Source organism: Lissotriton helveticus, chromosome 6 (assembly GCF_964261635.1).
Source record: "Lissotriton helveticus chromosome 6, aLisHel1.1, whole genome shotgun sequence".
NCBI lineage: Eukaryota > Metazoa > Chordata > Amphibia > Caudata > Salamandridae > Lissotriton > Lissotriton helveticus.
In genome coordinates, this window is record NC_136067.1 from 2,002,841,249 (window position 1) to 2,002,913,337 (window position 72,089).

Genomic DNA, 72,089 nt, shown 5'->3' on the forward strand with positions numbered 1-72,089 from the left:
ATGGTGAAGGGAAAAATCCGCCCCTCACACGTGAGGCAGGGGTAGCTTCCACACCCTGGCAGAATGAATTGCTAGGAACAGCAAACCCCTCAGGACTTCTGGCACAGGAAGGGCAGTCGGTACTCCCAGCAGGGTTCAGCTGGGCTGCAGAGATACCAAGGCCCTGAGCCGAGAGCCCGCAGCACAAGCGACGGTCGGCCTCAACTGTGTGTGTAACAGATGCAACACTTCACAATAGAAAATAATTATCATGCTACATTTGTATAGATGAGACTGTAAACAGAGCTTGTTTATCATTATTGACACGATTGCAGTCTGTAGTGTGGGTTTCTTTGATTGAAAGCGGGAACTATCTTCAAAGGGCATGGAACGTACGAGAAGGTACCCCATTCTGCAACCTCCATCTTTAGCTAGGCTATGTTTGTGCCTCACATCCCAAGATGATGTTCAGCGCTAGGCAATGGCACTATTCAGAGGTGGTTTGCCAGAGGTGCTGCAACCTTCCAAGGAGGCCTGGGCTTCTCCTGTGCATCCAGAGTTAACAGATCCAAAGAGACTCTGGAAAGAGATGGGCCGTCGGATCCATCCAGTCAGCTAATTTTCCACCCCCACTGGTACAGAGGGGTAACACAAATGCAGCAATTTTCCACTTACATTAGAATTTGCCCCATCTTCCACATAATCCACAATCTGCTGCATTATTCAAGTAACAAAACATTTCTAGCTCAAACACATGTCACACACAGCACTGCACCAGTGTATGTTACAAATATTTACCTGTCACATCTCTGCTACTGTTTGTTCTGGTCAGGCTTCATTCAAAAATGTTCATTTCTGCCCAGATTGATGTTCACCTCGCAGTCTTTTCCCGGGGCAACATTTATTTTGTGCATTTTGTTCTCAAAGAACAGTCTTTTCAAAGGACGTTCAGCATTTAGAACAATTCGAAAGCATGCTTCTTCTCTTTGAAAGGACTGATTCATTCAGACTTACAGTGTTTCTTAAAGAGACACATACATAATAAATGTACAATTTACAAGACTGTTCCCTAATTAAAACAGGTACTTACAAAGGGACATGTAGCGGGAATCCCGAATAGGACACTACTTTTAAAACATAACCTTGAAGACAACCCTTTTTTCAAAGTAATGTATATTAGCCTTCTATACTATTAAAGCCTGCGAGCGCATGCGCTCGTTTGCAACACTGTTGTGTTCAGCACAGGACTTGAATGCCGTACTTGCCTACCATTTGCTGGTTCCTGCATGACTCTTCTTTGCTGCCCCCTAACTGGCCAGTACAGCTCAAACGTCAGTTACGCTTGCCTCCGTGGAGCGCGGACCAAGCACAGATAATTCAGACATAATCAGTGCCACTCCGCTGCTCCCGAGGTGATTGAGGTACTATTTCTCCTCACTCCACAACTCTCCCTTCATCCCCTCACCTAAGAATCTTACACTGTGATTCAGCTCGTTACTTCTACATGAAACACAAAAGCTGGAAAACCAGATTTTTTATTTAATCTTTTGACCGTTTGTAAACAGGAAACAGGTGCGTCCAGGGCTGCACTTTTCTTGCTACTTTTTAACCAGGAAGTGTTTTTGGGGGTATCAGCTTGCAAGTTTCCCACTACAGTTTCAGTGGACTTTCCTGGCTAGTGCTCGTTTACTTATGTGTTTTTGATTGCAGTGTAGTGTTCACACAACGGTAATAGACATTGCCATATACAGCGTCAATAGCTCTAACTTTAAAAAATGTGAGACCTATTTCATTTCTAATGCATGTTTTTTTTGTGGTTTACAATGGCTTGTAAGTGCAGAGCAAAGAAGTGCCAAATGCCTCTTGTGAGAGATACACTTGGTGATGAAGACAGGCAGCTTTGTATTGACAAGGCTGTCGAATAGGTCTCACATTTGCGAGACTGAGCTATTGGCATTGTAAATGACAATGTGTTCTATTAATGTGTTTTGAAAACCTGAAAGCAGTGTGTAAATACGCATTTTGTACTTGTAGTTGTTGCTTACTATAAGCAAGGCTGTGGTGACTGCGCCTCTTTTACAGCCAGCCTTGCTTCTTGTAAGCAAGAACTACTAGTACAAAGTGAGTATTCATGCACCGCTTGTTCGTTCCACTATTGAATGTTACGCACATGAAAAAAAGTCATTGGTCAGGGTAGCACAGTGTGTGATCACATGTGGCAGCTGGATGTAAAGGTGGCAGAAGTGCACTTGCAACTTACAGCTTCTTCCAAGCTGCTGTCGATATCCCTGATTTGGCTTCTCTGTTCCTGCCATGCTGAGAGAGTGATGAGTAAGAACCCAGAGTAGTAAGATGCCCACAGCCAATGGCATTCGATTGTGGCCAAGGTACAGAATGATCCGAGGGAGGAAGGGATCCGACGATTAGGCAGACTGGTAATTTCTAGTCTTTGGGCATTGTACTGTGCCCAATCACATTGCCATGGGTGGTATATCCGCCCTGACCCCTGCTGGGTTCAAACATGTTGCATTCCTCCTTGTGAGGTACATTGTGAGAACAGTTAGATTTATATTAGATTAGAGTATTTATAGAGCGCATGGCTGCCTCGGCAAAAAGGCGTCCCAGTGCTGAGGGCAGATCCGAGTGGAGAATTTAGGAGAATTAAGGAGGGAACTAAATTTGAGAAAAGAGCCAGGTTTTTACATCCCGTCTGAAGATGTAGTGGTTGGGTTCAGCACAAATTTAAAAAGGAAGGGAGTTCCATAGTTTAGGTGCCAGGCATCTGAAAGACTGACCACCAGATCTGGCTTTGCGTATACGTGGGATGCGTACAAGACTTTGGTTTGCGGAGCGCAGTGCTCGGCCTGGTGCATACAAGTTGCATAGGCCGTTGAGAATATCTGGAGCTATGCCTATCAGTATCTTATGCATGATACTGAGTGTCTTAAAACGTATCCGCTGTTCAATCGGTAGCCAGTGAAGGCGATGGAGAAGGTTGGAGGCGTGGCTAAACTTCGGTAGAGCAAAGATAGCCTGCGCTGCTGCGTTCTAGACTCGTTGCAAACGCCTCATCACCGATTTGTTAGCCCCGAGGAGGAGAGCATTGCAATTGACCAGACGGGCCAGGATAGATGCCTGAACAATCAGCTGGCGTGTTTAAACATGAAAGAGACACAGAACTGGTCTCAGACCACGGAGTATCCCAAAACATTTTCCGGCTACTGTTTTAGCATGCGTCTCAAAATTCAGATCTTTATCTAGTAAGATGTCCACGTTTTTTACCATGGCTTTAGGGTCACCAGTCATTAGTCTACTGATGGGAATCTTTGCCCACTAAGAGGATTTACGACTTAGAAGAGTTCAACTGCAGACAGTTATTAGTCATCCATTCCGCAATAGCAGAAATATCTTCTTTAAATTTTTGTATATATTGGGTGTGGTTGGTAGAGAAGGAGAACACCAGCAGCATACGACACCAGGGACATTCCCCTAGCCTTGGCTAATCTAGCCAGAGGTCTCACGCAAATATTAAAGAATGTAGGGCTTAAAGCGGAGCCCTGAGGAACCCCACATCGCAATGTGTGGGTCTGGGAGGCAAAAGGGGGAGCTGTCACTTGCAATGTTCGTTTCGAAAGGAAGGAGGCAAACCAAGCAAGTGCTGTATTTCCTATTCCAATTTCCACCAAGCATTGGAGTAATATTTCATCTGACACAGTGTCAAATGCCACGCTTAGATTGAGCAGCACCAGAACAGATGTGCTGCCTTCTTCCACCGTGGATTTGAGGTGTTCGGCCACTGTTAACAGTGCAGACTCAGTGCTATACCAAGGGCGGAAGTCGTTCTGTGAGTTGTCTAGAATGTTATAACTATCTAAGAAATGCGTGAGTGCAGTGTTCACATAGGCTTCCAGAATTTTAGACATAAACGGAAGCAGTGAAATAGGACGGTAGTTTTCTGCTTTAGAATCATCAAGTGTGGGTTTTTTAAGCAGGGGTATCACTTTGGCGTGCTTCCAAGTTTTTGGGACTGTTGCAGTGGAGAGGGAGAGATTAAGTAATTCTAGGCAAGTAGGCAGAAGATCAAATTGGATTTTCCTAAAAGCTTCAGGCTTGAGAGGGTCAGCCAGGGAGTTAGATTTGATTTTGTTAACTCATTTATCAACCTCATTAAGGGTCATGGGGAGGAAAGATTGTAGAAGAGGAGGTTCAGCGTCAGGATTTGAGTTCAAATTCCCAGCATTGGGGGCTAAATTATATCTCAATTTTAGGTATATATCTTCAACTTTCTTCACAAAGAAAGTGGCCAAGTTCTCACAGTGTGTGCTAGAAGTGATAGTATTGCCAGATTCTGCTGGAGGAGAGGTGAAGTCCTTCAGGAGCGAAAATATAGTTTTGCTCCAATTCGAGCTGGTCGAGATCAAACTGGAGTAGTGAGCTGCTCTTGTTTTACGTACCAATTTGTGGTATGAATTAATAGCAGTTCTATATAATACTTTCGCTTGTGTATCATATGTTTTCCTCCAAGATCTTTCCAGAGTTTTAAATTTTTTTCCCTCAGGTTTGGCGCGCGTACTTTTGGCGTAAGTGAGTTTGGTGGGAATGCATATGCCTAGTGTTTGGACAATCCATTTTAGAAAGAGGGCATCAGCCTTGTTCATATTGTTGGATTGTAGCTGTGGTTTTGCTCTTAAGGCTGAGCTCAGATCTGCTTCCTTAAGTTTGTGCCATGGTCGTTTAAGTGATGGCAGCTGGTTGGGCCGAGATTTAACGCCACTTATTTTTAGCCTCATAGAGATAAGGAAGTGGTCGGACCATATCATAGGGAGGGGAGGTAATACTTCCAGAATCTCCAGATTTGAGAATATTGGATCTAAGAGGTGACCTGCTCTATGTGTTGCCCCGGGGGTCAGCTGGACCATCTGAAACGCTGCCAGATTCCCAATGAAACCGAGAATCTCTGGTGCGTTCTGTAGTTCTAAATGGAGATTAAAATCCCCTATGATATTAAAGTTGGCAGTGTGTAAGGCAAGGGCTGTCACCATATTAGACAGGGTTACTCGGAAGCGTTTAGATGGCCCTAGCGGGCGGTAGATCAGGAGGCCGGAGAAGGTAAAGTTTGCTCCTAATGTGATTTTAAAAAGTGTATTTTCACAGTCAGGTAGATATACAGGAGATAAGCTGCAGGAGTGGATTGACATATATATATTCACAATGCCACCTCCTCGCCCCCCTGTTCTGTCCACGCTTCTTATGGCATAGCCAGTAGGCAAAGCAAGAGCAGGTATGGCCACAGATGATGTACATAACTACGTTTCTGTTGGGGAAAGCATCTCCGGGGAGTGGTCCTGAAGGAGGTCAAAGACCTGGGCATGGTGTTTGGCTAAGGAGCGACAGTTTATACTCAGCAATGTGTAAAATGGCGTAGTGTCTATATGGGGGGTATAGTGTAGCACTCTTGCCGGACTGAAGGCGCATAATTCACATGTAGTGGGGGGATCTGTTGGGGCCCAATCATGGGTCTTACATGTAAGTGTCCTGTTAAGTGCTCGTAATTCCTCCCCCGAATAACAGATTCTTGAAGTATTGGGAGGGGCAGTGTCCCTTACACCTGGGGCCGGCCCGGTGCGAACGTGCGCAGACAGGCTTGCCTCAGCGTCGTGCCCGCTGCATGCGTCCGCTGCGTGTCCAGGGGCCGGTGTACATATAAAGCCTAGGGAGACAACGAGCTCTGCCGGGGCTGTCCGCTGATTGGCTCGCAATCAGCCAATCCGCAAGAGTATCATCAAGAATTCTCCAATGGCGGCAGCCACACGAACAAACGCAGCGTGTGAGCCGAGGAACAGGTAGAAAGAAAAGTAAGTGCGCAGTATAAAGATTCGTGAGTGCAATTTAAAAGTTTAAAGGTATTCTTAAAAATTGTCCCCCCAACAAAATCCCATTAGTGTACACCACAGCAAAGCAGCACGAACTGGCTGGGCGCGCTTTCAAGCCTCGGGAGACAATGAGCTCCGTCAGTGCTGCCCTTATGGTCATTATGAATTACCAACAACCCAATATCCTGTATCTGTGTTGTGAATGCAATAGATCGTGCATTAGTGAAACTTTGAGCTACTGGTGTTGCAAATGATAATATTTGTTAGATTTTGTTTGCCCAAAAATATCCCTGCAGTAGCATAAGTAATAAAAGAAATTCCACGAAGCAAGGAAAGAGTGCAGTACCATAGGTTGTTACGAGGTGTACTAAATACCTTGAAAAAAGGAGAGGGGCTCTACAAGATCCAAAGGGACAGAGAACCTAATAACAAAAGTTAAAAACAAAATTTCCCTTTGGAGTGACTCTGTATTGTCTCTTGGGGATATTGTAACTCTATTGACCCCAGTCAGTCATACAAAGCATGTTCATAGGAACACATACACAATAAAAAAGCTCTACTTATGATGTAAAATCACTTATGCACAAGTTTAATAAATCTCTTAACAAAAATTGATAATATTTTAAAAAAGCAAAGACAATTAAATTACACCATAACAAATATACGAATCAATAAATCAATGCTAAAAATTCAATGAATCCAAATTCATACAAAAATAGAAATCTCTTAAAAAGAAAAACGATACAGAAGACAAACACCCTTTGTCTTTACAATCATTAATTGTTGTGTATTCTCAACATTAAACAACATTAAACAGCAGGGTCAATGAATTTTCTGTCTTAATTTAACAAGACCACTGCGTTGATGCGTTTCGGTAGTAAATAAATGATGAGACCACCTTCTTCAGGACAAGTAATATTCTTTTTTCTTCAACTTATATTATGGTGCAATGTATCCTCCTAACATTGAGACAACAACAAAGGAATACAAATTACATATTAGTATATATGACTAGAAACATGTTTTGCAGTCTTCAGCATGATGCCAGATGCATTCCTGCTATACACATTTTGGTCCATGATGTTGCATGATATTCCCTGGTATCTTTTGTCTTTAAAAACATTGCAGTTCCCTTTTGCTAAATTACTATGTCCCAAAACCTTTTATTCCAGTAACAGTTAAATGCTCATATTGCATCTAGTGGGACCCAATATTAACCAGACAAAACATGTTATTACTATCACATGACATCTTTATAATTACTCACACTTCACATCGTAGAGCAAATCTAAAAATCACACACATTTCCCCAGCATTCATACCAGGTAGATGCCCATTCATTCCATCATCCATTACACCAAAAAAAATCACTGAATAGTACACTGACCGGTGCTCCAGCACTCAGGTCAGTGTGACTCCCTTGACTTGGGGAAGTTAGTGCCAGTATTTTTAAGTTATGGATGCAAGATATCAAAAATAAATATCTATTGACAACTTTCTGTTTAATGATATGTACCCATATCTGCAACTACTACAAACTCTATTTGTTTACCTTTATATTAATCCTTCAGTAATTACAGCATTACTCTCTGTTGGTGCATAATCCGTATTGGTTGAATACTTTCCTGTTTGAATAGAAGTTCCCATTAATACATTTATTCTTAATGGTATTAGGGACTCAATGGGGCAGATTATGATGGTGGGCGGTCCGCCACCGCCAGGCCAGCGGTGGCGGACCACCGGCCAATCTCCCTGAATATTCCCACCACCAAATTAGGATGGGGAGGGAATGGGAAAGATACCGTGGTAGACGGAAAGACCGTCCACCCTGGTCCCGCAAGGTGGTCCTTTTCCACCCTCCTGGCGGGGCACGGTACAATGGGGCTATGGCAGTGGTGCATTGCAGGCACCACCATGAGTATTAGGATGCCTGTCTTTTTTGGCGGCGATCCCGCCGCTAAAAGACAGGAGGTGAATGCCTTTGGGGGCCCGTTGCGGGTCCCCAGGAGGGTGGGGTGCTCGGGTGCTGCACGTGTGGGGTACCTTTGGTACTCTCCTACATATGCATGTACAAGGTGGCAGACACCGCACGGTGCCTATCACGTTGTACATACATATGCAATACATGTCTTTTTGCATTGTGGCGGGTGCTGCTGCCCACAACAATGTAAAAATACTGGATGCGCCCACCAGTGAGGCAGGCTCATCGTAATAGGTAATATTGAAGTAAAGAGAAAAAATAGAGAACTGTTCTACATCTTCCATATCAAGAGATATGCGGTATGGGAATAGTGGAGGTATAGGGTTAGGACGGATTCACATGTTAACCCAACCATATGTGGGAACAATGGCAGGATTAACTGACATGACAAAACAACCACACACCCGAGATTTGGGAACCACTCAATGGTATGCATGATCATTGAAAGGTATAAAAGAGTTATCAATCTAGGGGTGACCTATTTAAATAAAAAGTAGTACTTTTAAAATAGGGAATAGATATAAGTATAGGTCACGAAGAGGTGGCGATATTTTAATTAGACCCCCAACGCTGTGATTACATTTGTTATTTGGGCCTTGCAATGTAATCACAATGCGCCGGGCCACTTAAAGATGGTGATTCCTTATATAGACCCCTATAGTTGCTATTATATATTTTTCTACAGTTACCTTGATAAACATTCAAAATGTACTTAGAGAATTTAAATATACATCGGAACTACAGGGTAACTCAATTAGAAAAGAAGAGTCACTGTCATTGCAGCACTCTTAATTTATGGTTTCGTGAGCTGATGCATTGGTAACTGACAACTTAATAACGAGAGGCCATTGAAAGATGGCAACGCCCATATAAACTCCTAATATGGTTATCTTAGGAGCTGGGAGTCGCCTTGCAATGTCATAAAAAATGTGCCCATTCAAGTAAACACTAGCTCCGATATAAAGAGGCTCAACTGAAGACATACCGAAAATCCTTTTAACTCATCACACAAGCTAACGCCGGAAGACACGGGCGGTTTGAACTATCGAGGTAAGGAATGTATGAGATAAAAGATAGAGGGGTTGCTATACAGGGTAGTCAGGATATGACCCTGTTATGCCACAACTAGTTTGATCTCTACGTCGAAGAGACTTTAGATTTACAACACATAATTACCATACTTAGATCAGTAACTCATGCCCCATATACATCATTTTAAGCTAGGCGTTTACATCTTTAAACAACTCCCTGTGCGTTAGAAATAATTAATTAAGGCACAAACGAATAATAAATGTTTTAAAAACAAATTTATCAAACTGTCGCATTTGCAACTATTCCTATTGGCTAACAGGGAGGGTGCAGCTGTGGGGTGCCGGTTATTTGCCAAAAAGGAAAATTGTGTTTTTAAAATTGAAAGCTTTTGAATTGTTTTCTGTCACTCTGTTTCTTGAGCACACGTCCTAACTAAATACTCACTTCCTGATGATTACACATTTTGTGGGCGAGCCGCCATCTTTGGGTAGGTGAGCACTCTAGTCCCTGAGCACTTTCCCTCCACCTCAGCCTATAAAAGCAAATGCTCTTGCGACCGCACAGTGCTATCAAATGCTTGTTGTAGCAGGGGAATTTAACTGAACAAAGCAGCTGGGGGGTACCTGGTATTTGCCAAAAAGGAACATTTTGTTTTTAAAATTCAAAGCTTTCAAATTGTTTTCTGTCGCAGAGCAGCTGGGGGGTACCTGTTATTGCCAAAAAGGAATATTTTCGTTTTTAAAATTCAAAGCTTTTAAATTGTTTTCTGTCACTCTGTTTCTTGAACACACGTCCTAACTAAATACTCACTTCCTGACGGTCCCACATTTTGTGGGCGAGCCGCCATCTTTGGGAGGTCAGCACTCTAGTCGCTGAGCACTTTCCTTCCACCTCAGCCTATAAAAGCAAATAATCTCATGGACGCTGAGCAGCGGTCGCGTCGGTGGCTTACCAAAGGTAAACCCGTCTACGCCCGTCCGCGGCCGGGTCGGGCCATGCGCCGCACCCCCTGGTCAAATTTCAAGAATAACTTATACCAAATCGACCCTGCTGAATTTGCAATACACGACTAAGGGTAATGTTTGTCTGCCCATCTATCTAGGAAATGATTTTCAGGCATTAGTCTGCCCTACCTGCAATCTTGCCTTTAACAAAAGCCATTCTATACCTCCTCTCCCTGAAGAGGTAGGCATTACTCGGTTCGACACACGTTTCAGTAATAAGCGTACCTTAACAAGTGTCCTACTGAACACCAGATCACTTCCTAAACATAGGCACAAACTTGCTGATTTTATTGAGTTGCACTCGCCAGACATACTGTTCCTCACAGAGACTTGTACCCATCCCGCTTCTGAACCAGACCTAAATGTCGCTATACCATCTGGCTATGATCTATATAGGATTGACAGGATAGGACAATGAGGGGGAGGGGTCGCTATTGTCTATCGCTCACACATTAAAGCAATCTTCTCCAAAATTCCTCATTTTAAAGAAGAGGCTATTTTGATTACTTTCAAAGCTACCAGTACTGAGTCCCTTAATGGACGTCTAGTATATAGACCACCGGGACCTAGAAATACATTCATTGAATCTATCTCGACTGTTATGGAATCCTGTATGGCACACACTAATTTTACCGTGTTGGGAGACTTCAATTTCCATTTCGAGGCCATTGATAACATGGACACCAAGGAGCTAACAGACCGATTCCTTAGCCTAGGTCTAAAACAAATAGTAACCAAGCCTACACATGCAGGTAAACACATCCTGGATGGCATTTTTACAAATCACCCACAGACACATTTTACTAAGACACTATCCTTACCTTGGACGGACCATAGTGCGGTCTTTTTTAAGGTCCATACCACCGGTCCCTTAAATAGAAGTTTTGGCACAAACATACCAAACTCGTCATGTTCTTGGACACAAATAATCCCTCTTGATCTACAGAACACAATGCATTTACAGAACAATATTTTGGACACCGATCCTGACCAAGCTGCGATACATCTCAATCACTGGTTGGAACAGGCCGTCTCAAGCCTAGCTCCTGAACTAGCATAAGAGCCAAAAATAAACTGTCCTCGGCCCCATGGTATAACACCAAGTTAAAAGACCTTAAAAAAATCTGAAGTGCCAAATAAAGGCTCTGGAGAAAGGAATACTCAGAATATGATAAAAAGCATTATGGAAATGCCTTCGCTAAATACAAGGAAGCTATAAACGAGGCAAAACCGACCTATTTCACTGAGAAAATCATGGCTTCCAAAAATACCTATTGAGAACTCTTTAAAACAGTCTCTAAACTATCAAAGCTTGCCAATACTAAACATTTTAAGTCAACAAGTCAGTTTTGCAACAAACTTGCCAATTTTTATCACGATAAAGTAGTAAAAGTATACAACGAATTTTCTACTGACATAAATGAGACTCGATTAGCCGAATTCAAGCCGGACGCATAAAACACACAAGTTTTCCTAAAAAAGTTTAGACATCTGACACAGGAAAAAGTTGAAAAACTCATCTTGACAACTCATTCAGGTTCCCCTTGGGACCCTTGCCCAGCCGTGGTCTTTCATATGGCCCAGGAAGCCATTGTCAAGGTCCTGACACCCCTTCGGAATAACATTCTAGATCAAGGACATTTCCCGACGTATTGGAAGTACTCTATTATAAACATTATCCTGAAAAAGCTGACTTTTGACCCTTCGGAAATGGCAAACTATCGGCCTATTACTTCTTTACAATTCCCTTCTAAAGTTACGGAAAGAGCAGTAAATGAAGAACTTCTAACTTTTATAGAGTCAAACGATATACTAGACCAAACACAGCACGGCTTCAGGTCACGACAAAGCACCGAGTCTGCATTGATTGCAGCCACTGAAAGCTTACGTGCACAACTAGATCAGGACGGGAAGGCAATATTAATATTGCTTGATTTATCTGCCGCATTTCACACAATTGATCACCATATACTTCTTCAGCGGCTGGCAGAAATAGGTATCACAGATAGGGCCACAGACATTCTTCAATCCTACCTAGCCGATAGACAACAAACAGTGACGTTAGATGAGCACAAATCTCCCTCCTTTTTTATACCATGTGGGGTACCTCAGGCTCTGCACTCTTGCCCACCCTGTTTAACATATATGTAGCCCCACTGGCAAAGGTTATTTGCTCCCTTGGCTTTACAGCCATATGCTACGCTGACGACACGCAAATTGACGTCTCACTGACTGCTATATCAGAGAACGTGGCAGCACGTTTTAACTCATGTATGAGCCATATTATCAATTGGATGCAAAGCAATTGCTTAAAGTTGAACACTAGGAAGACGGAGGGAGTAATGCTTGGCAGGGACTCTTCACTTTGGAACTCCACTTGGTGGCCTGATACAGCGGGATCTTGCCCTCAACCCGTAAAAAAGGTGAAAACCTTGGAGTCCTAATTGACGATCATCTTTCCCCATCAGACCAGGTCAACAGCATTACCTCTTCCTGTTTCTATACCCTGAAAATTCTTAGGAAAATCCTACCTTTCATTGGTATGCCCCTCAGGAAAAAGGTAGTCACAGCTCTGATTTTGTCGAAAATCGATTACTGTAACTCACTCTACCTTGGAGCCAAAAAAAAGTGTGACACATAAACTGCAGACTCTACAGAATGCAGCTGCGCAACTACTACTGAATCTACCCAAAAAAAAAGAGAACCGGTCACTGTATTCTCCAAAATTGTTTATCATTCTCCACCTTTATATATGCTAGTTTCTCCATGCTTAAAAATGTCCAAAGTTTATTAACCACATTTTATACAGTGTGCTTCTGCTTTGCTCCATAATGTTATAAGACTTGTGTGACAGTGGGTAATGAAAACGAATATATACTCCCAGAGGGCCCCCGTACAAAAATCACTGAGGGACACCTAGTAAAGTCTATTTCTGCAATAGAACATATTCCCATTAATATCTCCTGCCAGTTCAGAGCTAGGTTCTGGCATGCCATCCGTATCGGGGTCAATCCTTCTAGTTTTCCAAAACCTCTCCAGCACTTTCAACCTTGTTTTGTCAAATTTATGCATGCAAACTGGATTATAGTGCCACTTATAATGTATTTTAATATATCATTTCTTTACCTTTGCATGCTGATAAGAAATATTTAGCTTTTGTATCACGCATTCCCATTGTTCCTTTTCATGATGGCTTCCATCTATTGATTTTGGAAAGGCAATGACTTCTCGTTGCCTAGCTGCATTAGCATTCTACCGATACTGGCCATGACTGCGCTTTTGTGAGTTTTTATCAATTTCCCAAAGGGTGTCAGTGAATGAGCTCTCCTCTTCTGACTCTGGAATGCATCCACAGTGGCACAATTTTAGGTAACGGTATCTCTTGTCATTCCAGAGACTGAATTCTTCCTTCATTTGTGTGAACAATTTAATGACACCTTTTTTAAAGAGATTACCTGCCACCACACATCCACACGTCTCCAAGCTTGGAAGACTTGTTAGCTCAATCTCTGGAAAAAGTCTGTGTTTCTTAAAAATTACATGAAGGGTGTGGTATTCCATCCCACACTTTCAGAGTAGTCCTCATCACAGGAGAGCTGTAGCATTTCCCTCTGACACCTGGACTGCTAAGCAATCTTGAACAGGGCTCTAACTGAGAGTATGTTTGATCTATGTGGTATTGTTCTTTTTGCTTTTTTTCAGTAGGGGATCATTCCAACAAGAACCGACATTGTGATGGCTGGTAATATCTGAGGAGAGGGAGTGGGACTGGGCCTCCTTCCTTGGGTTTAGGTGTCCTTTGTTTCTAATCAATATTTGCTCTCTTTTACTGCCACTTATAGTTCGAGCACAGGTCTTGCAACTTCTGGATATCAGCCCTTGGGATGGCAAGTGGTAGCATAGGGAATAGGTAGAGAATTCCAGGTATTACTGTCAATATCAGCTCTGATATTTTTCCAACCCCTGGGATATTATAGCTGTGCATAATGAGGTGGCCAATTTTAACTTCATGCATCACTCTTCTCACATTTCTGGTTAAGGTTACCAGTACATTTCTTGTCACTACTGTTCCCAAATAACCTATGTCTCTTCCAGCCCAACAATTTCCCCCCTTGTACGTTTGAGTTATTTCTTTTTCTTTGTGAATGTTGTTTTAGGGTCATGAAGGCAGTGGCAGAAACAAAGTGTTCTGGATTCAGAGTCACATTTTACTTGCATTCCGTGTCCTCGCTCTAGTCTTTATAGAATATAGCAGAAAGTCGAGAGGCTAAGAGCATCCCAAGGGATCAACCCCCTACTGTTTTTGGTGGTCAAAATGATTGTTATATCAAATACATGGGTATTGTCCAATCATTTTGGAAGAGCAGTGCATATATTTGTGCGAAAAGATAAGATTTTCATCCTCTAGATAACCCCACATTTTCCATATCCTCAAAAATTGTTTCTGCACAGGGGTGACTGTTATGGACAGGAAATAGTTGTGATTCATATTTTTAATTCAATGTTCTTCATAACTTATGATAGGTGACGGATTGTGACATCTTCATTTGTGACCAATAAAAAAGGTGTAGAGGTTTTATTGTTTAAGATTAAAAAAAAATCAAGATTACACCTGTCAGTTCTTGATTTGTCTTACTAACCCTTTACTGCTGGGATTCCTTCAGCCTTTCGAGATAGAAGTGTTCAAGGCTTTAACCAAACCCCACAATAGTCTTAAATTGGCCAAGGCATTCGAAGTCCAGATGTAAAAGTTTTTACAGTGACTCACCTGGAGAATACTCTTTCAGTATTTTTTGAATGTCCGATGAATTAAAATCATTATATGTTACAGTTAGTTACACATAAAAATGACAATTAATACGAAGGGCACATTATTATTAAGGCTTTTAAATGAATGTAATCCATACTATTTATTGGAGAGGGTCACAGCAGCATCTGAGCAGAGTTAAAATTGATTAAAATAAGATCAAAATTAGTTTGGATGATTTTAGCAGCTTCAAGCATTATGAAAAAGTCCAGATGTATTGGGGGAGGGATAAGGTGGAAAGTGACAGCTAGTAAGGCCAAGTGGTGCTTGGGGCTCAGGCTGTTTAGAAAAGGGCCCATCAGGATGTTTTAATCTAGACTGGTTAGCACCCCAGCCCCCTCTGAATCAGGGTCACCATGATGGTGGCTGATTCAGATAAATGTGGAACTTACAACCTGCAGATTGCAAGGCCTCATGTCCATAGGGCACATTGGGTCTAGCCCTTGCAGGTGTCAATGATGGTTGTCTGCATCTCCTGAAAGCTGGATGCTGAACATATCTTTGGTGTACCATAAAGGGCTAATATAATCCTGTGGCATCATTGGTAAGTGCAAGTCGAACAGAGTTTGTAAATTTCCCCAGTCTGGCTACAGCACTTGGTGTGTTTTCAGAGAAGCACAGATCCAAGGCCTCCCTGCAGCACCTGACGCTGTCAGACTGAAAGAAAGGGAGAAGCAGGTGGCAGTGCTTGTCGGGCAGTTTGGGGTAGCAGCACAGCAGGTGAAGCCATGATTTTTTGTGGTAGTTGCATAGCCTGCATGAGATTGACTCCTCTTGACTTGTCCAGACGGTATTATAATTCAAAATTTGCAGAGTAAAGAGCCTCATGTAGAGGATCTTCCTGCATGCTTGGGCTGAAAAGGCTTGTTAAAAATTGGACTGTGCCGTTCCCCGGGGTGCAAGATGCATCCAGCCTCTCGGTAGTGGGGCTGTCATGCAGTCTTTCAGTGTCCCGTTCAACGATGGCTGAATGCCATACGTGCTTTCAACCTTGGAAGAAAGCTAATGCTAAAAAAAACAGATTATGTAATTTCCTTTCACTGGTAGGTATCTGTTTGGAGGAGATTGTGATGGAAGAACTGGAGTACCAAAGGATGCAAATATTATTTTATAGTGGACACTTCTTTACATGTTTTCAGGTTCAGGTTAGAGTTAGGGTCATTTTCAGCATCGCAGTGAAAGTTGTGGTCATCTAAGAAGATGTAGTCATTGGAGCCAGTGGTGAGAGTTGCGTTAAAATTGTTCATGAAACTGCAGAAGATGTTGTGGGGTATTGGCAGGCGGTAGGGTAGGGTGCTCCTGATGGTGTTTTCATTGTCTGTTTTCCTTCTGAAGATGAGGTGTTTCATGGAAGGTATGGTGTGGTAATTTGTTTTGGTGACCCTCTGAATGATGGTGATTCCACCACTGGAGACTTGATGGGTGAGCTTGCATCCTTCTGGTTTGGTGGTGGTATTGTCGGGAGTCTTCTGGGTTGAGCCAGGTCTCGTGAGGAAGATTATATCAGGTGCAGGAGAGCTGATCAAGTCTTAGACTTCAGTGGCATGTTTGCACAGCAAGCAGGTGTTGAGGAGAATGCATGCAAATTGGTTGTGGGAGAGGTATGTGGTAGTTGTGCGAGGGGTTGTAGTGTCACAGGTATGGCTAAAAGCTAGTGCTGGTGAAGCAGGGATGGTGTAGCAGCGATGTTCTGTTCTTTGAGGGCACTGCGGGGAGAGGTGAAAGGATTAGGATTCCGGATGTTGGGTGCTGTCGATGTAAGGGCGAGCATTGTCGGGTTTGCCTTTGGTGTGATAACTGCATACCCACTGTGCAGGGTCATCACACTACACAGATGTCTGTGACTGACCTTTGACTTTGTGTTTCTGTGGTGCCTGAAGTGGGACCAAAACTAGATGGCCAGCCCTAAGTGCTAGGCAATGAACCCTAAAGCCGTTCTGAGTCGGCAATGAAGCTATTGGCCACTCATCACATGACTCTGCACGACTCCAGGTCCTGCTTGTGAGGGAGGTCTTGAGACTGATCTGGGAGCTACTCACATCAATCTTCGACACAAAGCCGGAATTCTTCAGGTGAGTCTCACAACAAGAAGTCCAAAAAGTCAAAGAGCTCTTCAACTTCTCTGTATCGCTCCCATCCTTCAAGTAACTGAAAGGAATGATGACATAGATCAAGGCCCTGCTCCCGGGTTGTTCCTGTGGAGCGTACATCTGACAGTGGGTCTATTCTGCTTTTTTCCGGGTTTCCAAGAGCTGGAGCGACCTCCACCCAACTAATAGAATTTCTTGAGGTAATGAGCTTCATTTTGGGCAGTTGAATCCTTCGGGAGCGCCTTAGGGGCCCATGGGTTCAGTAGGGTCTCCGACTGGGCTCTGCTGGCAGGTCCGCCCTTGGTGCTAGTCAGACTCTTAAGATCCATTGGTAGGTCTGAATCAGTCCAAGGCGCGACTCTGCAAACTCCGCTTGGGACCATTCCAGTAGCATTGTGATACCCGACTGCTACAAAGCCAGACTGGTGTACTCCGACATTAGCTCCGGGGTAGATCAGGCCAGCACAGCCTGAACTGGAGATGGAGCCCTATTTTCCTTACGGTCCCTCTGAGGAAAATGATTATAGGGGATCTGAGGATCCCCAAAATGGACACCATGTCCATGTTCTATGACACCTAGAATGAGGACCTGGCTAATGCCAGTCGTCTGGACACCTCAGTAGATGCTGACCTTATCTCTCCTCTCACAGTGGCTATGGAGAAAAAAATCTCCTTTTGCGATGGTGGTCTAGATTGTGGCTGAGGTCCTGGGCTAAAGCTGCCCATGGTGAAGGTAAAGAACACTGTCTTGAAAGAGGTGCTTCTGCCCGGGATATCCTCATCAGAACCCTTGCTCTCCTTTAGTGATCCCCTCACAGGTTTCCTGCACAGGGCCTGGGACAAACCCTCCACAGACAATCCTATGTCCATCTCCCCCCCTATTGCCCTGCTCTAGGGATCCAGCCTTTCTCAGACTACATGCCACCTCTGAGAGCCTGGTGGTCCAGCCCTTAACCTCCAGGATACATTCTGAAGCATTTCCTACCACAACACTGGATAAAGAATTCAAGAGGCTGGATACGTACAGAAAGAGAAGTTTCTCTTCCACCAGCCTGGCTCCACTCTGTGAACACTGCATGCTTAGTGAGCCATTATTCCCACACTGTGTTGGATAAAGTTGTGCAAATGCTGTCCATGGTACTAAAGGATGCGTAGGCCATACTTTCCAAAACTATTGCTGATGGGAGAGATGCATCAAAGTTCGCCAACAGATGTGGATTGGATATAACCAACTTGCTAGATAGAGTCGTTGCTTCCATGGTAGTGCTTCAATGTCATGCCTGCTGAACACAACTGGCTTCTTGCAGGATGTCTAGGCATCCCTTATGGACATGCCCTTGGATGAGACTTGCCTTTTTGGAGCCAAGGCGGATTTGGCTCTTGACCATTTAAGGATAGTAAGTGCCTCCACCTGAATGCCAGAGGAGACAAACTCAGCTGTTGATGCCTGATGGATAATACATCGGTAAAGAAGGGGGTAGTGATGGACGGAGCATCTGAACGAATCAAACACTCACACCCAGTCAAAAGATCTGGGTTTAATCCATTACCGTTCTTTAGCCCACTCTGCCACCCCAGTTCAGACATGGCCATATGCAAATCAGTCTGACTCAGAGCCTCATAGGAATAGTCCAGCCCGAACTGACAAGTCATGCCTTCCCTGGACCGGAAACAAGCTTCCTAGGACCGGTTTCTGGCATTTCAGCCATCTTCAGCCAGGCTTGCTTGAATCCAGTGGCAAAGTGAGCAAGGGATCATGTCTGAGCATACCCTGCCAACTTATGGCAAACAAAGTGGTACAAAAGGGGGTGGTGATGGACGGAGCATTTGAACCAATCAAACACTCACACCCAGTCAAAAGATCTGGGTTTAATCCATCACCGTTCTTCAGCCCACTCTGCCACCACAGTTCAGACATGGCCATATGCAAATCAGTCTGACCCAGTGCCTCATGGGAATAGTCCAGCCCGAACTGACAAGCCATCCCTTCCCTAGACCAGAAACAAGCTTCCTAGGACCAGTTTCTGGCATTTCAGCCGTCTTCAGCCAGGCTTGCTTGAATCCAGTGGCAAAGTGAGCAAGGGACTCATGTCTGAGCATACCCTGCCAACTTATGGCGAACAAAGCGGTACCAAAGGGGGTGGTGATGGACGGAGCATCTGAACCAATCAAACACTCACACCCAGTCAAAAGATCTGGGTTTAATCCATCACCGTTCTTTAGCCCACTCGGCCACCCCAGTTCAGACATGACCATATGCAAATCAGTCTGACCCTGTGCCTCGTGGGAACAGTCCAGCCCGAACTGCCAACCCATGCCTTCCCTTGACCGGAAAAAAAGCTTCCTAGGACTGGTTTCTGGCATTTCAGCCATCTTCAACCAGGCTTGCTTGAATCCAGTGGCAAAGTGAGCAAGGGACTCACGTCTGAGCATACCCTGCCAACTTATGGCGAACAAAGCGGTACAAAGGGAGGGGAGGTAATAAATGACATCTTCATCCTGAGGTGGTGCAAGGTCTCTTTAAAGATTAGACAGAACTTAGGTTATATCTGTTTGTTACCACTGAGAAAGTGCAATGTTAGCACTTCTACGTGCTGGAGTTGCCAAGGTGGCTCTTGCTATTGTATTGAGTGGACTTCAGGATTCCTATACGTCTTTCCGCCGATACCACTCTTATCCAGAGCTCTCAAGAAGATTAAGAACAACTGGGCCCAAGTCATCTTAGTGGCCTCAGATCAGGCAAGCAGAATTTTGTACCCGGAACTCCAGATCATGAGCATCTATCCTCTAATCAAGCTGCCTTTTCAAGAGAGGGGTTCAGTGACAGAATATCGACCTCAGAAACATCGATGTAAAAAATAGAGGTAAAAATATAAGATACAAAAATATCGACTGTCCTTACTCAAAACAGTAAGTACAAAATATCTAAAAAATTGTTGTTTACAAAAATATAGTTGTTTTAAATTAAATATCGATTTTTAAATATATATGTAATTTTAAATATTAAAATAAACATATATTAAATACTAACATCAATTTATCAGAATAAAATATATTTAAACATATATTTTAACAAATATATTAAATAAACTTACTTTTAAAAATGTAAATGCACATATATAATACATATACTATATATGTATAAATGAACATATGTAGAAAAATATAAATAAACTAATATTTTAAATATTAATATAATTTAAAAACATTTTAAATAACATAATATTATCAAAAATATGTGTATACACATTTAACAATACCAAAAACATAACATATTGAAAAAGGAAACTAATTTAATTTTAAATGAAACGTAAACACATTTTTTACAAATAAATTACAAAAAAAGTTGACATTTTAAAATATTATTATAAAAAATCTGTTATATAAATTACAGCATAAAATAAATTACGAAAACTTAACCCGATATTCTTGACAACGGTATTCTTACACTTGATATTTCCATTCCACAATATTTTTCACTCAACATTACGGTTCATTCATCATTTTTGCCTTGATATTCTGTCTCGCCACCTTTCGCAGGAACAGGGCAAGGCCTTGCACCTGAACATGCACACTCTCCAACTACATGCGTGAAGACTGAGCAACAACAGCTGAGGGTGTTTGATCTCTCTCCTGAAGTGTGCGACATTATCTTGGCCGCCTTCCGTTCCCGCATGGAAAATAATTTACACCTGCTAATGGGACACATTTGTAGTTTGTGGTGTGGTACCAAACCTGTTGATCCTCTTTCTACACCCTTGTCTGAAGTCCTTTTGTTTGCTTCATCTTTTGCCTGGAAAAAACTTGCTCTGAGCACAGTTAAAGGGTACCTTTTTTTCCATTTCAGCCTTCCTGTAGTTGCTGGAAAAGCATTTCCTATTCAAGTCACCTGTTGCGAATCTTTGCCTAAAAGGTTTACAAGTTTCCTCCTAGGTCCTTTATTCTGCCCAATGTGAACGTAACTAAGTTCTCACCTATCTCATGCACAGATGCCTTCTCATACTGGTGACCCTCAAAACACTCTTTCTTGTAGCAATAACCTCTGACTGAGGGGTTAGTGAGTTTCAGGCTCTTTCAGTTTATCCCGGTACACAACCTTTTTCTCAGACAATTTGGTCTTTAGGACCCGTACCACTTGTTTACCAAATGTGATTTCCCCTTTTCATGTCTGGCTGGCCATCACATTGCCTACCTTTTTAGCTCCCCCTCATCCCACCAAGGAAGACAAGGGATTCCACCTTTTGGACCCAACAAGGGTGCTATCATTTTTCATCGATTATACCAAGGACTTCTAGGTGGATGATCAAATCTTTGTGGGCTTTTCAGGTATGAAGAAAGGCAAGGCAGTTCACAAAGGAACCATCTCTAGATGGATCATCTTCTCTACACCATGGCCAAGAACTGAAGCAACACCATGAGGGCATGCAGGTTCATTCAACAAGATCTAAGGCTGCAAAACACTACGTTAGCAAGAGGTGTCCCTGTTCTGGACGTCTGTCAAGCAGCCATGTAGGCTTCACTGCACACGTTTGTCAAACATTACAGCTTAGACAGTCAGGTCCAGCGAAATGGGCATTTTGCCAGTTCGGTCCTCAACGACTTTTTAATATAACAGCCAGCAGACCCACCTCTGGGGAGAGATTGCTTTGGTATCAATTCTATGGTAAGGAATCTGTGGCTAGAGGTCTTTATCAGATGAACTAGTCACTTACCTTCAGCAATGCCTTTCTGGTAGAGACTATCTAGCCACTGATTCCTTACCGGTTCTCCCATCCTCCCTCTTCTGCGAACTGTGTATATAACACTTAGGAGATCCTTTTGGACCTCATACTGGCACACTCGTTGTTAGACCTGGCATCATTGGCGTGGGCCCCCCTGCCTCTATTCTCTTCCTCACTTTTATGTTGGCTGGATTTAGATGCTCTGGGCTCTGTGCCATCGCTAATCAGTGCCACAGCGCAAATGCTCCCTGTGTAAAGATGACAGTCTGAATCAGGATAACCATAATGCCTAGATCTGAGTAGCATGTTCTGATAGTGAGTTACCCTCCATTTCACTGTCGCTACTGTGAAATGATCCGTTCTCATAGGCTAGAATGGGCCGGTTGAGAATTACCTTCTACCTTCCTATCTGACCCCAGGAACATGATAGGAACTTCGAGTTTGATATGTTTATGCTCAGGACATTGAGAGACACATTTTAGTAAGGACCATTAATATATCCCACGTTGGGAAATGCCTCTTCTGAAAATGCTGTAGTTTCTTGCCTAAGCGTTACTGTAGGCTTTGCGAGTATGTGTATTGGCCATCTGGTTTTGGAGCAGCAGGGCCAGCTGTGTCAGACCTGGCTGGAGAGAGAGCTAGGTGGTCAGGACATGGGGAGGGGTGACTCTTTGATCTGAGCAGGGCCTTGCCTGGCAAGGTGAATGATGGCTCCACCTCCCACTGGGTGTCTGATAGCAGACCCCCTCATGCTGAAAGGGCAGGATGTCACCTCATAAACAAAGTGCTCTCTGACCCCACCGAACTGGTTCGGACTGGAGTCAGTGAGTTGTGACCTTAGAGAACAAAGGCTTTTTAGGTTTAAAACGCTGTGCTGGAACTTTGTCCAAGTGTGTCCCTTCTGGGTGTCAAGACGAAACTCTGTCCGAGTGAACAGAGGAAAGGACTTTGAAATTTCACCAAGGTTTACCGAAGAAACGTCCGAGGGCATGAATTGAGAGCGCCTCCTGCAGAAGTCTCAGGGACATTAGACTTCACCGCGTCAGCTGTCGGAATTCTTGTGCGAAGAATTCTGCTTGCAGGTGAGGCCTCCGTCGAGTAATCCGGAGTCTCTAGTTCTACTGTAAGGGCTGCGGACTGAACCTATGAAATCTTCACTGAATCTGTGTGGGCCGCTGCATTTAAGAGAGAGCTGCTGCCGCTAAGACCCCGCCTGAATTTGAACATTTGAAACTTTTGCTTAATCTTTGCGGGCCGCTGCAGCTAAGAGTGAGCTGCTGCCGCCAAGAGCCTGCCTGAATAGGAACTTTTGAAACTTTCGCTGAACTTGTGTGGGCCACTGCAGCTAAGAGAGAGCTGTCGCAGCGGAGAGCCCACATGGATGTGAATCTTCAGACACTTCACAAATTCTGTGAGGGCCGTTGCAGCTAAGAGAAAGTTGCTGCCGCTGAGTGCCCACACCTTGGGCAACTTTGCATCACCCTTTGTTCTGTGGGCCGCCGCAGCTAAGAGAAAGCTGCTACCGCGGAGTGCCCACACTTTTGCCAACTTTGCATCATTGTGATTTGTCCTGTGGGCTGCCGCAGCTAAGAGAAAGCTACTGCTGCTGAGTGCCCACACACGTGCCCACTTTGCATCATCGTGATTCATCCTGTGGGCCGCTGCAGCTAAGAGAAAGCGGCTGCCGCTGAGTGCCCGCACCGTTGCCCACTTTTCATCATCGTGATTCCTCCTGTGGTCAGCTGCAGCTGAGAGCTGTTGCGACTGAGGGCCCACACTTTTGCCAACTTTTGCATCATTGTGATTCATCCTGTGGGCCATCGCAGCGAAGTGCCCACATCTTGTTCACCATTGTCGAGCTTTGTTGCTATCATCAGTGAGCCACCGCAGCAAAGAGAGAGCTGCTGCCGCTGTGAGCCCACCACAGAGCTTCAAGACGAGAATCATTGCCACCACCGGTCCCCAAATGCCCGAATCATTGTGTGTGCATTCTGCGGACCTCTGCAGCTAAGACTTGTGGTCGCTGGGAGTCCGCCTGTTACCGTCTCTGCTTCTTCGAGAATCTGCGTGCTGTGTCCCCTTTCAACTGCAGATACCTGGTGCACAAAGGGTTGCGAAGGCCCTGGCCTTGAACTCAGTCTTTGTCACGTTCTGGTGAACACGTTATTTCCTTTTTGAGTCCCTCTAGTTTACGTGCATTGTAGCTTGTTGAAACGCTTTGATAGTTTCGAGTTAAGCTGTTAGAAAAATATATTATATTTCCTGATCTACCTGAGTTGTGTCCTTTTGTGTTTTTGTTACTGCCGTGTTGTACAGGGTCATAAATGTTTCACACACTGCCTCTGAGATAGGCCTAACTGCTCATGCTCCCACAGGGTTGAGCAGGGGTTGTCAAAAGGGGTAACCCATTTTTCCTGACTTAGGTAGAAGGGTCTCTATTTGGACATTGGCGCCAGACATTGCCAACTAGAGACCCCCATTTCTAACACTAGTCATTTCTTTTTATTTTGGTCTGTGCTTGTGGTGTGGAAAAACAGTCAAGAACTAAGGCCAGCATGCTGGAGGGAGGATTATATAGTCATCAAGCAGATTCCATGCAGAGCCGAACAACACTACCTACAGGTGTGCATGGGGACTGCTAATGTTTTTGGGGATTCAGTCTGACACCTGGTGAATATTTTAATGTAAGGAATCTGCAGCTAGATAGAGTATCTACTAGGTAAGGCATTACTGAAGGTAAGTAAGTTGTTCAACACTTTGTATGTAAATTTTACATCACATTTCAACCCTAATACACATTCACCAGGAGCTTCTACAACATACTGCATCACATCATTCATTGCTCCTCGGATGCACAAAACCCAGATCCCTATATGACGTTTAGTGACGTTTGATGCACAGCGCCTGACATGCCCATGTGGCACAAAATACAGTGCTCCCCTCAGGCACATCGCTGCATGCTACTCTAGATCACACTACCTAGTTCTCCTCTCAGATGCCTTTCCAGCAAAGCTTTGCTGTACATCCCCCTCTGCTCACCTGCTGTGACCCTCAGCTGCACTGGTGCTCATCCAACGACTCCCCTGATGTATCTTACTTTGTCTCCACAGCCCATCATTCAATGCTTTGCTGACGCACTTCTTTAGCTGCATAGTTATGTAGGTTATTAGGATTATTTACGGCTATTGGTCTCTTTGCATTAACCCCTGTAAATGTACTTCTGTGTGTGTAATTTCAAATGTATGTGTGTAAATAAAGTTGCCCAGGCATGCACATTAATTACTAGCGTATTCAGATACCGATTTTGTATCTACAGAAAACATAGTACAATTGCTTTCAAGTACAAAATTGGTTTTAATACTTTGAAGTTTTCCTTAAAAAATCATTTGATAAAATTGTCAATATTAATAATTTTCATTGCAATGTTGCATTGGTATACATGATTTAACACTTTAAAATTTCATATACAAGTGGATGGTTTCCTGTCGACGCGTTTCGACACGTGAACTGTGTCTTCTTCAGGACCGTACCATCAGTAGGCTGTAAAATGACGTTTATAAACACATTTTTACTATTTATTATTTTTACATTAAAGCAGTGTATTTAATTAACTGTTCATTGCTTATTTAGATAACTCTAGTAAATTTTTCCCATTCATTTATGATGTACCGCTTTATTGTCTATTGTTTATGCTCAAAACTAGACACTAATCATATATACATATGCACCACATGGTTGTGTTTCATATCACGGATATCTCATGGGTCATTACAAAAACAGACTTTTCTTGATCATCATTTCTTATGTGAAAATTCCGTTAGATGTGTGGATCTTACCTAAAGAATATAGCAGCCTGGTTCGCTCTTACCGGCAAACAGGGCTTCCTCCTGTGTGAGCTACGTGCGGCGTCTTCGTGTGTTGTACGAGCACATAGAGACCGCAAACCAGCCTCACTAGAAAGGGAAAATAAACTAGGAATAGCGGGCATGTAACTCTCCTTTCTCCCCCCGTCTCTACTACCATAGATACATGGTCATTGTTGGGTGCCACTCGGAATATCCATATGCTGTAGCCTATCCATACAGCGAACCAGGCTGCTATATTCTTTAGGTAAGATCCACCGTAATTCTCAATCAATACGGGAGAGTAGGAAAACATACACACATCTAGCGGTCATTCCCCCTATTACAGGCAGCCCCCGCATGTAGTTCACCATAAGGAACCAGTGAAACTACATCTCCCAGAAAACCCTTCACCTGTAATTGCTCTGCGGGCTGTGTTCTTATCAAGCAACACTGCTAAGAAAGCGTCACAACATGACTGCTCCTTAACACCGATACAAAGGTAACTCATATCTCCGCAGTTACAAATTGTGTTCCTATTTTCTACATTAACATGAGTCAATCTATATTTATACTATGGCACACGCTGTTCTAATCTTTAGGTATTGGCTATCCTTTCCATCTGTGCCTTGTGCATTTCTCTGCTATCATTGAACACTATTGCTGCAACTACTATCTATCAGAGGAACTACAAGCCCAATAATTAACATCACATAGAAAGCTCCACGTCGCCAGTGCTTCTCACCATCTAAACTAAGGTAACATTTACCGGGACTAAGAACCTAGATCAAAAACTTAGATTAATAACGGGCAATCTATACCTGTATCATGACACATGATGTTTATATCTTTAGGCAACGGCTATTTTTCCAGCTTGCACATCGTGCGTTCCCCTTTTGAAATAACATCCTCACCGTTGCAACCACTGTTTATCAGGTGAGAGATGAGTATAGTGATAATACTGTAGCACGTTTGTGCAACACAACATGGACACCCACCATTTAACATAAACTATAACGTGAGGTGGCCTTTTTTTTTTTTTTGTGTCCGATCACTCATTGGCAGTAGTCATCCATTGGTAGCAATACAACTTTGGATAACAAACAAACCCAAACACTGACCACTAAACCAACATAGGATTGAGAGGCAGTTATGTCTTAAGTAACCCACCTACTTGTTTCCCCAGTACGCGAATAGACAACCTTACAGCACAGGATATGCTAAGGTCCCCTTTGTTTTAAAACTAATGATTTGTGTCTCTGAGTTTCTATTGTTAGACCATAATGAATGCTATTTATCCACGTGAATTTTCACATAAGAAATGATGATCAAGAAAAGTCTGTTTTTGTAATGACCCATGAGATATCCGTGATATGAAACACAACCATGTGGTACATATGTATATATGATTAGTGTCTAGTTTTGAGCATAAACAATAGACAATAAAGCGGTACATCATAAATGAATGGGAAAAATGTACTAGCGTTATCTAAATAAGCAATGAACAGTTAATTAAATGCACTGCTTTAATGTAAAAATAATAAATAGTAAAAATGTGTTTATAAATGTCATTTTACAGCCTACTGATGGTACGGTCCTGAAGAAGACACAGTTCACGTGTCGAAACGCGTCGACAGGAAACCATCCACTTGTATATGAAATTTTAAAGTGTTAAATCATGTATACCAATGCAACATTTCTCACCCTGACCCAGGATCGCTATTAGCACCAGGGGGTCCTTGTTCTCTCACACAGTAATTTCAAATGTATGTCAGTCAGAGTCGTATTGTCCTAAAGGGCAACCAGGGAATGCCCAATGGGTTGGTCTGACATATCAGTGTGTGGGCTGGTTTTTATGGTCTGCAGACAATTATGTGAGAATTACTAGAGAGGGGCTTTGGCTCCTCTCATGTGTTGGGAGCCAGGAGTGCATGTTTTGGTCGGACAGAAGTTGTGTGCTACAACAAAAAAGTGCTTGCCCTCAAGATAACTGACATCATTTTGTTGATTTATCCAGAAGTCTCAGTTGGACTTTCAGTGACACACACAACATTGTAATTCTATTAAAGTGTCTTAGATCACTAGATAGTTTATGTTGTTTTACTCTGGCAGCACCACAGATGGGAGGAGAGCAGTCTTTAACCTACATAGATTTTTAGGTCAGGTTTGTCAATGCAACTTTCACATGACCTTTTAACCAAACCCTTTAATTATTTCACCATCGTTTTCTTTTACATAAATACATATTAATTGCCATGATATTTATTTGTAATGCTTCGCCATACCATACAGCATTCTTTCCAGACAGACATTCTGACATTTCCAATGCTTGTTTTGTTGATTGTGGACCTGTTTTGTGGTCTGCTGGGCCGGTTTTTACTGTTAATTTCCCTGATGATAAAAGAAACATTGCCTGTAGTAAGCTCAAATCAATGCAATCTTGCACACCTTGCGAAACACTTATGCAGCGTGTCTTTACAAGTTCAAAACTGCTCCAATTTACAAACATGGGCCACATTCTTTACCGATCGAATTCATTATTGAGGGATCAACTATACTTTGGTGCCTGTGCCTATATGTTGTCGCAGTTTGACCCTGATGTAACTTGGACTTGAAGAAAATGGTTTAGATATGTTGGTCTATGGGCGTGTGCCTACTCTATGTGTGCATGTAGGTCATGAGTCTCTCTGTATGAACAATTCAAAAATCAAACCTAATCTCTTTGTCAATGCTTATCCTCAAACAGCTTTTGGATAAATTAATGAATCACAGAAAGACAGATTGTTTCAAACATCAATGAGTTAATTCAGATTTGCCTTTTTATTGGTTCCCCAGGTGCGGCAACATTTCCAGTATCGCACTTGGTGCTACCGTGACCTTTCAATGCAAAGGAATGGTGGGCCGTTATGTGAACGTCGTTATACGAGGCCGAAAGGAGTACCTCACGCTTTGCGAAGTACAGGTCTTTGCTGAACCGGAAACAGGAAAATAATAGTCAAATAAAGAGATTTAATCAAATCCCTATTAGCTAAATTCATTTAAACTTAAACAGAAAATGACATATTAGTGAGTTATTGAATCAATGTATTGAATACACATGAGTTGTTCTGTAATTGTTGGAACAAACTGCTAATTCAAATTACCGCCATGATTTTTGTTATTCATTTTCTGTATTATTCATTTTTCTTCATTTGATTAAAAAATATGTTGAAATGTTTCTTTCAGTTTAATTCAATGAATATATAGCTTTAAAGGGTTTTCCATTTTAGTAGATGTATTCTGTAATACATGTATTCGTAATGTAACCACAAACTGAATAAGGAAAGTGTTACAAAACTGAGACACTAAAACACCACTTTTTCAGTGGCTATATTAGATGGTAATAAATGTTAACCCAATCACAACTATTTGTCTTGTCCTGTATGTGATGTGAGAAAATCCCCCTTTTAGAGTGCCACTCCCTTCTCTACTGTTTTATTTTATTGTTAGTTTTTAGACTCTGCACCATTGGATACTGCTGTCCAGAGCGTATGGTCTGACCCACAAAAAGTGTCAAATTGGCTAAGCCCTCATTGCATTAATTTTAACTCTCCTGAAAGGCAATAGTTTGTGTAGCCTACAATTTTCCCATGGCATGGAAAGTAAAATGGAATGCAGAACTACTTTACCATCCAGTAGTGTGTTCATGCAAACATGACTTCAGGCTTGCCACTGTAGCCTGGATACTGAAGTTTAAAAAACTGCAGCCCATCCTCACAAAATATCCCTTTTTGACAGGAGAAACCCTTCTTTTTTAGTATTAATAAGTCACTTTAATGTAGGCCTTGTATCCACAAGGCAGGTTACATGGTAGTTAAATGAAGGACATGTAGAAATGTAACATTATCATGGCCTTACTGTGACTAGCACCCAAAAGCTATTTTCACTGTTTGGAGGCTGGGAGCCACATAGGGAAACACTAAAGAAATCCTATTAAATATTCATTCTCCTGTCTCCAGTTAGGGACCAGCTAAATGAATGATTGAACAACTATTGTTAATATTTATTTAAAGTACACTTAATGGTGATGTCAGACATTTAATAAATATTATGGAAATGTCATATTCTCCCATTCCTACATATCAGAGATTAACTCTAAGGGAGAAACCAAGGTCCCAGTCTCCAGCATCCACAGATCATTGGTGCTGTGTGCCTCTTGGAACTATTGTTACTTAAATCTTCTACCATTCATATTTCTGGTTCACCTGCTTGGAATTTTGGTCTTTTTTGTCATAAAATAATACACTAATTTTCTTATGTTGTGGTTTTACTTTTTAACAGTTTTTGTATTCCTAAATGCTTCACATATTTTATCTAAGTACAGCGTCCCTGCTCTGTGTTATTGCTTCCATGGACTGAGGTCAGGTTTAAACTACTGAATCATTTAACTTGACCTTCACTTTGATGTTCTGGGAATCGGTGGTCCTGGACAATGGTAGCTTGTACGCCGCCTTTGTTGATTTAAAATCAGCATTTGTTCTTGTTCCGCACCACAAACTATGGATAATTTTGCAGTAAATTAGGATCCCTCCTAATTTACCCACATTACTTGTGAGATTGCATGAAGAAAACTATGCTAAAATTCGCTGTAAATGGTTACCGGTTTCCCAGTTGAGAGAGGGGTGCCCCAGGGTCGTGTGCTGGCACTGACTTTATTCTCCCTATTCATTAATGGTATCGAAGACTACATGGAAGCTGGGCTCACCAACGCACCCATACTAGGCGGTAAAATTTTTTAGATTTTAATGTTCGCGGATGACACGTTGATCATTTTAAAGAGCCTGAGTGGTTTGCAGAGGGCCCTAAACATTTTTGAAGAGTTCCGCACCACTCGCGGTCTGGAAGTCAACGTCTCAAAAATAAAATTAATTTCTTTTAATCCTCATAGAACTTTTAAAAGTAAAATTGTTATGAACAATCGTCCATTGGATCAAGTAAAAGCATTTACCTACTTGAGGGTCATTATCCAAAGTAATTTAAAATGGGAACAGCAAATTGACCCAGCAGCGCTCAAGCACCGACAATTGTCCGGAGTATTAAAAAGGGAGTTTAATACCTCATTGACCAAACCAATCAGTCCTGTGCTCCAGGTCTACAATATGAAGGTGGTTAACTCTGCACTCTACGGAGCAGAGATCAGGGGGTACGAAATTCTTGTCAATCTTATGACCGCTGAAAATAGGTTCATGAGCAACATCACAATGCTTCCCCAAAGTACACCAGTGTGTCCGTTACTACATGACCTAGGAAGAAGGCCCCTGGCTGAGGTGGCCAAACTGCATCCTCTACTATACTGGGGTAGGCTCTGGACCACACCAGAATTAAATCATTATGCACGGGCTTTCTGGACATAATCAAGGCTGACACATTTAATAAAATAAGAAGGTTGAGATAAATTAGAGATGCCCTATTAAGTATAGGTATGAGATCACTATGGAAGGAACCAGGTAGAGCTAGCTTTCCCCCTAAAAAGATCCTGAAAGAAAAATAGTGGGAGATGATCCCAAAAAAACACTTGGCAATAGTGTGTCATCTACCTTAACAGGAAATTTTTGGAAGCTAAATTGTCCCCGAATTTTGAAGGTTTTTGTCACTTAATAGCTAAACCACGCAATAGGAAATTGTATTTCCAGTTTAGGATGGGCTTATTGCCCACCAAAGTTTTACAGCCAGATGGTCCAAATCTCATGATAATATTTGTCCTCTATACCAGACCAAAGAGGAGTCGGCGGCACACTTGTTGTGTGCTTGCCCAGCCTAGCCCGCTCCTCGTCGGGTATGGATTGTCCCAATTTGTAAACTACTTGGAACTAGAAGGAGTGAAGAAGCAGGAAGAATGTTATGTACCAACACTTCTATTCCAATCATTACAGCTTTTTCAAAATTCTTAAGTTGGGCTTGGGCCATAAGGTCACACTCTTTTCCCACCTAACAAATGCTCTTTTTGCACCGGTGTATGAAGTTCCATAATTAAACGTTGATTAAAATGTATTATCTCCCTAATGCGGGCTCCACTTGTTAAGACACATTATTAACACCTTTCACCAGAGTTTTTAATGGTGCTTGTTTTTAATGGTTGTCATTTATGTACGCTATTAATGTTATTTTACTACTGTTTTGTGGCTTTTATGATAATGTCATGAAGATTAATTTGTATTCTAAGCAAGTCTCTCAATCATGCTTAATTACGTTGTATACTGATATCAAAATATCTTTTTAGTAATATGTTCTGCATTTTGCTTTTATGACTAATTGTCGAATAAAGCTTGTTTGCCTGATGGAGATAGTATTACTTGTGGTGGAATACCATCAGCCTCAATTAATAAGTCCCTTTCTTACTTTTTATACTTTCTTACACTTGATATGAATGCATTTGTGTGGGTCTGTGTATAACATATACTGACTTCAAACAAATATCCTGCCAGAGACATCAACATATAATGCAACTTATATTTTCTAAGCTCTAGTAGCAGTCCAGAGGGATTGGCCTGACATGAGTAATCCTGCACAGACCCTTATATTGTCTCTATACCCAACTAAGCCCCTGCTCAGGGTGACTAATGTTAAGGAAAAGTAACTTTTAGAAAGTTACCCTGTACATTAGCAATCCAGATGTAGCCTAGTGTGAAAACTGCTCCCACAACAGAGACAGAGACAGAGACAAAGGCTTGGGTGGTGAGAGGTGTTGTGCGACTCTGGCAGAAAGACCAGTTGGGGCAACTAGCAGCAATCCAGAGGGGATTGGCCTGACATGGGTAATCATGCACCAACTTGCCCTCTGGTGCCACATATATTGTCTTCATACCTGGGAAAGTCCACTTCCCTCATGGTGACTCTACCCCAGCCCCACAGGACAGCTTGGGACATTTACTCAACATCTGCATGACTACCCATTTGTATAGCTGCTTTTTCTCCTTGCCGACATGCTTCCCACAAATGCATATATGACTCTGCCCGAGACCTACTGTTTTGCAGACTCTCATCCTAAATGACTGATTGCATCCTAGCCAGCAAGTATTCGAGAAGGAAGAGAAAGCACCAATGTCTCTTTTTCTAACCCACTCTCCCATCACATGGCCTAATATTTCCCTCAAAGATTGATGACGCTGGAGACCCAAGTATTCAAGAGGTCAATTGCACATGGGAATTACACACATTGCATACGTTTTAGTGACTTGCACAACATGCATAAAACCAATAAAGCTTGCTACGGGTATTTTACTTAGAAAGAAGTTCACAACTTTGCTTCAGCTGGTGAACAGAGACCCATACCTCACAGAATACAGTCAACCTAATATTAATTTTAATTTTAATATTACTGTTTAAAAAAGGTGGCAGCCTCTCAAAAACTGGCCATTTCACATGACAGGTTTATCATTGAGCTGTAATGAACCTATATAATGGCATTCTTCATCTGGTCAGGTCGTCCCACAGCCTGTAGCAGAGGCCTGTTGTCAAGGTCCACAGACAGTGATGTGGAAGTTAAATCTTACTAAGATAGGGAATGTTTTATGAGCTCATCAGGTTTAACCCCTTCTGCGCTCATGACGAGATCAGCTCATCATGAGGTTTACCTGTCCTGCGCTCATGACGAGCTGAGCCGCGCGCATGTGGTTAAAGGAAAGATGGATCAGTGGAAAGAAGAACTGTTACATACACACTTACCCACCAATAACCTATTAGAAATCTTTATGCAGAATAATGTAGAAATGTGTGGAGCACCTTTACATTTTTCTGGGTTTTGGGGAACTTGCTTTCATTGTTGGACTCACAGGTCTGGGAGGGAATACTATTGGCCTGGTTTAAAGCTGATGGGCAGTACATCATCAGTATTGGTAAGCGGAGTGAATTACCTCTGCCATCCTGGCAGTCAGTTGTCTCCCAAATTTAGAAATGGCCGTCCACTAATCAGTCACCTCTGTACGTTGAAAGGGACCATCGTCAAAGTCAATGTACAAATAGCTTGCTGAATGTCCACCATCGGTTTTGATGCCATTCATCAAACTTTTTAAAACAATGTTGTCTTTTAGAAACAAACTCCCAAAGCAGGAGTTTGTTTAAAAAAACTAATAAAACCACTAACTTGAGAGTTTGTATTCACTTCCAGGTGTCAATGAGGGACAACACTACATATTTTTACCCATGATAACGAATCAACAGAGCGTCTCTGAAGAGCTCTGATTAGAGCAAAACACATCAAGTTTAGAGGTAACTCTTTCCTTTTTTTTGTCCACTTGTTCCTTATCAAAGGATTCATTAATCATGGGTAAGAGAAACATCAATTCACTCCCTGAGAAGGAAACATTAACAGATCACAACAACTGAGTCATTACTAATTATCTGACTTCTGTAATGTGGGCTATTAACGATGTATTCACACTGTCAAAAAACAATTATCTCAACTGTCTGTAGAGTCACCGCTTATAAGCACAAGTCACAATACCAGAAGATCCAGGCATTGATATTGGAAACTCCAGGAATGAAGAAGGTGGAGTCGGGAAAGAGCTCAAATAATTAATAGATGGAACCCTTGTCTAATACTTGACCCTCCAACAGATATTTAAGCAGCAACCACCACACTACCCAACTCCTTTACTTGACCCTCCAACAGATATTTCAGCAGCAACCACCACACTACCCAACTCCTTCCCACATGAAAAGAGAAGACTTTTTTGTACTTCCATGGTACCAAAACCCAGAAATGTTGTAGGCCGATACTAGAAATTGCTGTAAGATGAAAGTTAGATACTAAGGGAACATTTCTTTAATGGATTTGGCAGCCTTGGAGTCTAGATTAAAAGAATACTCTTCGAAATGTTTTGAATAGTGAGAGGAATCCCTAAAAAAGGGTTTTGCACAGTACTCCAAGATAAATTAAAATTGATGGGCAATAAATTAAAAAATTATTCTAAATTACTTGGCTGTGATACTAGTAAGCCCCACGAGAGCATCCCTATTCATCCCTTGCATCCAAAGAACTGGGCACCGACTGTGCAAATTGCACCCGAAGCACAAGGTGTAAATGCCATGAATTTGTCATCTCCTGGAACAAATTAACAGGTTGTTATGAGGGCTTGTACTGCACTTGATCAGTCCTTAAAATCCAGTTACCAGTGTCTATCTCCAGCTCCCCACAAGAATGTACCCCTTATGTTATTGTCTAGGAGGATGTTCCCATGCTGGCACAATTACAGAGGAAAGATCATTTTGCTTTAAAAATTAAGTCTGCTTACTGTCTCAAAAAGAACTTGCAGTGGACATAAGATCTATATGCAGATTTCTTCTCCATTAGAAGGACCCCTTGGATTGACATTTGTGCAAAGAAAACCCCTGGGGACTGTGTGATAATAAACTTTAAAAATACTATTGCTGTGAGAATTTTACTTCATCTCCTGTCTACATTAGCCTACAAACTCGGCTTCAGCAAAGCTCTGCCATTTGCGTTTTTTTTAAAGAAAATTAGCATGCCCACTGAATCTCTTCTTGTTTCTGGTGTTAACAATGAACCTAGTTCCCCAATTATATACAAAATACAAAGAACAAATACCAAGATCTCGCTTCAACCTGGTATACTGATTCACTGGCATATACTGGAATCCCTAATTCCATGCACCATATGGGAATCCAAGGTGTTTTGCTCGCAGAGTCCAAACCAAGTCGTGATTATCAATTCCCTCTTCACCCTTAATTTATGTTCCTTTACACCACAACATTAGGGTGCTTTCATGGGCTGTTGCTGGTATCTGCTCAAAACTGTGAAACCTAGATTGACTGTGCTATGTGAATGACTATGACATCATTTGCTGTCAAGAGGCATGGGACATAGATCATTTCTACCTAAATGGATCCAACTCTTGTGCTGTCCAGAAACTCTTTGAAATGCAGGCAGAACACATGGAAGTTTTAGGCACGTTGATTTCAGTTAAGCTGACCAAACTTGTTGGTCAAGTCCAATGCACCCCGATTTATTAACTGCTGATATAAATCTTTCCTGAAACGTTTGATTTTATGCTGATTAATTTTTATTATAATATGTTTAATGTCAGATATATCTAAGTAATTGATAATCTTGATGTTCACCTGGAAAAATTCCAGGATAAGCACAAAAAAAGGCCTTATTTTTATGAGTAGGAGATTTTAATATTTGCTTATGTAATCAAGGTAACACCTTGACTTGTGGTTTATTGGACATACAGGGGCAGAAATTATGCATTTTAGACATGTGCCATATGGGGAGGTGATACATTTCAATGCCTAAGAACTTACTTTTGAATATAATCCCTCAAATACAAAACCAACCCTGCATATAAAGGAAATAGTAATTGCAGTACCATTAATTTTATGTTATTGGGTTCGAACATTGTACCTTTGCTTTCATAGTTCAGCATAATTTCTAGCTGTACTAGTGACCACGATTTGCTTATCACATTTTTCAGGCTCAATTTAACTAGTGGTAGTACCAAATCTGAGGGTCCCGAAATAAAATACACATGGAATGAGCGGGCCACAATTAAGTGTAAGTTAACAATGAGCAATTCATGTGTGTACTCAAAAGAGACAATCAGCACACAGTCACACCAAGCACAAATCAAGATGAAAATCCTTGTACTGCTGTAGAAGCATTTAATTCATTGTGCTCCTCCATTTGTCTCAGGACAAAATCCTTACTACTAGATGGGTTTGTATGTTAGAAATGGGGTCTCTAGTTGGCAGGGGATTGCACCCTGTCCAAGTAGGGACCACCACACTAGTCAGGGTAAGTCAGATACCCACCCTAAATTAACCTGAGCTCACCCTGTGGAAGCTTGGCACAGATCAATCAGGCATAACTTAGGAGGCAATGTTTAAAGCATTTTTGCAACATTTAAATTACAGTGACACAGAGAAAACACAAAAAGACTCCACACCAGGTTAGACTATTTATCCTATTAAATCAATACCAAAACAACAAAAATCCAATAAGTAGAAGTCAAGATATAAATGTTTAAAGATTAAATGCAAAAACAGTGCATAGAAGTTACTAGCGGTCAAAAGGTTACTTGAGGTCACAAAGGGAACGGTGCAAATCCAAAGTTCTGGCTGACCGCGAACAATGGCAGGCTTGCTACAGGAGCCAGATAGGTCCCGGTGACAAAGTACCTTGGATGGAACAGAATGGAGGGGACATCTCAGGCAGAGGTAGGACTCCCAGATCACAAAAGGCAAACACAGCAGAGCAAGTTGAGAAGTGCTAGTATGTCCTGTTGCACAGTAATCAGCAGGCTAACTCAGCAGAGCAAGTAGCAAAGTGGCAGTCTCTCCTACAGCACAACAGCTCTCCCTCCTGGCAGAATACCCTTGGTTCCAGTAGAGTTCTGATTTTGTTGTGTCAGGGGTCCAGACGTGTACCCAAAAGTTTCTTTGAAATGGGGGAGACATCGAAGGGGCTTTGAAGATCACAAGGTCCCTGCCTTTCCTGCCACATGCCCAACACATTCTACAGGGGGTATGCAGCTCTTTATGTGGGGACAGGCACTGCCATATTGAGGTGCAAGTGTCACATCCTTTCTCCCAATCTGTCTCAGGATGCAAATATCACACCCCAGCTCCCTCAATGTGACTGTCTAGAGGAAATGCACAAAGCCAAGCTGTCATCCAAACCCTGACGTGTATTTAGAAAAACGCTGAGGCATAGAATGCTTAAAGTAAGAAAATGCCAACTTTCCACAAGTGGCATTTTCAGACTTGCAACTTACAAATCAACTTCACTGAGAGTTGTGTTTTAAATGTCAGTCCAGATACATCACACTCCAACACTCTTTCCGCTCCCAATGGGAAATTACACTTACCTGCTCAGGTGTGTGAGTCAATGTTGGCGATCAAGTGATCCAGTGAAGAGTGGAACAAGGCGAGAGTGGCCAGCGGATTGTGGGCTGCAGCATTTAGCCCCTTACATTCTGTTTCATTGCCACCTCTGCCGTCAGCTATTCATTGCAATCTGAAAATATTGTCTCACTCTTCTCAGCAGAACTGCTACAGTATGCCAGTGCTCGACAGGGATTATCATACCAATATTATATCATACCATTTCGTAGCTCCGCCGCTACAACACTAGATTTATAGATTGCTGACTCATGCTTTTCACACAGCTCGACAGCGGCAGAACGGTTCAGGACCCATGTAGCAAACATTTGATTTACAACACAACAGGACAGCTGTGATCTCCTTTTGCTAATTAAAGTCACCATTGTTACCCTGGAGGGGCTACAGTGTCATGTGTTTCTGCCTTCTGCCCTGAAGTGGCTAGCCTAGACGTTGGTTTGGCTTTCTCACGGTTGTTCCTCAATTCCACTTTGAAATCCATCCTCTATAGGAAAATGGACCACCTTACCAGTTTTGTAGTCTCTCCCCTCATCTGCATGAGCCATCTGAGAGGTTTACGGTCAGTTTGAACTTGGAAGTGAGTACAGAATAGTTATGGTTTCAACTTCAGGGAACAAAATAAAGCAAAAGCTTCCCTCTCAATACCACTACATATTTGTTCTCTGGGGAGAAGTTGCTTGCTAATAAAGGCACCTGGCTGATCTAGGCACGCTTCAATTACTTGTACCAAACCTGACCCAATCCCTTGCTCTGAATCATCTGTCTGAACCACTAATTCCTTTGTGTAGTCAGGGGCAGTAACACTGGTGCTGACCACATAGCCTTTCAAAGTGGCAAAGCCCTTCTAACTCTCTAGGGTCCAATTTACTTTCTTGCACTGCTTTTTAGAGTGAGTTCTGGCCGGATGAGTTACAGTGGCACCCTAGTTTTGAACACATTTTCTATAGTACCCAGTTAGACCAAGGAATGCTCTGACCTGTGTCTGGGCTGCTGGGGTTACCCACAACCATAATAGTTTCTATTTTAAGTTAGACAGGTTGTACATGGACTCAACCTACAAGGTTACCCAGGTACACCTCTGCACTCTGCCCTAACTGGTACTTACTGGCCTTGATAGTCTGGCCTGCCTGTTGAAGGGGCCTGAATCACACCCTTCTGGTAATCCTCTCTGGTGGCACTGTACACAGCTATATCATCCAGATAAACTGCACTGGACTGCTCCAGCTCAGACAGGACCCTGTTAACCAACCTGTGGAAGGTGATGGGGAATTCTTTAAACCAAAAGGCATTACTTTGAACTGGTAATGTCCCTCTGGTGTGGAGAATGCTGACCTCTCCTTTGCTCCTTGACTGAAGAAAATCTGCCAGTAGCCTGAGGTCAACAGTAGGCATGGGTTTAAAATATCCCATCTGCTCCTGAGTTTGCCAGACAGACCCATGATCATGCCCTTCAGGGTCTTATTGAACCTTTCCACAAGATCATTAGTCTTGGAATGATATGCGGTGGTGAACTTGTACATAACACCACATTCATCTCACATAGCTTTCAGACATGCAGACATGAAATTAGTACCTCTATCCAAACCCACACCGTTTGGGAAACCCACTCTGGTGAATATCATTGGGCCCAAGCCACTGACAGAGCAATGACTATCCTGAGGGGTATGACCTCACGATACCTTGTGGCATGGTCCTATACCACCAAAATATATCTGTTTCCTGAAGCTGCAGATGGGTCTAAGTGACCAATCATGCCCACCCCCACCCTCTCAAAGGGAGTCCCAGGGTGTAGAATAGTAGCAATAGACACCAGGTGTTGATCAAAAGAAAATAAAGGCAAGAGCGGTCCCCTCATAGTGGAAAACCCTTGACAAACACAATTAAAAAAGAAAAAGAGTCCTCACAAGACCCACAAAACCTGCACAAGAAAGGGGGGGCACTTCATCTTTAAAAGAAGGATGTATCAGGGATAGTCTTTTGAACCTGCAAAGGCAGGAACGTTCTTTGACCCCTCAAAGGTGGGTAGGTGTTTAAGGATATTCGCAATGGGATTTTCTCATATGGAGTTTATCCCTCCCAACTACTGAATCACCTCAAACAGGAGTGAACCCCAGTATTTGGAGTGGACCCCTCTCATCTTAAGGGCCAAATGAAATGATGTCAGCTGTGAAAAAGTAATCCCTTTTGTGATGATCACCTCCATTGTCTGAGTGATGCTGGTGGTTACTGACCCTGTTTGTGCCCTGGGATCTGCTAACCAGGCCCAGGGCCCATGCTCTGATTAAAAGGTAGATGGCAGGTAGATGGCAATTAGGTGTAATTACAAATGGTACTGACAACCGGCCTGTAAGTCCCTAGAATATGGTAGGGCATGTAGGTTTAGTGGCCCAGCAGATTTAATGCACTTAATGTTGGACTGCTGTGTTGCTTCTGTCATTTGAAAAGCCAGCCCTGGATAGCAGGCTGCATTTAAATTAAACTTATTTGCAAATTCAACGTTTGTATTAAAGGAACTTCAAATAACTTGCACCACCTTATGCTTACCTATATGTCACCCATAATGTATCCAGTAGGTGGCCTGGGGGGAGGGTGCCTTGTATCTGAAAGCAGGTACATTACTAAAAGATGTTTGATATGTCTTGGTGAAGAAAAGCTGCCAAGTTTGTTTTTCCCAATTGTAGTGTTTTAGCTACATAGGCTAACAAGGGAGGACTTTATTAAACTTTAAAAAAGTCTAACTAATCACAGGAGAGAGCTAAAATAATATTTCAAAGTGTCTAAATATTAGTTTAAACACATCTAACACCTTGCCAAGTTTAGACATTATTAACATGACAGAAAAAAATTACAGAACTTGCTTTTCTAGTATGACTAAATCCAGCTCTAGTGTAGTCTCTCCTGATTGGCCAGCCTTTGTCAGGCTGAGCCAAGCTGCTTGATGAGGTGTGAGGTGACCTGAAAGAAAACAAAGAGGCAGCCGCTGGTAGTAGACATGCTGTTGCCAAGCACAGGGCAGTGAGGGGGCTTGGTAGCCAAACTGGTCTTCAAAGAGAGAATGACATTAAGGACACAAGCCAAGCCCACCCCAACTTCCTGCACCCCCAGCCATATGGGAGCCCCTGTAACTGAATTAGAAGAGGGGCTGGAAGGGGAGTGTTAGGGAATATTAGCCACAGCTGTAGGTTGGGTTAGCCAGATCCAATGCTCCAGGAGTCATTGTCTCCATTTTGGACTTATGTGTTTTCTGGGACAAGAATTTGCCACAATTCACAGGAAGAGGTCATCACAGAGGGTGGCAACCACATTCCATTGGTCAGGGGTACCCCCCTCCTTGCCGGCCCTGACCAGAAGTGCACATAAATATCAGAGAGCTGCCAAGCAACTCAGATTCCTGCCTGAAGAAACAAGAAGAAGAATGACTGCCCTGCTGGTACCCTGGCCTGCACCAAGAGGACTGCACTTTGAATGACGGCACCTGCCACATACTTTGGAACTACAGCATAAGAAGAACTTTGCTTTTCACAAAGACTTCAAGGAGAAGACTCCGTCAAAGCACCAGTTCTAAAGAGCTCCACTTGTATTATATCCACCAAGACGAAAGCAGCTGACCACCTTCAGCTGCAACTTAGCGGATTTTCCCAGGTGCATTGTGGGAACTCAGAGCATCTGGAACTGTGGCTGGTATTATGGACCCATCAAGAACCTAAAATTCCTACTAGAGGCGTCTCCAAAGGTTTGAGATCATTTGGAGCAGTCTGACCAAAAAGCTCCATACTTTGACCGACCCGCCATTAAGAGTCAAGCCAGTGACTCTGATCCGTGACCCAGTCTGAAATTCAGGAGTAGATTTCCCTTCCAGGAATTGACCTCGGCATCCCGCTGAAGAAAGCCACCATATTCAAACCCAAAGCTGGCCTCCCGAAGAGATCTCCTCGACGTTGAGTAGAAAAGAACCAAAAAAATTACAAAGTGCAAAGGTAACAATTTGACTGGACCCTACTGCTCATTGTACTGAACTGGGCTCCATAGCAGTCGGTCTGTGACTTTGTCCCGATCAGGCATGACCAGATGTCCCCAGGTGGCCCTTTTTGCTTGTAGACACTAAAAAGCAAATTGTTACATTTAATCTTGAAAAATTCATATCTCAAGTTCCCTAAATTGGATATTTGTTGTGTTGCTGTCATTTTAATTACATATTAATTCTATGTTAATGAATTGGTGGTGGAATTTTTATTAGGTTGTGTCTCACTTATTTAATGTATTGGTGTTTTTAAATGCTTTACTCACCTTTCTCCTAAGTTATGATGCAGGATCACGTGTTACCATATGAATTCCCAACATAGCATTTTGCTCAACCCATGTAAAATGAAGGTCCCTATGCAGGGTCTGCCAGATGAAAATCTGAAAATGTGCTATTTTGACCATTTTACCATACACAATCAATATGTGGTAGCCCACATATCCTTATTGACACCCCTGAAGAGGTCCAAGTCAAAAAGCCCACTGCCCCATGTTACCATCTTTGATAGTAAAATCTACTAGGTCCCGATGTTCTTAAACATACATTTCTTTTGTACTGAACACGACAAGGCAGCATGGGCAACCACAGAGCAGAAACTTTCCATAATTGCAAGACCAACACAAACACACACAAGACCAGTTGGTACATCTATGACAGTTGCTTCATTTTTATTTTGAAATGTTCCAAGCTTGCTCAAATGAAACCACGACTGCATCTTGCGATGGTAACACCTGTTTTTTAAGTTCCGCTCTCATATATATTTTTAGAGATATATACGCTACAAATGTACTTTGTTTATATTTTGCAGTCAACCATTGGCAACTACCTGCCCGAGCACTTGACCACTTCTGTTTCCTAGAGCGTGCGGTCAACCACCTGGACCACGATGTACGTCAATGCGGTTTAACAGTTCTGCTTTGAACAGGTATAATAGGTCCAGCACCCCACTTAGAGCTCAGAACTCTCCTGCAAGTGACTAGCAAAAGCGTGGGTTCTCCGGTCGCCGGTTACTTGAATCGGGACTTCTAAGACAATTCTCAGGTGGTACATCCAATCTAGATATCCTTTTTACCTTTTTTAATCTTTCTAATTAGTCTCTATGTTTTTCAACCTCACCCAATTCATTGCATTTAAGGTCTCTTAAAATGGTAGATCTTGCATGGTTAGTTTTTTCTCTAGTAAGGTTTGCCTTCTAGGTATTTGAGTATTTAGAAAGTGTTCTGTATTTTTATTCTCTAATTGATTTCAATCGTGCCTTTTAAAATGCTTCTTGTTCCGGTCTGCCTTCTAGGCTCTTGCACATTATAAAATATGTACTTGTGTTTCAGTGCTGACAGATTGAAGTCAGCCTCTTTAAAAGGCTTTTGCTCCAGCTAATGAATTGATGAATGCATTTTCTGATGTGCTTGTGACTTAACGAATAAAGTGCCACTTCAAAGTTATTTTTCGTCATCTCACATCTATGTTCCTTCTTTCTCAGATAAGAGGTGTTTCTGTGGCTTGTGACCACAGTGACCACACCAAAAGGGCAATTTAGTCCCCTCTATAACCGTTAAGTTAAGCCTGTCTGCTATCAGCCAGGTACCAAGGGTTTGAGCAAGGGAATCATTTATTGAGAACTTGACTGTGCCTTCTATTGTGACTGCAGTCGTATTACTAGTTGTAGGTGTCTAACTACACCTACTAATAAAACACCTTCCAACAAGTTCTTTATTTAGAAAGGGGAATAGAATGGACCCCACCTGATATCGACCTATTTCTTTGGTAGATATTGTAATTAAATTCATAGGTTGGGTGTTACCTGACAACTTACTACCTGGTTAACAGAACAGAAGGTTTTATCTGAGATTCAAAATGGATGCTGGCCAGGGCAGGGAACTATTGAACAGAATCTGAATCTACATTTGAAAATCTCTAAATATACAAGGGTTCAGTTTACATGGCATTTATTGATCTCAGCCCGGCATTTGATTGGGGTGATGGAGCTAAGCTTTGGACTGTGCTGGGATATATCGGGGTTGAGGCCACTCTTGTTACCGTCCTGCGTGATTTAGATGATAGTCTTACTGCTTCTGTTTGATATGGTATAATGGAATATGCACTAAGCACTTTAGTTTGAAGAGAGGAGTTCACCAGGGCTGTATCTTGGCCCCCCTTTCTTTTTATCATTTATAAGAATCGGCCGGAGTGAGTTTTTTGCATGAAATGTATTTTATTTTCTAGATGAAGAATAAAACTTAGGTCCATACATATACAGCGTTAAGCCTACAACCCATGCAGGGCTGGCCACGTTTCATTCAAGTGTCTTCCGGAATATAAAAAGGCATTGGTAAATTAGATGAAACACAGCATGTCGGCTACAACCCTTGTTGGGCCAGGAGTGTGACACAGGATATATAGAAATTTTAGCGTGTTGTGGGAAATCTCAGGACCTGTTTGAAAGCAATAACATTTGGAACACAGGCAAAAGGCCCATAGAAAAGTGTATAGCGGTAGATGGACAGAAAAGGGTCGAAAAAGAAGAAGGAGATAGTAGAAAGGCGAGGTACATAGGAACTTAGGTGGTTGATCGTGGCTGCAGACTCAGGCAGGGGGAAGCCAAGTACCTCCTTAATATAAACCACAGCAATGGAGCGCACACCGCTAGCCCCTCCTCCGGATCGCTCCTCGGAATTCTGGTACTTGTAGTTCAATAGTGGATCACCCAGGTGGGTGCAAGTCGGTACTTGTTGGACTGATGAATCTCTAGACCCGATACATGTCCCGGATTTTTGGGTATCGCCCGAGACATGGCTCGGGTTTCGGGATAACTTCCCTCATCAGTAGAGAAATGGTTAGGGGTGGAGGAGAAGGCCGCCAAACAACCGTCAATGGCCTCGATGCCCCAACCGGCACGCAGGGCAGCATCCAGGAGCCCGTCAGCTCAAAGCTCAAGGGAGCCAATTAATAGAAACCACAGCAATGGAGCGCACACCGCTAGCCCCTCCTCCGGATCGCCCCTCGGGATTCTGGTACTTGTAGTTCAATAGTGGATCACCCAGGTGGGTGCAAGTCGGTACTTGTTGGACTGATGAATCTCTAGACCCGATACATGTCCCGGGTTTTTGGGTATCGCCCGAGACATGGCTGGGGTTTCGGGATAACTTCCCTCATCAGTAGAGAAATGGTTAGGGGTGGAGGAGAAGGCCGCCAAACAACCGTCAATGGCCTCGATGCCCAAACCGGCACGCAGGGCAGCATCCAGGAGCCCGTCGGCTCAGAGCTCAAGGGAGCCAATTAATAGAAACCACAGCAATGGAGCGCACACCGCTAGTCCCTCCTCCGGATCGCCCCTCGGGATTCTGGTACTTGTAGTTCAATAGTGGATCACCCAGGTGGGTGCAAGTCGGTACTTGTTGGATTGATGAATCTCTAGACCCGATACATGTCCCGGGTTTTTGGGTATCACCCGAGACATGGCCCGGGGTTCGGGATAACTTCCCTCATCAGTAGAGAAATGGTTAGGGGTGGAGGAGAAGGCCGCCAAACAACCGTCAATGGCCTCGATGCCCGAACCGGCACGCAGGGCAGCATCCAGGAGCCCGTCGGCTCAAAGCTCAAGGGAGCCAATTAATAGAAACCACAGCAATGGAGCGCACACCGCTAGCCCCTCCTCCGGATCACCCCTCGGGATTCTGGTACTTGTAGTTCAATAGTGGATCACCCAGGTGGGTGCAAGTCGGTACTTGTTGGACTGATGAATCTCTAGACCCGATACATGTCCCGGGTTTTTGGGTATCGCCCGAGACATGGCTCGGGTTTCGGGATAACTTCCCTCATCAGTAGAGAAATGGTTAGGGGTGGAGGAGAAGGCCGTCAAACAACCGTCAATGGCCTCGATGCCCGAACCGGCACGCAGGGCAGCATCCAGGAGCCCGTCGGCTCAAAGCTCAAGGGAGCCAATTAATAGAAACCACAGCAATGGAGCGCACACCGCTAGCCCCTCCTCCGGATCGCCCCTCGGGATTCTGGTACTTGTAGTTCAATAGTGGATCACCCAGGTGGGTGCAAGTCGGTACTTGTTGGACTGATGAATCTCTAGACCCGATACATGTCCCGGGTTTTTGGGTATCGCCCGAGACATGGCTCGGGTTTCGGGATAACTTCCCTCATCAGTAGAGAAATGGTTAGGGGTGGAGGAGAAGGCCGCCAAACAACCGTCAATGGCCTCGATGCCCGAAACGGCACAATATGACTAAGGACTTCCTCCCAGAGCAGGGTCAGGAGAGGACAGTCCCACCAAATGTGAATGAAGTCTCCAGATGCATTTGAACAACTCCAGCACAAGGGGGACGTAGTAGGGAACATTTTGTGCACTTAAGCGGGCTTGTAATACCATTGTGTCATACTTTCATATGCATTTTACCTCTCTAAGATGCTAAAGTAGACCCTAGGAATGTCCCACCATAGGCGATGCCACTGTGTAGGTGTGATTTCCGTAATTGTGTTTGCTGCCATTGGCGTTGATCAGCGTGTGTAGTTAGCACGGGAGGGTGCCGTAGGATATGGTATGTTTGAAATATAAGGACTTTCGCGTCGTCGAATGAACGGACCAGCCGCTCAAAGGGGGTGAATGGGGGTGAATGGCCGGACAGCTGCCTGTTGCATCTCTGGCGAAGACAGCCAATGCCGCAAGTGCGCATATTGTAGTCCCGCTTCTGGTGGAGGCAGAAATTCTTCCCTGCACTGGGCAAACGTCTTAAGTGTGGCCCCTTCGTACAGGTCTCGATCACTCTGCAATCCCCCTGTGCTTGCAAGTGGAGGGCTGGAGGGAACAGTGGGTTACCTGCAATGGAGGTGTGAGGGGAGGGGAAGGTCATCAGTCCCTTTCGCACGGCTACCTTGTCCCATATATCTAGGACCATTTTAGTAGGCACTGCAATATAGGCACTGCGAGAAAGCGCCGTACCGTGGAGCCAAGTTATATCCCAAAGGTACGCCCAGCTACCCTCTTGTCCATATGAAACCAAACCTTTTCACTTTCAGTGGTTGTCCATTCCAAGACAAAGCAGAGGTGCGAGGCTCAATGGTATTTGAGAAGGTTGGGGCACGCTAACTCCCCTCTTTTTAGTGGCATCATGAGGATCTTGTGGGAGAATCGGGGTCTGCGCCCACCCCAAATAAAGCTAGTGATATCTCGTTGGAGGCCCTGTATCTGGTGTTGCGGGATAGTGGTGGGGATACATTGGAATAGATACAAGGTTTTAGGGAGTATTGACAATTTTAGAGCTTAAAGCCTTCCCAGCCAGGAGATAGCTAGGGATTTCCACCACCGTAAGTCAGTTAAAGCCCTAAGAATTGGATATTATCCGTGGCCCATTGGTAGGGGACAAAGGAAACTCCATTCCACTCGATCTAACGCCTTTTATGCATCAAGCAACATAAGGCAGGCTGGTATGGTCCAATGGTGCGCTTTCCCCACCAGGTGCGCAATTCTACGCACGCTGTCTGCCCCTTGTCTGTTGCAAATAAAGCCAACTTGTTCCGGCTCCACAAGGCAAGGCATGTGGGGATCTTGGCTTTTAGCAAGTATACCCATGGAGGGCGTCGGCCCTTCCGTGTCCGAGAAAGAATTGTATATTCTCCGTAGATGTGGCTAAAGCTGCGCTATGAACATATGGTACAAGACCAGCGGTAAGCTGTCTGGGCCTGGCGCCTTCTCGAGAGGGAGGTCTTTCAACGCTGTCGCCAGTTCCTCCGCAATGAGAGGGCTGTCCAGTTGTTTGGCGTAGTGCGGGTGTATTGGGGTCCAGGGGCATTGGTTCAGAATATCGTCAATATGGGCTTGGGAGGGTGCTGCTGCCACATAAAGGGCTGTGTAATAGGTCCTAAAGGCCTAAAATTTAGCCTGTTCCGTGGTGACCCTCTCTCCATCCGGCAATTGTATGTTCGCTATGTGGGCCTTCGCTGCGTGCGCTCGCAAGCGCTTCACCAGCAGCCTGACCACTTTGTCCCCCATCAAAGTATTGTTGATTTAGGGCAAGCAGGAACCGCACAGCTTTATTGGTGGGCAGGGAGCTAAGTTTACCCCGGAGGTTTGCTAGCCACCACCAGCATGAAAGCGAAGGATGTTCCTGATCCCGTTTCTCCAGTTTCTTAATATGCTTGAAGAGGTTATCTTCCAGGCAGCGGGTTTCCCACACCCGTGCAATTGATAGAGAGGTGATGTTGCAGCGGATTGTAGCCTTTAAGGCATCCCACATCACAGGGAACGGGGGCTCGGGTAGATCATTGCTCACAAAGTAAGAGTCAATGGCAGTCCGTATGGTTTCCACATTGGCTGGATCCCTCAAGATATGCGGCGGCAGGTGCCACCGAAGGAGGCGGGTGGGGCAAGCAGCCGGATCATTCAGGAGAAGCTCAACATGGGCATGGTCGGATAGCAAAATGGCGGACATGGATGTCGTGAACGTATCCCTTACAAGGGCGGTAGAGATAAAAAGATAATCAATACACGAGTACGAGCAGTGGACGTGCGAGTAGTACAAGTAATCCCGCACCCCAAGGGAGTGGTATTGCCATGAATCTATCAAGTCAAGGTCTGTTAGCTGTTTCCAGAGTGCAGAGGACATTGCCCCCGACACATTGGAGGAGGTTTCACTATGGTCCAGCGTAGGATCCCACACCAGGTTTAAATCTCTCTCCATAATCAAGAAAGGGTCGCCCTGTGCGGCACATGTTCCCTTAGGAGCTTTCGGGGGTAGAAGTCCTGCATCTGGTTTGGCGCATAGACATTTCACAATCTAATAGACGTTTCCTAATCTCCACCCCTTCTCTGATAAAACGCCCATCTGTACTATGAAAAACTTTTAGTTCCCCTGCCTGATACCATTTCTGCATTGGATAGCCACCACAGCCATTTTGGTGTCTGCTGCGGCCCAGAATTGGAGGGGATATTTAGGGTGCGCCATGCAAGGGGTATCTACTTTCAACAGATGGGTTTCTAGGAGGAATATGTAGAGGCTCCGCAGTTTATCTGTTACAGGTTTATAGTCGCAGCTGCACCGTAAGGTATTGTGTGCTAGGTCCTGGAATATCTGGATCTTGTTCCCAGCATCTGTGAGGTCCTGCTTTGCTCTCATCGCCTGAAGAATGTAAAAAATACTGGAAGGAGGCATGGCGACTCGGTGAACCCAGTCCAAAGCCGGCGGGGATGCGTAGTCATCTCCCCAGACCTCGTGGAGCAGCTATGCCACATAAGTCATAATGTCTTTCCGTTCTGCCCCAAGAGGAACCCCCCCGGATGCGGAGGTTGTTCCGGTGACTTCGATTTTCCAGGTCCTCCTGCTTCAGTTGCAATTCTATATGTTGGTCTTCCAGGGTGGCCAGGTGCTGCCAGAGTTGCTCCTGATCCTCCGTGGGGGCATCAACCATTTTCTCTAGTCTGTCCACTCTTTCCCCTAGGTCTATAACTTCCTTCCTGAGTTCCCGGATACAGGAGTGTACCTCAGTGCGTAGGGAGATGATTTCTGTCTTCAACTCAGACATGAAGGAGGCCATAAATGCTGCGTTACCGGCGCGAGTCCCCTCCAGCCTGTGGGGCCACCTCGGCGGGGGCGGATGGACCCGCCTTTACCCACATTGCTGCTACAGAGGTGTCTTTGAAGGTTGACGCTGGAACGTCCTTGCCTCTATTGGTACGAGTCATTGTTGAGCTTTGGCCATCCTGCCAGGCCCCAGTCCCAAATGCCAGCGAAGAACCGTGAGATAGCTTGTAGGGTCACCCAATAGTCAGGTAGGTTTGTCGCACTTCAGCTGCCCAGTCAACAAATGCAGGATGGGGCCTGCTCCCCAGGGGCACACATCCACCGCTTTCCACTACACACCGGGGCCAAGGCGTAAGGTGTTGAACACAGCAGCCTATCCTTCTGGGGTGCAGCTACACCCTCCACTAAGCTAATGCTTGACAGTTGTAGGCTGGGGCCCACACCAAGGATGGTCGAGGGGCTACTATTGTACTTGTTACCAGCACCAACTGTTCCCCGAGGGCTGGCTTACACTCACCCCACATGCACCCAACACAGACATCACTGGACATGTGACCCTGGTAATCAAAAGGAGTCGAGCGCACGTGCCCTTACTCAGTTCAACTATCTATCTGTGTCTGTGTGTTCATTATATTTGCAAGATGCTGCCCCTGGGCCCTACCACATTACATTGTGCGGTAGACAACGTATGAAACCATGTTACCTCTGGCAGTAGGAAAAACTTTGGTTATGTAACTTTCTCTCATTCATTCTACAAGTACAAACGGATCATTAGACTACTGCAAGCAAAGGGTATAGTACATGTATAAGTGAGTGGGGATTGGTGAAGTTTTTTTGTGGCATATTTATATACCGCAAACTCGACCCAAAAGTATGTCAGCATTTTACATGAGCACTGTATGTACATTACACATTCAGGCACGCTGAGATTACGTGATTTGCCCCCAATCACAGGATGTGGACGTGACCCCAAGGCTTGAACCCTGGTTTCCAGCACCAAGTTCGGCAGTGTAGCCGACGGACCACATTAGTACATATGTTGGCGCAGCTTAACTCTGACCACGAGCTTCACTCTAATTAGCTGCCCTCCATGTGCCACAAACTGCAACCTGAACTTTCCATGACCCTGTATTGCTAAAGCTACAACACTCCACTGAATGTGCAATAAACATTCATATCCACAAAAATGAGTCATGTCCACCATCTTTCATGTGTGGAAATATGGATGAATATAGGGTCAGTGATTCCCCGTACCTTCCATGTTGGCCATGTTGTGGAACTTCACTCTTATAATGACACATTTGCGCTTGCAACCCGGGTGACAGCCGCTCTTTAGCACGGTCACCCGCATCAGTTGATTCCTCATATACCTCATGAAGGAGCCACGCCCATAGCTCCTGAGTCATTCTTCACAGCCTCACACAGCACTTGCATATGCCAGGCCAACCCATTCCGCTTACACTTACAGGAAAGGACAACAATGCTACATGGCCCAGATTTTCATTGTAGTGATCTGCTGGTCACAGGTCTAGTTATCAGAACGCCACAGCCACTCCCTCATGGCTGATATACACCCACACCACACCCTACCAATAAAATTTACCGGGCGCACGTGCTCTACGCCATTTTAGAGTTGCTCCCATTGCATGCACTGTGATGGCCCATCCTGGTGATCCGGACACCTAATGTAGGCATGAACAATCAAAGAGGGGGGCCCACCACCACGTGCATGCCCTCTCTGGTCACTGAGTTAGTAGCACCGCAAGGACTGAGCGGGTGAGCAACCTGCGATGATGATGGAAGCACGAGTATGTCCTTTGCCATACCGATATCAAGACTCAACACCAAATGTGAGACTTCTTGGTTGCAGAGTAGGACTGCATGATGTGGAGGATGCCATGTCTGCGAAAAGGTGAGTAGTGAAGTCTGGGTGCGCAGCGGCGGGAGTGGATGGGGTGCAGCAGCCTGGATCAATAGCAGGACAGTTTTAGAGTCGACCAAATGTCCGTCGCTCCCACATCTGTAGAAAAGTAGATGTGTATTTATTTTTTATAGTATGTACCCTTAAATTTACCATCTTATTTTGACAACCTTTCCTTTCTCAGTTGTTTTCCGGCTCGCGCCTGCATTGCAGTGCGCAGCCGGGCTCGTGCCTTAGGTGCAGTGTGCAGCACTGCTTGTGCAGCGAGAGCCCTTTTGAATGGGGTTTTCAAAGCTGGCCAGACGCTCGTGCGTGTGATCAGCTTTCGCCGTCTGGCATTGGCTTTCGCATGTTGTTTACAAAAAAAGTCATGCAATTGGGCAAAGGCGGGCGCATGTCCCAGCTTTGTAACCCCCGTTCCCAATGGTGACTAGCAAACGCAGCAGCGCATGTGCGCCTCGCTGCCACTGACATGCTCCCTCCCCCCGCTTCTCGTTGGTGCGCGCACCACTGATTACCTCCACTGCTCGGGACTGGCCTGGCCTCTCACTCATATCTACCCATAGACTTTGAAGTAAGGATCACGACCCCCCTGCTCTGAGGTAGACACAAGGAAAGCGTTCCGGAGTCCCAGCAACGGCAGCCAGTGGGCAGCGGTACTACAGCTTACGCGTACCTTTTAAGTAATTGTTGATAAATCAAACCCATTAAAATAGTTAGGACCGAGCAGGTGGTTGTGTTTTTGATGGGGGGGTCAGGGGGTGCGAGGGTAGTGTTATAATAGTCCAGATTAAGATAGTGGCAATTGCCAGTCGTAATATCTTCCTTCGTGTTTTTACTGTTAAAGAATCTGTGCCATACATAATGGTTTCTGCAATATCAGAAACTATTAAGAACTCTTTCATAGAACAAGCATTTGCAATGCAATAGGTCTTGCATTATTAAAGTTTGAGCTATTGGTGTTGTATTACTTAGCAAGGCCAATAGCAATATGCGAGACATATTGCATTGCAAATGCTTGTTTTGATGAGGTAAGGTGTATTGTGAGTATCGAAGCATGCAGACACAAGTGTGACATTCCACTCGCAGCTCGTGCCTGCCTCCCGTTGCTTTGGGAATATTATGTTTTAAATGTGAGAAGGTGGGGAAATAGAAATTAACGGGTGTAGAGTCATTCTTGTTTTATACTTGCTAAATACAAGACGTGTTCGGAGGATCAATCCTCATCAAGAAAATTACCGACTCTGTCTTTTCATTCCTGCATACTGGACTTTCCTACAATTACTAATTATCTACTGTCTTTCAGATGTGGAGCTTCAAGGTGCACTATGTCCCAGCATGTGGTGGGAGACACACCAGTGACAGATAGGTGAGCTGCGAAGATTCTCTTCAGTGTCACTCACTCACTCTTTCCCTCTCTCTCCTCCTCTCTCCTTTGATGAACGAATGACGCACAATCCTATATTACTATTTATCTAACAGGCTGTGTTTCACGAATTGGCGTCCCCCCAACACCACCAGAGCTCAACGTCTGTAGAACATTCAATGATGCGTGGCCATCCTAACAATGACTGAGAAGGTTGCTTTGACCCACGGTGGACCCTCTTTCACACATGCCTGTGGCACACGGTGAGCAGAGAAGCTTCATTCCGCTGCAACGAAAAGTCACCTCTGGTTGTGGGAGTGCAGAGTGTGCAGCAGCCTGAGTGCACAGGAGCAGGCAAACACCTCTACGCAGTGAGAGTGGATGGTTTACAGCAATCTGGGTGTGCAGGAACAGACAGTAAACTCCGAGCAGTGGGAGGGGATGGGGTACTGCAGACTGGGTCCGCAGGAACGGGCACTGACCTCAGAGCAGTGGGAGTGGATATGTTGCAGCAGTCTGGGTGCGCAGGAATGGACAGTCACCTCCGGGCAGTGGGAGTGGATGAGGTGCAGCAGTCTGGGTGTGCAGGAATAAGAAGTCATCACTGGGCAGTGGGAGTGGATAGGGTACAGCACCCTGGGAACAAAAGAGCGCACAGGCACCTCCTTGCAGTGGGAGTTGATGAGGACAGCAGCTTCAGTGCGCAGAGGCGACACACAGAAATATGAGTGTGCAGTTGTATGTACTCTACAATTACTAACTCTACACTATCTTTTAGATCACCAAACTTGAGGGTGCACCATGACCTGGTACGTGGTTGAACACACACAAGTGGCAGAAAGGTGAGCTGCGAAGATTTTCTCCAGTGTCAACACTCCCTCCCCAGCTACATCTCTTCCTTTCTCTCTCTCACACTTTCTCTCTTTCTCTGTCTCTTCCTCTCTCTCTCATTCCTTCTTTCTCTCTCTTCTTCACTCTTTCTCCCTCTCTCTTCCTCTCTCTCACACTGTTTCTCTTTCTCTTTTCAAGTTATGAACCCTGCTGTCCGCAGTGCAGATTGAAGGCAGTAGTTAACATACACATCGAGGAATGCTTTTTGACATGTTTTTTCACATAATTCGAGGACATAGAGTACAGTTCTCTGTCTAATTAATATATCAAGGCTGAATTCAATGCCCTCCGTTGTGTTAAAAAGGGATCCATAAGGTGTACACTCTCCTACCATCAACACTCCACTTGAAGTGTTAGCTCTATTGACTGGAGTGTTTGATCACACAACAATGTCAGCAGGTAAACAGAGCAGCCTAGGTACACAGGGCCTCCAATTGAGCATGGTGCGGCTAGAGGGGTGCCGTGCATCAGCCTCACTGCACAGGTGCGAACAAACGATATTGCTGTGCGTAATAATATGATCTCTGACCTCATTCAGTTTCATCTCTGTCTCTTTTTAAAGGCCTGCTGGATCGTACTGTATGCCTGAGCCAGCAGGCAGCGCTACCCTACGGACACTTGTTCAACACGGTGCTGCAAGAGGGGTGGGATGCATCAGCCAGACTGCGCATGTACAAATAAGCGATATTACCAAGAGTTATGATGTGATGTTTGACCTCATTCAGTCACACCTCTGTCTCATTTTAAAGACCAACTGTACCATAACGTAGGCCTGAGCCTATCGACAGGGCTGCCCTAGAGACACCTGTTCTGCGCAGGGGTGGGGTACATCACCCTGAGTACGCACGTGTGAAAAAGCGATGTTGCCGTCCGTAATGATGTGATATCTGACCTCATTCATTCACAACTGTCTAATTTTAAGGACCTGCTGGACCGTTCTGTAGACCTGAGCCAGCAGGCAGCGCTACTCTACTAACATGTGGTGTTGGCTTTTAGGACACTGTAGTAAGCTCCTTACTGAGTATACATGCACACAGGCTACCGCCACTGCATTACACACAAACATTATGTTTTAGTATGTAAACCTTGCCATAATATATTATTATTTAACCTTGGGTATTCTTGTGTGCTCCAACTCCTCTTTGAACCACTATTACCATTAACAGTTGGTTGATCGTACTTTAAAAATGAAGGATACACTCAACTCCTATTTTCTCTCAAGCTTAAAATAAACCTTCATTTACCTCCAGACGTTTTCACCATTAAATTATTTCTCCCTTTACAGAAATTACATTGATTGGCTAAAACGGGGCTGATTGGGAGCTTTCCCCGCAATGATTCCCTGAGCATTCTAACACCTTCCATGGCAACATCAAGACACTGTTCCATTTTGGAGACCTGGTCTACCATACAAACGGACCCTGGACTCGGAGCTTGCACCAACACGTCGTGGGACACACCAGTGGTGGCAGGTGAGCAGTGAAGCCTCAGTGTGCAAGACCTACAACTGAGCACAGTGCAGGGGAACGGACTGGGGAGCAGCATCCGGGGTGCACAGGTGCATGCAATCAATGTTCCCGTAGCTAATAATGTAGGACAATATTATCAAAGAACGGTGAAATGGGGGTGATAATATGCCCTTGTGAATTCAAATAGAATCCAGGTTCACACCAAAAGAAAGAAAATTCACAAGATCATATTATGAACCCCTTATTGAAGTTTCCAGCCGCTAAAGTGGCCATAATGTTATTGCCCTTCCTTCATATTATGGCCCATAATCTCTGCCTTCATGTATTTAATTTTAAGGACTTCTGAAAGCACAATCTTTCTTGCAGACCCTAGCGTCCTACATAAACAGGTGATGGAGGGTAAACACTGAGGGCTGAGTGCAATAGGCCGACGATCTGTCTCCTCCTCCCTCTCTTCTTTTAACTCTCTCTCCCCTTCTCCCTTCAACCCACTGCCCCTCCCTTCTATTTTCACTATGGTCCTTTCATTCCAACTAGCTTTCTTTACCTCTTCCACATATCACACATACATGTTTCATTTTTATCTTGCAGGTTTCCAAAGCTGCTTCCACTGGAGTCCAAACCGCGTTTTGTTTATTATACTGTTCTTTTAAAGTTATATTTATTTATTTCTGTTTCAATAAAGGTTACTTTTTAAAAAATATATATATAACTGAGTGTATAGGTCTTCTATTTCTGACAACACTTCACTTTTATTTATTGTGATAATCATCTGTTTATAGAAGATTTCAAAGATACATTATTTAATATTAGAGTGCACCTACACAACATAATCTAACTAACTGTTAGACAAATGAATCCAGGATAATTGTACAACTGCAAAAGTTCTATGAGTGCATCACTTTATAACACCATAAGTACTGTCCTTGTGATTACAGAACAAATAAGGCACTGCCTAAGACAACTGAATCTTCAGGGACTGCCGAGGCCCACCCTGCATATTTAAATAAAGACCCGAAATATGATGATCCCCGGATTTAAGTTGGCCTCCAACTCTCTGAAAAATTAGTAAACAATACCTGGGAAGGTGGCGCTCTCCTAGACTGCAAAATGTCTCTGTGCCCTTCCGCGGCCAATTCATACGTGACATTATGACAGTACTTAATTTGTAAAAGAATAAGTGCCTGGGCTCAAAGTTTTACTAAGAAGAGAATGGTTGCTACTACTAAATGTCAGCGTGCAGAATGCCAAGGCTGGCAGCCTCAGATGGGCTTATAGGGCAATCACGTAGTGATGGGCTGCTCTGACAGGTCAGAGTATGGGCCATTTTTTTGGGGTGTTTGTGGGCGTGTTTTATGGTCTACAAGGCTGGTATTAACTGTTGATTTCCCAAGTATTGAACAAAATATTATCTACAGCAAATTCAAATTCACGAGAACTTCCATATCTTAAAAGTACTTATACAGCGTTCTTTACAAATTCAAAGGTGTCTCAATTTGCATACATTGCTTTATTTTCTAGCTGACTAATTCACTAATGATTGCAACTTTTACTTTGATGCGTCCGCATATTTTCTGTCCCAGTCCGACCCTAAATTCTACATATTCTTGATTCCACTTTATGCCATTTTCAGTACTGAGTTCTATGATGGGAAGTGTAAGACCCTGGATGACTCTTTACCAGCTCCTCTAGCTTTTCAAAGGTGCTGGCTGTAGGGAAGCCGGCATATTTCCCCAGGGGCCTCTGAATGACAGAGTGGAAAGCAGACATAGATGATGGAGTACTGGGTACATTAGGAGCAAAAGGAGTACACAACTCTTCAAATTAACCTCAAGAGAGGGCGCAAGAAGTAGGCACTGGCGTTAGAATACCCCATGGACAATTTGTCTACTATATGCACGTCAGTGGGCAATTCTTTATCAATCCCAGTCAGACACTGCTATTTCACGTTTTGTGAAATGCTTCACAGTGTGGCCTCCACTAAATACTTTGTGGCTATTTAAGTGGGAGACGGGATCGTGGACATTCCAAAACTCAGAGAAGTAAAGAGGGACATCTCCACCCCCAACACTGTCTGCTCCCTTTTCCGAAAATGATTTATTTTCAAATAATCCCAAAAATTTGCTCTACAGTCAGTGCCTCCCATTACTTATGTACTGAAATTTAATTTAAAACAGAGGCCTGCTGCGTTACATGATGCTTGCTTGTTTAGTCGACAAAGCACTGCAGCTGCGCAATAAGCTGGAGGAGTGAAATGTGGGGACACTGCTCTGCATTGGTCTGACTCGGAAGGAAACACTTGATGATTCAACACAGACAAGGAGGAACGGGTGGGCTTAAAACCCATTTTTAATAAGTCATTAGTAGCTACTATTATTGCTGTTATGCTGAAACAGAGACTTCACCCGCGCAGTTTCTGGTAGTGGGTGGGTGCCGTCCGTGTGCCTCCAAATGTAAATATCTTATGCACCAATCCCAATCAGGCAACACTGAACCCAGGCAGGAACAGATTTACATGTGATCTCAGCTCTTCGCCGGGAGACAGTGTGACCTTGGTGACCTGATAGCACATGTAGAGTCGGCCCAGGGAAATAAATGCCGGTGCTAAGCACGGCAAGCACCGAGATAAATTAAGCACCGCGAGTTCAATTAGCCAACAATCCTGGCATGAAATGCAGCTCCCCATGTGGAAAAGCAATCGGGTTTCATTTTGAAAGAAAAGGCAGGTTTCCCTGCTCACTCTTTCAAAATCCAAACCACAGTTTGCTATGACAGGGCAGGAGCCACGAAGCTCCCACCCTGCCATAGCAAACAGCAGTATGCCGGGGTTGGGAAACCCGGTACATGAAAGGAGCCGACCCTGGGGAGTGGCGGACCCCAGGGCTCTCGAGGGCTCCAGGAGGGAAGCTGCATGAGCCATCCCACAATGTACAAAGCCCCGGGGGTGGTGGTCCCCAGGGCTTGGGGGGGCCTTTGAACCCCCCACACATCTATTTTGTAGCCCCAGGGGGTGGCGGTCCCTGGGGCTTGTGGGGGCTGTGAGCCCTCCCACATATTTCATAAAAGCCCGGGGGGTTGGTCACCAGGACTGGGGGGCCCCTTTGGGCTCCCATTACATTAAATATTTTTACCTCCGGGATTTGGCCACCCCGTGTAATAATTATTATTATTAAAGGAGCCCGCGCTTTGTTTTTTTCTTTCACGGCAGAATCCACACACTCTATGCGGATTTTGCTGTTTTAAAAATGTATATATATATTTTTTTTTGGGCCCTGGGGGTCCTTGTGGAACCTCCTAAGCAGGCCTAGGTGGTCAGGGGGTCAGGGAGTTTCTGCCCTGCCCCCGTTTAACATTTTGCGAACTTGTTGCACTGATTTCTTGTAAAATGGTTGCCAACACTTCCTGGTTTGGAGTGTTGACAGCCAGTTGACTGCCAATTAGCATGCAGTTCGTGATCGGGAGGGTGCGCGCAGGATGCGCACAGGGTGCGCGGACCCACCATGGACATAGATATATAAGTGATTTTACTTAAAATTTTCTCAGCAACTACTGAACGGATTAATACCATTTAATAAAAAGGCACGAGTCTGAACTAAGGGCTACCTCTTTGCCAAATTTTGTGCAATTCCGTTCAGCAGTTCGAGCTGTAGCTGTGACTAAAGGTTCCTATGGAAAATTGCTTGGGGAAAATATGTTTTGGGACCCCCCTTTTTTCTCAACCCCCACTGGATGAATCTTCTCAAGACTTTCAGGATAGGAGCGGACCGAAGCTGGCCATAAGTTTTGAAAATGTTGCGAAGATTCGTCGACCGGTGCCAAAGTTATTTTAAATAGAATGTTGCAGATTTCCTATGAAAATTAGTTTGTCCTAACTCTAACTACCTACTGGCGACCGCCAGTAGGTAATTACCTACTGGCGGTCGCCAGTAGGTATATATAGTTAGGATTTTTTCTCTATGGGTTTTTTGAAAATTCTATGTCTAATAACTTTGGCGTTTGTGGACGGAATTGGCTGAAATTTTCAGGAAAATGGCACATTTTGTTTCTGAGCAGCCCTTGAAAATTTGGGGGGGGTTTGTCAAGGGGGGGCCGAGAAAAAAGGGGGGTCCCAAAACGTGTTTTTAACATTGAGTTTTCCATAGGGCGGTTGGCCTCACTTTTAGCCCGAACGGCTGAATGGATTTGCACGAAACTTGGCAAAATTGTAGGGACTGGTAGCCCGATGTGCCTTTTGTAGGTCTCAATATATGTGCTCCAGTGGATTTTGAGAAATTAACGTTTAAAAAAAGATATATATCTGTAACAGCGGACCGGGCAGCGCACTGGTTCGCGGACTTTTCGCGCAACGGAGCTTTGTGAAGCGAAGCTGATTGGTTCTCCGGCGTCTGTCAACATTCCAAACAGTCCGTAGCGGCCGCCATCTTGTCTCTCGGTAGGATCGAGAGACAAGAGGAGGTCAAAACAAAGGGGGAAATAACTATAAGGGGGCATAGTAGATCCTCGCTGACCCCCTAGTTTTGATGTGGAGGTTTTAAAAGGGCCCCGCGGGGCAAAAAAAAAACAAAATAATAATAATCGAACGGCTGAATGGATTTGCACGAAACTTGGCAAAATATTAGGGACTGGTAGCCCGATGTGCCTTTGCTAGGTCTCAATATATGTGCTCCAGTGGATTTTGAGAAATTAACGTTCAAAAAAAGATATATATCTGTAACAGCGCTCCGCTTCGCGTACTTTTCGCGTTACGGAGCTTTGCGAAGCTGATTGGTTCTCCGGCGTCTGTCAACATTCCAAACAGTCCGTAGCGGCCGCCATCTTGTCCCTCGGTAGGATTGAGAGACAAGAGGAGGCCAAAGCGAAGGGGGAAATGACCATAAGGGGGCATAGTAGATCCTTCCTGACCTCTTAGGTTTGATGTACCATTTTGCCAAGTTTGGTGTAATTCCGTTCAGCCATTCAGGCTGTAGACGTATGTAAATGTCCTATGGAAAATTGCATGGGGAAAACACATTTGAAAGTGTTGAAATTTAGAACCAATTAAAATGTTACTTTGGTTTTGTATTTGTGTGTGATGAAAGTTAATTGGTTATGTATATATGTCAAATGAGAGGAAACCACAGCCATTTTGTGATACTACTGTCTGAGGTACATTTGTGAGGAATTTTTGGTGGTGAATTTCTGGTGTTTGATTTACACAGTACTAACACTTCTGCTACTTTTAAAAAGGTGAGTTGTTAATGTGTAAGGGGAACTATGTTGTACACTTGAAGATAATTTGAAAAATGTTTTCTGTTATTTATTTGCAGTCCTTCTGTTATACTAAATACTTGATAAAGTTAGTTTTATATTATGTATTACTAAAAACGATAAATGAAAGTGATTATTTTTTTCTGCAATTTACAGCAAGCAATTTCAAAATAAAATGGCTCACAATGAAGAGACCGTGGCAATTTCTTTTGAATTGTCCAACACATTGATTGAAATTGAGAGCACCAATAATGAAATATTGTCACAAGGAGGACATGACTTGTATGATTCCATTAGATTGATTGAAATGGACAGCACCAAGAATGAAATATTGTCACAAGGAGATGACTTGAATGATTCCACTACATTGATTGAAATTGAGAGCACCAATAATGAAATATTGTCACAAGGAGGAGATGGCTTGTATGATTCCATTAGATTGATTGAAATGGACAGCACCAATAATGAAATATTGTCACAAGGAGGAGATGACTTGAATGATTCCACTACATTGATTGAAATTGAGAGCACCAATAATGAAATATTGTCACGAGGAGATGACTTGAATGATTCCACTACATTGATTGAAATTGACAGCACCAATAATGAAATATTGTCACAAGGAGGAGATGACTTGAATGATTTTTTTGATCAATCTCTTGATGGCGAATTTATCGAGTGTTTGGAGACCATAGAGTTACAAGAATCATCATTGGAGACTTTTAATGAGGACATTGCTGATGAGGACATGTTACTAGTTCTTTCAAATTTAGAAAATTCTGAAGAATAAATTTATATTTAGAAATCAAAAATTGTTTGAGACATTATTCATTTTTATTTTTAATTTATGAGGTTGTAGCGAAGTGATTGTAGTATAAAATGAGACTTATAGTATAGAGTGCAACATTTTTATGTTACATGGTAAGTTTACTCATATTTACTTCCCTTCTGCCACTATATTATCTCCAATGTGTATTTGACATGTCTTCTTCATCTCCGGCCTCCTTTCTCTCACTGTGTGTCTCCGATGCATCTTATCGCTGGTATTTTGTGTAATTACAGAAGAGAGTAAAATAAAATAGTTCGGAACGTGAAAAGGGGGCAAAGTAGAGTACTCCTCACCCCCTAGGCCTTTTTAGGCGGTCCCAAAAGGATCAGTTTCTGCTTTCCTGAGAGATTATGGTATGAGTTCCATATACCACAATAACTTGCATTACAACATGAAAGATATCTATCTCCTATTACCAACTTTTGGAGATATTCGCGCTAAGCGCGAATATCTCCAAAAAGTAACACCTGCCCTGAGCAGTTCTTAGCCATGTTATCCAATGGGAGGTGGATAACATGGCTAAGAGCATTAGCTCGGTAATGCATGAATATCGCTGAGTTTTTAGCGATATTCATGCATTGCGGCCGTTTATTATCGCATTTGCGATAAACCTTGATAATAGTAAGGTTTATCTTCGATAATTTCTGACGATGCTTAGTGGTAAAAAATTGGTTGGTAAGCATCGTTAGCGATAAATATCGCTTAACTTTGGTAATATGCCCCAACGTCTGTTAACGTTCGATTCGAAGGAAATGAGGAAGTGTTGAAAAACATTGTCTGCGCCATCTTGCCTTTTTTGAAATGCCACACTTTTGTCGTGCACGGCAGCCATTTTAGGTGTCTTGACCAGACCCACTCTCTGCACGCTGTCGATTCGTAGCATGGCTCCTCACCCACGCAAGCATCTTCCCTAGGCACTGGTCACCACCGCTCTCTGTCTTATGCATGGGCAATAAACCTCCCCCCATCTGCGCTGCTCTTCCCTGAGAATCACACTCTGTGCCCGCCCGACACCTCCCTTTCGCCCTATTCACTACCGCACCCTCTGACACTCCTCTTTCTCTGTGTCCGATTGTCCAGGCTATCAGCTAGCCCTGCAGATGTAGTTTATGGCCCCAGCTGTAAAGAATCACCCCTCTTCAAAGGAGTTATAGTAGATCAAGGCCCACACTCGATGATATCCGTCACACCACACGTGTTCCTACTATCTGAAAACCATCCTGTATTGTGATTGGGGAGGGGACCGAGCCTGAAGCGGAAGATTCCAGGAATGACTCTTTGTACATCAAAGTTTTTACAATTATGTGTCACATTAAAAATATATAGCACTCCAACAAAGTAGTAGGTATATAAAACTTTAATAACATATAAATATATACAACAAAACAAAAACAGTAAAAACATTTAAACAACGAAGAGACCGTGGCAATTTCTTTTTAATTATCCAATAGATTTATTGAAATTGACAGCACCAATAATGAAATATTCTTGTCAGTAGCGGTCTGTTGTGCGAATAGTTCCAAGGCAGCAGAACGCGCTGAAATCTAGATGGCACGAAAGTGATGTCTAGTAAGTTGCCGCCCAGCAAAAACGGCGTGGGGCGCCGCGGGGGTGAGTGAGTCCAGTAGGCACCACAGCTATTCTTACCGGCATTGCAGAATTACTGCTGGGGACAATGCCTGTGCTGTAGCAGGGTCACAGCAGAAACAAAAAGGATTCTGTTGAAGATGTTGTTGGTTTTCAATTTGAAAACAGTTCTGGTGTCAACTGCTATGCTAATGTAGTGGTTAATGTTTTGTTTTCTCTAGAAAATGTAAAAGAGGGGGAGGCAGTCCAAAGTTCCGTTAAAAGGGCAAAGGAAAGGATCGGTGGTTTGAACTATCAGTCAAAAAGGGGAGGGGGTGCAATAATTTTTCCTACCGGGTCACACTGTGCTTTCACCGGAAGTGAGGTCTGCATGATTCTAGTAATTCAAAGTGAGGCTGGCGCCAGCATGGGAGCGCCGACGTCCCGCGGATACAGTTTCGTCACTCCACGGGCGATCATGGCAGTCATTCCCCATCGGGGGTCGGAGACTCCCGCGGCTCCTCTAGAATCTTCAAGGTCGTGGAGGACTACGGTGGTGGAGTCAACCAGTGACCGGGCCATTTCTTTATGCTGGGCCCGCTCTTGCCAGGTCGACCGCCATTTTGAGAGTTTGGCAGCTACCGGCGATCGCGGGGTCACATGAGCGGACGGGCTCCACCCTGCCGGGCGAGACGTTGCAGCATGGCCACAGTGGAAGAACCGTTTTCCGGGCGCCTGGAGCGCTGAGGGTGCAGCTGGGAAGTCTCCACCTGGGGAGGCGGGAGAGGCCTGTTCGCACCGTCTCTCCCTCCCAGTGCACCCCACGGCGTCTCGCTTGAGATTTGTTATGGCCGGACCAGGCGATGAGGACGAGGGGGGGGTCGGAGTCATGTGCAAGACATCCCCCCCCAGTGTTGTCGCAGCCATTATAAAAGAAAGAAGTGTCCCGTCCGTCTTCGGGCCGGGCTTCCGGTGGATGTCGGCCGGACGCCCCTGGCTCTGGCCCCATGAACGGGTTTCTTGGTTTATCGGCTGCAGCCGGATCCCGTCGGCCTCGGCCCCCCGACCGTTGGTGGTCGGACCGGAAGAGCATGTGGCGGGACTACCTGCAACTCTCAAGGGCCACCGCGGCCGGACTGGGAGAGAGAGGGGAGGGTCGAGGAGACATTCCCCCCCCCCCTGCAACTGTTCAGCGTTGTAAAGGCAATCCCCTGGCCGGGTCCCGCTGGCCTCGGCCTCTCCTTCGGCTACACCCTACGTTAGGATCTCCTGGCCGAGGCGTGGCAGCAGGACCTGCCTTATATGGGCTGCTCCCGGCTGGGCGTAGCCGGAACCCTGCCCCACCTTGGAAGTTTCCAGAGTGGGGGTGGATGTTCTACTGACTTGCATTTTCCCTAGTCTATCGATTTTTTTGGCATGGCAGGTGGTGGGACAGCGAGGGGTGATTTGGTTTCTCTTACTGTTTTTCTGGTCTCTCACCACTGGCATATTTTAACGTTTTCTTGTTTCTAGGACATTAATAGGTTTTATCATTACGTTATGTTATCGTTTCTTTGTTCGTTGTTTAATAAAAGTTCATGTTCATCAGTGGCCTACTGATTTTCGTTTTCCTATTTTTTTCTTTCCAGGTTGTTTCATGGTAAAGTTTCTGTTAACAGGATACAGTGATCACTTCGTTATTATTGCATATGTCCTTTTCACTAGGGGTGCTCTCTGGTCGGGCCAGATGACGTATCTCTAGTAAATGGTCCGGGTGAAAAAGGTGCATCAATCAGTGGGGAGTAGATAGGCATGACAGATTACAACGGGGGAGAACGGTCCGCATTACGTACCCTTTCACTACTTGCAAAGATTTTCCTACGTTTATTTGCAAACAGGGAATACCTCCAAAAAGAACTAATTCCCAAACAGTCAATGTTCGGACAATCAATCAATCAATGAGGAATGAAATAGGTACGACGTGTTAAAGGCTTGCGTTACCTACCCTTCACTATCTGCAAAGGGAGATAGAATATTCCTATTCTTCCTCGTTTGCAGGTAGAGAAGATCCTTAAGAGAATTAACTTCGAACAATTCAATGCTCGATTGAAACAATCAACAAGGGGTACTGTGAACACAAATGAACGCCGCTTATATACATACGCATTGCTATTTTCAACAGGTTGTTCCTAATGTTTCTATTTTAGCGAGGTCAAAAGAGATCCCATTAGTGGCCTACTGATTTTGCTCGATTCCTTTTGTTTTTTTACACGATTTTTCGCTATCTGCAAAGACTAAACAGAGTATTGCGACTCTGTGCTTGTTTGTAAATAGAGAATGGACCAAAGAGAACAATCAATCAAATGGAGAGAGAAGCAGGCACGACGGATTACAAAGGGGGCAAAGGGCTGCGTTAACTACCCTTCACTATCTGCAAAGAGAGAGTACTCCTAATAGAAATGAGGGGTGGGGGGCAGCAATCAAAGCAGATCAGTGTGCATAAACACGAAAATGTTTTTACTTACCACGTACTTGACATTCGACAGCTTATGATATTTGCTATTAAAAAACCATTGAAATTCACTGAAAAAACCATAGGTTATAGACCATATATAGTTAGGAATTAGCATTTACAAAACCTTGAAAATTCACTGAAAAAACCATAGGTTATAGACCATATATAGTTAGGAATTAGCATTTACAAAACCTTGAAAATTCACTGAAAAAACCATAGGTTATAGACCATATATAGTTAGGAATTAGCATTTAAAAAACCTTATTTTACTCACACAAAACCATTGAAATTCCATATATAGTTAGTTGCACTAACTATATATCGCGCACCCGCAATCCACTGCTGATGATGTCACATATTACATCATTCATGACATGGTCAGTGACATCACTGATGACATCACTGATGACATCTCAAATGACATCACTGATGACATCACTGATGACATCTCATTTGACATCAATGACCACATCACTGATGATATCATTCATGTGACAATACAATGCATCTCCTCACACTTTAATATAACCTCTGTTACACCCAGTGTTAAATACAGAGTATAATTTTTGAAACCATTGACACACCAATACTAGTTACTACATACGCACTCAGTGATTCCTATGTTTACACACACATTCACTCATTTACCCATACAATCATTCATACATACAATCACTCATCTTTACAACACTATCATATGCACTCATACACCTATACAGACTCTCACACTCTGTCACTCATCCATGGAGTTACTCACACACCTAGTCAGTCCTGTAAAGAATCAATCACACTTCCATTTTCTAATCTATACAGTTAAACATAGAGCACCTTACATTTTGAAACATATACTAACACATAATTACTCTCTTATACAATCATTGATACAAGTACACATTGATCTGCACAGAGTCACACACCTCCCAGCCAGCCACACACACACTCAGTCTCCCATACAAATACTTGGGCAATCAATCAATAACCCATATAGTTACTCATATAGCTACTGATCAACACATGCAGCAGTTTACAGAACAACAGACATAATGATGCACAAATTAAGACAGTTTAGTCACTAACCCATGCACTCAGTGAGACACATTTAATCACTCACTCATACAGTCAGTCACGCACCTACTAAATCCTTCATCCAGACACTTCTACATCTACTCATTCTTCAATATGTAAAACATATTTAAACTTTACAGAAACACACAGTCACTGGATGATGTCATCAGTGATGTCATTTGAGATGTCATCAGTGATGTCATCAGTGATGTCACTGACCATGTCATGAATGATGTAATATGTGACATCATCAGCAGTGGATTGCGGGTGCGCGATATATAGTTAGTGCAACTAACTATATATGGAATTTCAATGGTTTTGTGTGAGTAAAATAAGGTTTTTTAAATGCTAATTCCTAACTATATATGGTCTATAACCTATGGTTTTTTCAGTGAATTACCTACTGGCGGTCGCCAGTAGGTATATATAGTTAGGATTTTTTCTCTATGGGTTTTTTGAAAATTCTATGTCTAATAACTTTGGCGTTTGTGGACGGAATCGGCTGAAATTTTCAGGAAAATGGCACATTTTGTTTCTGAGCAGCCCTTGAAAATTTGGGGGGGGTTCGTCCAGTGGGGGCCGAGAAAAAAGGGGGGTCCCAAAACGTGTTTTTAACATTGAGTTTTCCATAGGGCGGTTGGCCTCACTTTTAGCCCGAACGGCTGAATGGATTTGCACGAAACTTGGCAAAATTGTAGGGACTGGTAGCCCGATGTGCCTTTTGTAGGTCTCAATATATGTGCTCCAGTGGATTTTGAGAAATTAACGTTTAAAAAAAGATATATATCTGTAACAGCGGACCGGTTAGCGCTCTGGTTCGCGGACTTTTCGCGCAACGGAGCTTTGTGAAGCGAAGCTGATTGGTTCTCCGGCGTCTGTCAACATTCCAAACAGTCCGTAGCGGCCGCCATCTTGTCTCTCGGTAGGATCGAGAGACAAGAGGAGGTCAAAACAAAGGGGGAAATAACTATAAGGGGGCATAGTAGATCCTCGCTGACCCCCTAGGTTTGATGTGGAGGTTTTAAAAGGGCCCCGCGGGGCAAAAAAAAATAATAAAAATAATAATTGAACGGCTGAATGGATTTGCACGAAACTTGGCAAAATATTAGGGACTGGTAGCCCGATGTGCCTTTGCTAGGTCTCAATATATGTGCTCCAGTGGATTTTGAGAAATTAACGTTCAAAAAAAGATATATATCTGTAACAGCGCTCCGCTTCGCGTAACGGAGGTTTGCGAAGCTGATTGGTCATTCTGTCACTGGGCTATAGTTGGGCTACATCTGGCTGATATTTGGGCTACATTTGTTTTTTTGTGTGTCTGGCGGCCATCTTTGGGCTACATTGGGCTACATTGGGCTTCATTGGGCTACATTCGGCTAATTAGCAAATAGCTCATCGCAAACTAGGAATGGTAAAGAATCGCTATTTATTCCTTAAAGTTCGCTATTTAGGAAATGCAAATAACTTTTATGATACATATGGCGGTTCATCTCTAACAAGATAAGAAGCATAGGGATAGATTTATGATGACTGGCGCATCACCAGGGATGTGTTAGTCATTCTGTGCCGCTGTTCCGTCACCTATGGTGTGCTGCATTTACAATGCGGCGCATCATGGGGCAAAAACAGCACAGATGCGTGATGTATCTGTGCCGTAAAGGTGGCGCATTGCTGGAGTTGTATCGCAAGTGTGATGAAGCTCCAGCAAGGGTCGGGGGTGCCCCTGTCGCAGGGTTTCTGTTCTCACACAGAACTGTGGACAGAGGATTGGAACCTCGGCGAATTAGGGTGTCCCAAAACTCACGTTAGTAATCAAAAACTATTTAGCAAGCTAGGTACAGTGTCACATTGGATATAACAAACTCTCAATGTTTAGACAATCCAGAATATGAACTTATAGTACCTCAGGATACGTGGAACTCATGAACAGTCGGTCGTTATATATTTCTTAGAAACCAGAACATGGAGTTAAGAAGAACACATGTGTATTTGAAATGTTTATTTACTAATGCCGTCTTCTCAGGCGTAGTACCTTAGATAATAAAAGTACACATATTATCAGTAGCAAAATTACCAGCATAGTTACTAGTACATAAAAAGTGAATGGTGATAGTATGTTAACATGCTGTAAATGAATAAGAGTTAGCAACACTTATAAGCAGCCGCGGGCCGTGGAGGGAGTTACGGTGAGGCAGGGAGGCGGGGAGGGGGAGAAGCAGGGTGGAGAATACAAGTACACATATTATCAGTAGCAAAATTACCAGCATAGTTACTAGTACATAAAAAGCGAATGGTGACAGTATGTTAACATGCTGTAAATGAATAAGAGTTAGCAACACTTATAAGCAGCCGCGGGCCGTGGAGGGAGTTACGGTGGGGCAGGGAGGCGGGGAGGGGGAGGGGCAAGGTAGAGAGGGCTCCACCCTGCTTCTCCCCCTCCCCGCCTCCCTGCCCCATCGTAACTCCCTCCACGGCCCGCGGCTGCTTATATCTCACCCTCCCTAATACACATATTATATTATTTGCTAAGAAGGTCTCTTTGTGTTGGTTTAGGGCGTGTCCATACTTTAGTGTCTTAGATTTGAAGGAATCACATCAGCATACACCAGCTCTCTCTTCATGTGAACCGCATCAACTGTTGTGTATGTGTGTTCGGCAAAGCAATATAAAACCCGCCTCATGCCCAGAATTGGCAGAAGTTGCACTTATGTTATGAGTATGAAGTCGTGGAGATCAGACCTCATAACAATTCTGTATCGTGTTGTTCTTGAAACTTTAGCACTCGCTGTACAGATATAGTTTAACAAGTAAAGCAGATAGTAGACCAATAACATATTATTCTCATGTAAACCACGATGAACTACTAGGTGGAAAGCTAAAGCAACAACTAAGTGTCGTGTGCAGAAGTTGCAAAAAAGGAAAAATGGCGTTTAAACCGGTAATGAGCCCATGCTAACTTAACACGGTGTAAAGATATCCAGGACCTAGATGACACCTCCTCATGATCCGGAAACGAACTGAATAAGATAATAGAAGTGCCATCTCATGAGAGCAGATTGCAAGTTTATATGTGGACGGTCCGCAAGGTAAAGCATTAAAAACTAGGAAAATTCAATGCTAAAGAAAAATAAAACAGCCAAGTACTTTATCGAGTCTTAAGCCAATAGGCAAGGTAAATAATAAAAACTTGACAAATAAGTCAATGAATTGTCAATGAAATGCTAGTACTCAGCATATCAAACATGAAAAAGGTCTATGACATAACTGTGTATGCAAATAAGCTGCAACAGCCTCCAATAGGAAGTCACCGTCTTCATCCGAAAACAGTTCAGCCATCCAATTTAAAAGCGGAAAAGAACATACGTGCTCTCCCAGCACCGGATCCTCTATCACCATCAGAGGACAGCTCGGTGGGTTTTCAAGAAAGCTGTGTTCCAAGAAAGACTGTGCTGCCGCCAGTAAATTCCAGGGACCAAGTAGTCCATGCATCAATGCCACAGCCATAATCCTTTCGCCAGGACAAATCAACTCGTGAGTAATGATAGGAGTCATCAGCTGATTAAAGTCGACGTCAGGAGAAACCGGTCCGCAGAGACACAAATCAATGGCCCAATCGAAATCACAGGTCAGGCAGTGAAATACAGGCTGGACACAGGTGAAGTAGGAGAACCGAAAAGATAATCCATATGCCGTGCTTAATATCGCCAACGGCATTGTGCCATAATATTCTAGCATGCGATTGCGGAACAGTGTCAGCAGCTGCAGGGTCGGAGGTTGCATAGGAGGGACATCCATATTTAAAAATGTAAAAAAGCACAAGAGCGTCCGCTGGTAATGCAAGTAAAAATGCAATCCACGAACCAGAGTGGAGAAAATGGAATGAAAGGGAGCAGGGATGACTCCAAAGATTTTCTCAAATGAAGTCACGAGACCACTGGTAACAACTTTAAAAAAGTGTGCCAGGGATTTTGTGGAGGATGCGTTAAAGATAGTCGGAAACATGTTGCTGAAATTGAAAGGCAAACCTGTGTACGGGTGTTCGCTATGTGAAGTACGAAAGTTTCACGGGCCGAACTCAAGGCCACCTCTCTCTGAGACAAAAGAGCTCTTATTCTTGTCATGCCGTTGAAACGTGTCCCAAGGTTGGTATTTGTGGCCAGATTGAAAACTCCCTATGTTCATGTGTGGGAGGAAATAGAACATTTCTGCAGCAAATAACCCGTTCACTTACTGTTACGATAAAAGGAATACTTTTTAATTAACTCAGAACAATCTTCATTATTGAGCATCAAATAACTATCATTTTCCAACAACTTGAACGTGGGGATGATAGCAGGAACTGGCGTGCCTTGCAACACGCAAGCCATATTTGGTCGGTGTTTGTTGCATGAATCGTGTAACTGTATGTGCCTACACATTAGTGAATGATCTGGCGTCTCAGTGCATTCCTCTCCATTCAGATAAACTTCTTGATCATCTTTGAAACATCTGTATGTGTATGGAAGCGACCAGACCTCATGAACAAAAGCACTACCTAAAGGTTCATAAAGACCTATTGGTATATATTTCATACAATTTGAAAACTTATATAAAGCAAAAGGCAGCGTTATTAAACCGTGGATAAGGCATGTTGCCAAAAAACCCGCAATCCTCTGCTGATGATGTCACTGAGCATGTCATGAATGATGTAATATGTGACATCATCAGTAGTGGATTATGGGTAATAGTATCTCTAGTTTACTCCCCTATAGCTGTCTTTCTTTTAACATAAGTGTGTGTTTCCTTCCCTTATACTTACTGTTTTTGGTTCGCTTCCAGTTCGCGTACCAGCGAGCGAACTAGGAAGCGAACTAAGAGAAATAGAGGTTGGCACAGTTCCAAATATTGTACCAATTTTTTAATAACGGGGAGGAAGTTCTGAAAAGAACTTTTTTTTTTATTTTTCTGAACATTTTTTTACTGTTTTTGAATTTTTCGGAACAGTTTTATATTTTTTTGGGTTTTTCTTGGAGGGGGCAATGAAAACGATTCATTGTAAAGGGCTCAACAGGAGCAACAAAACAAAAAAAAGAAGTATTTATTATTTTGGGCGTTTCGGACAAACTTGCATATGATAGTCAATAGCTCTGTTGATCAGAGTGATGCTTCTTTCTCCGTAGGAAATGAATCCATCGCAAAATACGCAGGTGTGTTTTACTTCACCAAATCTCATTTGTATATTTGGCACCATCTCCCTGCCCTCTGGTCCCGTTACTTCCGGTACAACAGATCTTCTGGCCATAATAGGGAGATTATCTAGGTCGTTCCGAAACTGTGCAGCACTGTAGTTGTTAGGATGCCACCTAGTCATATGGCGATGCATTGTGTAGTTTCCGAAACTGTATTTTTTGTCGGTCCCTCTGGACAGTCTATCTTGACATATAAGGCAAGTTACGTATCTTGCATTTACTTTTTTCTGACCTTTGGGAATTTTAAAAAATTGCCAAATGAAGTTTTCTTTCCGGTGAGACGTCTTGGGCTGCTCAGGCAAAAACTGCCTCTCTTCGTGCTCGTCCTCCTGTTCCTCTTCTTCTTCTTCTTGTTGAATTACAACTTGAGCAGGTGGTCCACTCTTCCTTGGATGTGGTGGAGGTGGTGGGGAAGCACCAGCTGAAGCTACTAAAGAAGCCATTGCTCAGTGATCACAAAGGGTCTTTCTCTCACAATGATGAAAGTCAGAGTGAGGAAAGAAGGAGGGATTTTCATCATTTGGGAAAAACAAGAGTTCTCAACCAATCAAAAGTGTTCATTTTAGATTATATGACCTAGTCTTACATCATTAGGAAACCAAAAGTGAAATGAACCAATGAAAAGTGTTATTACCAAGTCACATGACTTGCTGTGTTTACGTTAAGCGCTTTGCAGGGCCTCCCGGTTTGCTTCCAGAAACCTGCGCTTTGGCACTCGCTTCGCGTACCAGTTTGCTAACGTAGCACGTCATATGACGTATCAAGCGACAACGTGGAACGTCATGCGGACGGGAGGCGTCACGATGTTGTTTTCTAACGCGGCACTTGCGGTAAAGAAACGTTTACCGGCTCGCGGTCTATTTCGCGGCATCAAGGTCAGCTAACGGGAAGCTTCCCGATTCGCGAAGCGGGAACGAAGAAAAAAAAATATTTTAAAAAAAAATTATTCATAAACATATAAAATATATTTTTGGATTTAAAGAAGAATACATTTTACAGCTACAGATATTAGCTGTTAAAAAACCAATGAAATTCACAGAAAAAAACATAGGTTATAGACCATATATAGTTAGGAATTAGCATTTACAAAACCTTGAAAATTCACTGAAAAAACCATAGGTTATAGACCATATATAGTTAGGAAATAGCATTTAGAAAACCTTATTTTACTCACACAAAACCATTGAAATTCCATATATAGTTAGTTGCACTAACTATATATCGCGCACCTGCAAT